Source organism: Nicotiana tabacum, chromosome 15, assembly GCF_000715075.1.
Source record: "Nicotiana tabacum cultivar K326 chromosome 15, ASM71507v2, whole genome shotgun sequence".
Classification (NCBI taxonomy): domain Eukaryota; kingdom Viridiplantae; phylum Streptophyta; class Magnoliopsida; order Solanales; family Solanaceae; genus Nicotiana; species Nicotiana tabacum.
The window spans coordinates 103,098,240-103,170,328 of record NC_134094.1 but is presented as its reverse complement, the minus strand read 5'-3'; the positions used below and the strand labels follow the sequence as shown (position 1 = coordinate 103,170,328).

The following is a 72,089-nucleotide window of genomic DNA, read 5'->3' as shown; positions in this document are numbered from 1 at the left end:
AATAAATGATTCGTTACAATTTTTTATTGAAAGATACGAGTTTTTGGTCAATATTGTCCTTTATCTTTGAGGGTTGATTGGTCCCTCAAATATAATTCTGAGCATATTTAGTTCCTTAAGTATGTTAAAGTGGAGCACCTTTAGTCTCACTCACACAATGTGTTCAAAAACTAAAGGTGCTACCCAACTTTTATTCATGAAGCAAATCTTCTGTTACGAAGCAAAACGTTTTCTCTCCTTTTATTGGATAACGCAAATTATCACTTTAATTTCTTATTTTTAGATAATGTCTTTTAAAATGTTGACCTTGAAAATATCCCCTTCTGTGCCAGTTTTCAATGAGAAAATGATAATGTATAGTTGCTGTAAAAATAATAGCCGAAAAAATATATAAAATTTATATATTTTTTGAATATATATATATTTTGTATGTTAATATATAAAAATTATACAAATTTTATATACTTTTTCCGTTACCAGATGTAAATAGTTTCTGGCACATGCTAAAAGTGATAATACAACCTGGTTATTCGTTTGTTTCAATAATATGCCTAGAAGTGATCCTGACAGCTCTATTTTATTTTTTAAATTTTAACTTTTCTTTTTGAAAAAATCAACCGAAATATTTAAATGTATATATATACAAATTTTATACATTTGTTCGGCTATTATTTTTGCAGCGGCTATACAGTGTCATTTTCTCATTGAAAACTGACACAGAAGGGGATATTTCCAAAGTCAAAATTTTAAAAAGTCATTATCTAAAAATGAAGAATTAAAGTGATAATTTACGTTATCCAATAAAAGGAAAGGAAACGTTTTGTTTCAGAGCAGAAGATTTGTTTCATGAATTAGAGTTGGGTAACACCATTAGTTTTTGAACATATTGTGTCAGTGAGACTAAATGTGCTTCACTTTAGCATACTTAAGGGAATAAATATGCCTAGGGTTATATTTGAGGGACCAAAATAGACCTACCCTTAAAGATAAGGGACAACATTGGTCAAAAACTCGAAAGATACATCTGATTAAGAATTGTTACGAACAATATGAATCTTATCAAACTATAAATGCATTGTTATTTAAATAGGAATTGGTTCGACATAAATAATTTTAATTAATATTGCATTAATTTTTATCAAAATATTTTCATTCTTGTATTTTTTAAAATTATTATGAAAACTCTTTTCTTGAGCCGAGGGTCATCGGAAATAACCTTTCCATCTCACACAAGGTAGGGGTAATATCTGCATATATACTACTTTTAATTTCCAGACCCAACTTATGAGATCAAACTAAATATGTTATTCTTGTAGTACCTCTTCTAATTATCTTTATCCCTGGGAAGATACTAAAATTGAGTACAAGGAAGCATGAAAATTATCAATCCAGTTGTAATTGTGAACAGGAAACAAAAAGTATATTTCAATAGAGAACCACTATACATAGAATGAATTGGTATCCACACTTACTGATTTCGACAAGAGTGTGTTGCTCTAGTGGTGAGCATCATCCACTTTCAACCAAGAGGTTGTGAGTTCGAGTCACCCCAAGAACAAGGTGGGGAGATCTTGGAGGGAGGGAGCCGAGGGTTTATCGGAAACAACCTCTTTACCCCCAAGGTAGGGGTAAGATCTGCGTACACACTATCTTCCCTAGACCCCACTCGTGTGATTATACTAGTTCACCTTTTATGGTGATGTAATAGATAGTAGTTATTAAAAATCGTTATAAAGAGACAATATCTGACATCGAATTAGTTGTAATGTAAAACCTAACAATCTACTTTTGTGCTCTTATAATGTAGTGAGTTGTCAATGGTTTAACATAGGAATAGAAAAATACAAAATTTATGAAGGTCAGATTCATGTTTATAATTCACATTTTCATGTACGACTGTGTTTATATAAAATTATATTAATTGGACGATAGCTACTCACATTTTCATGTACCACTGTGTTTATATAAAATTATATTAATTACGTCCAACTGTGTTTATATCAAATTATATTAATTCAGAAACTTCTCAAAGGAAAAGAGAGAGGGTCCAGTAAATGTATTATTGGATCACAGAAGGGACATTCAAAGTTGCCTGCTTGGTTTATCTAAGGTCCAAAGGCACTCAATTTCAGTGACAAAATTTAACGACTCTCTTGAACAATATTTGTGCATATTAATATTGTACTTCCACTAATATATATCCTTATATTATGGCAGCTAATAATAGTTTAAATGTCACAATGCAAGTCAATAATATGCATTGTCAGTTTTGATCTAACAAATCTCACGAATTGTTCCCTAACCTATTCCATATCGGACCAAAAAAGCGCACGATCAAGTAAATCAGTATAGTAATATACGTATAATTTTATGCAAGCGATTATCAATATTTAAGGAAGTGAAAACACAAACAAATTAAATCACTGCAACAAGATTGGGACATAGAGAGCAATTGATTGCACATTGCTTTTAATCCTTCGAACTCAGAACCATGCAACTTAGCTCTCAATTTTTTCGACAGTTAAAACATCATCCAGAAAAAGGAACAACATGAAAACAAAATTAAATATTGCAAGTTGAGCATAGTCCCAACTAGCCGCCTAGAGAGAGATGATTATTATAGTAATAAATTAAATAATAGTAGAAAAACTTTGATCTATAAAGGGGGCAATGTATGTTATAGTTAAAAGAAAATTATATTATACTGTCCTCTGCTTCATCTATTGTCATATTTAGGTAGCTTTAATATCTCTAGTGGCCATACGTGTTCTCTCATTTCTCCATTTTAATACTAATAATGTTCAGGTACACCGACTGAATTTCACAAATGATATTATTTTGCTTTGGTTAGAAAAAGAAAAATTATCATTATTTGCAGTCCAAAAAAATATTTATATGATTTAACTCCTGCAAAGGTCATTTCCTACGAAAAAAAAACTTAAAGCCAGGGCCTTTTCTTGTTGTTAGTAGACCATGAGAAAGATTCGATGGAATTGATTCCAAAATTAAAGTTGAGAAATCTTTACAAAAAACATCAAACAGTATTCCGAGAATCGAGCAGAATCTGTTACACTTTGCTGTATATTGGTCCGAATTCCAACTAATCTAATTTCTCAAAGTAAGAGTTATAACACTCCCTATTGAAAGATTATCTATTCTAAGAACTCAATCTGAAACTTTTAATAGAGAAATAATTTATGATAATTTCTATTAGGCATAACGGCTAAACCTGAAGTCTGTCCAGACAATCAGTCAAACAAGAACTTATCACATGTGATTCCGAAAGGTACATGGCAGTGGAGCTATTTTACTCTTCATTTAATACTTGCTAGCCACTAGAATAGGTAAATGACCAAATATTACTATAAATCCTAAAATAAACCATGTTGGAACTTGTGAATGCAAACGATTCTATTAAAAAAAAGAATTCATCGGTCAGGATGGCAAAATGAACCGGAGATTAAAAATTCATGTATTTCGAAATCTAAGAAGTCATGAGTTAATCCGACAAATGAAATAAGGATGGAAAGAATAAATATAATTTGGCCGGCGAAAATTGTTTTTTATTACAAAATTTAGGACAATACAGTAAAGGACAAAACAAGGATTGCGTATAATAATACATTCTTTGTATATTTCTATTTATAAGACTTTAAATATAGTTATCTCTTCAAACAAGATATAAAAAGTATAGATTGAACGAAATCTCAAAAAGTCCCACGTTTACTCAGTAAAATTCTCCGAGTTCCCTCATACTAATGGCATAAAGTTGCCTTCTTGACATGAAGTGCTCGCAAATTGGCTTGAACACCACTTTTACAAAAACGTGGCATCAAATTCTTTGGCGTATGATAAATTATCGACCTCCAAAAACGATCCAACTACTTCAATCTCTTCCTCACAAAATTTTTATTTTTCTCCATATTATTATCTTATTATTATTATTATTATTATTATTATTATTATTATTATTATTATTATTATTATTTTTTATTATTTTTTTTCATTCTTTTTGGGGATGCAGATTCAAGTATCACACCATAACTCTCATTGCATCAAATCCTTTTGAAAGGGGTAAAAGGCTTTCACTCATTTATCCATTCCTTTATGTCCACTGCATAGGTTCTATTCATCTTTCTCCTCTTAGTATCTGGGCTATTAGGTGTGGAATTTGCACATGACTCAGCTCCTGAATCATCACTTCTGTAACTTAGGCATTTAGCATCCAACACACCAATTGGACTTTGAGGAACAAAAGGGGTTAAACCTTTATCAAAATCACTTAGCAAAGATGATTCTTGAATCAATTCAACACACTTCTTTACTCTATCCTGCAAAATAGTCACAAAAAGAAAGGAGAAAACTTTACCATTTTGATCAAATGTGAAGTTAATCAACATGAAATGATAGGATTGAAAAGTAATAAATGATCTATAGTACTACATTTCATTTGCCTTAGCCTTTTGGACCAACAAATTTTACCTTTTGTACTTGCTTCACTAAAGCAGATAATGCTTTCTCAATGTCCATTGTCTCAGTTTTCACCACAACAGAGATTGCTACTGCTGCTGCAATCTCAGAGTGCTTGAATTCTAAGAAGTGAATTCCTGCATTCAATTTTCACCCACCTAAAGTTTCAGTAACAATCTTCCGTTTTCACTTTCTATAGTCAAATTTTGCGAAATTCAATCGTAGATAGGATAATCTCAATCAAGGTTAACTTTACCTTTAAGTGTTCTTAATATAACTTTTACTGCTTTAGTGATTAAAGATCTTGAAGCAGTTTGATCACCATTTATCTTCTTAATGAAATAATCAATGAATGTGAATGGAGTGATTGCATGCATTCTCCATTTCAATGTGCTTAATACATGAAGCTCCATTCTTTGTATGGTTCTTGCTTCAAATACAAATTTTGCTTCCTTTATCTGTCATTACAAATTATTAGATCAGTACCAAATTAATAAGATTAAAATAATCAAGGTTGTCTTGGCGTAACAGGTAAAGTTGTTATCATCATGTGATCAGGAGGTCACGGGTTCGAGCCGTAAAAACAATCTCTGGTAGGAATTCAGGGTAGGGCTTCGTACAATACACCCTTATGGTACGGCCCTTCCACGGACTCCGCGCACAACGGGAGCTTAGTGCACCGGGCTGCCCTTTTTATTCAAACTTAATTTTGATGTAAATGTTCACCTGTAGATCTAGAGATAGAGGAACTATAGTCTCTTCCATTTTAGCTGCCAGAGACAAACAGGCTATAGCCAATAGCTGAATCATCCATGCTTTTCCCTTCTATAAAACAAGCAAATATTATTAGGAATGTGATTAAATAAAGCTAAAAATAAAATCTTGATAATCAAAAACTTACAGGTAAATCATAGGCAGAAAGAAACCTATCGAGGTAGTTCACAGATAAATATAAACAGAGTGGCCAAAAATTGAAATGTGAATGAACCTGCATGCAATAACAATGTTTAATCAAGCATTTTACAATGTGAAACTAACTCTATGTTTTACCAGTCAAGCAAAACAAAACTAAGAATAAATGTGAAAAATTCAGTCAAAGACAGCTTAGAATTAAATGAAGTAGGAAAAAGGTGAAGTATATAGAAACATATTTAACGTACCAAATTTACCTGACAATTCAACAATAAACAAAAAGATCCTACCAAACGTTCATTTCACATTTCTTGTAAATAATAAATATACTGTGAGTGGTTTTGCAGTATAAAGTAAAAGCCAAGAATTATACTATCATCATATCCCTTTTCCCACCCCCTTCAACCCCATCTCCCCTACAAATTACAATACCAAAATACAAAATATAATACTCACATGATATCAACCTCCTCAATTATTCTTTTTTTTTACTATTTTTTAAGGATTTCCTTGATTATTCTATCGGATACATGCTGTTAGGATCGGATCTACCATGTTAGCTATAGGTTAACATGAATCCAGTAGCTTTTACCTATATATGTATCAAAAAATTCATTAAATATCTACTATAAACATTTGACTGTAGATCCAATTATTACTATATATATAAACTTGAGATCGTCGTAAAAAACTCATAAACTCCAGATCCTGAATCTGCTGCTTCTACCTCCCATAAATAGCTTTGCCTCCGATATCAACCACCCCTTTTGAAACAAGAAAATACATCATGTAAATTTTCATTCACTATTCACTACCGATCTAAACTTTAAAGTGAGATCTACTTAACTAAAGTAAATAACAATCACTAATGAAAAATTCGCAGTAATTAATCATCCAAGATCTGAATTATAATGGATTAGTAAAAGACCAACAAACCTTGCCAATCAAATCAAGAATCTGCTCTCTAATCTCAATATCCAACTTCCCATTTCTCAACTTGTCAAGGTAATCACCACAAGGCATATGTTGATTCTCTTTCTCAATCATCAAATCCACACACTCTTCACTCTGTAATTGCATAACAGCCAAAAAATTCTCTTCCCCAAAAAAACTATGGTTTTGCTTACTGCTTTGATTATTCTTAAGATACCATTTTCCAACATCATCGTTATTGTCATTGCCAAAAATGATATTGTTATCTTCTGCACAAAGGAGGCTAGAAATTGCAGAATTCATATTGGCTGCCATTGAAATAAATACCTTAAAGATCGTATGTTTATATATATAAATATATATACTCTCACCCTCAAAACAAGTATATTTAATGTATGTAAATCGATCTCTAGTTTAATGAGACATTGCAAATAAACAGAAAGATGAATTTCTAGTAGAATAATAATGAAAAAATGGAAATAAAAGAGGAGAAAATGAAACAAGAAAATGAAGCAGTGAAGTTGTTTTGGTGATAGAACTGTGAAGAGATATAGCGGCAAGAACAAAGGGTGTCCTTTATATAGGATTTTAGAGAGAGAAATATGGGGTGGGGTTTAAGGGGTGGGTGGGAGGTTTATTTAAATTTTTATTTTATTTTAAATCAGTAATGCAAGAGGAAAAATGGGGTGGGAAGATACAGAAATGAAGACAGGGACCAACGTAGATCTATAGGTATGAGTATTGAGTACCCAAAATCAATAGCTTTTACTTGGGTCGTACATTGCGTTAAAAATTTGCTAAACAAGTATAAATAATTAATTTCAAACAAATTAAATTAAATGAGTTGTGATAGAATTCTGATTATAAGGTTAAAATTCTGGATTCATCTCTGCATAAAGAAGTGAAAAACATAAAACTAAAGAGCAAATTGTTTGGACATTATGTCATATAGCTAAAATAATATTTGTAATAAACTACAAAATAATAGCATAAATATTTAAAAAATAGCCATTTAACACCCCCTCCCAACTTAGTTTTAACCCCAAACTTTTTATTATTACACTTTTCCCTATTTTCAACTATAAATACCCCTCATTCTTTCATTTTCTTACAAAATCACTATCAATCTATCACAATCTCTCTCTAATTTTCTTCTATACTTGCTACTATTGCTTACTTTATTCCAAAAATAGTTAAAAAATATTGAGGTTGTTACAATTTATGAAAAAATTATGAAGTTGGTGAATTAAAGTCTTCAATTCTTCAACGATAATCAATTTTCAACAAGTTGTTCGTCAATTCGGTAAACTCATTCCAACTCTTAAGTCTTAATATTATAGTTTTGTTTATTTTATTTATTTTCTATTACTTGATTAATTAAGATGTATTCCTTAAGAAATATTTTTGGTAAAAATAAGAATAAGGAAAAATCCAAGATTGGCGAATCTAGTGGTACTGATGTTCCTCCTCCGCTGCCCCCGGCTCCCCGAACCAAACCACATACCCGCCCTACACCTGCTATTCTTGAGACTGATAATAGTTTATTATAATTTATCGAGACTGAATTTTGCCATAATATTGCACCCGGTGAACATTTAGACCATGGATTAATGAATGCTCTCTATTCTAATAATTATAATACTATTGATTAAAATGATGATGAGAAAATCGATCTTGATGAAACTCAACCGGACGATGATACACCTACTAGTCCTACTCCTGATGTTGACCCAACTAGTGATAACACTGCTAATCCAAATGATGACCCATCTGATACTCCCGTTACTGCCCCTACTTTTTCTAGAGAACCTACAAAACGGCAGAAAATATCTCATGTTTGACTATTTTTTACTCAACTAGTTCCCAAAGATAAGGCTAAGAGTAAAACTTGTGGTATGGAGTTAGCTTTTAAATATTTTGGATCGCGGGACGGGATCTTTGGCTAGACACATAAAAAATACCCTAAAGATAACGCTATATATCAAGGTCTGAAAGCTTTGGTCGAGGGGAAAAGTGAACCTAGTCCTAGTCAGGCTGACCCTAGTACCGTTTTAAATCAATTTCAACCGGGAATTAACATTGTTACCGGTGGTATTTTATATTATGATCCAAAAAAAGATCGGGAAGAATTGGCAAAAATGATAACCGTTATGTGCTTACCCTATAGCTTTCCTTCTGATCATGCGTTTGTGCATTATATTAGAAATTGTTTTAATCCTACTTATAAAGGTTTTTCTTGCACAACCGTAAAGAGCGATACTTATAAATATAAGCATGAATATGAACAATATTTACGCTATTTATTTACTCATATAAATTATCGTGTTGCTATTACAACTGATATTGGTAGAAGTAACAACGATTGTGATTACCTTACTGTTACATGTCATTGGATTGATGAGGATTGGATAATGCAAAAGCGCATAATTGCTTATAGAATAATTGCTTCACGTCACACATGACAGTTTATTGCTAGCACAATTACAGATATTTGCAGATATTTTTGCAATAGTGATAAAATAATGTCGGTTTCAATGGATAACGCTACTAATAACACAATTGCTATAGACTTGCTTACCACTATGCTAAATCGTGTATTTAGTAATATTTTTCATGTTAGATGTATTTGTTATATTTACCATTTAATTATAGGTGATGGTATGAGAATCTTAAATATTCAAATTGAAAAGGTTAAAATGGCTCTTAACTAACTTTTTCATTCAAACAGTAGAAGTAAACTTAGAGAATATTTTAAAAGATGCGATGAATGTAGACTAAGAGAAAAAAAAATTCCTAAACCTTGTCCAACTAGATGGAATTACATGTATGAAAGTTTGGTTGTTGCATATGAATATAGAAACTCCATAAACTCAACGTTTAATGCACATGTAAGTGATGATGACGATTACCTGAAGAATGGGGATTGTGCTAATGTTAAAATGCTTGTTGATTTTTTAAAAAAAATTTATATTGCTACAAATAAATTTTTTGGGCAATATTATCCGACTATTTCTAACTGTTTAGTTTATATTGCAGAACTTACAAATTTGTTTGCTCATTTTTCTAAGGGTGGGGAAATTTATCAACTTGGTATTGATTCTATGAGAAAAAAGTTTTAAAAATATTTTTTCCACCTTATTTATGGTGTTGCTTTTTTGTTAAATCTTCGTATGAAATTAGGAAGTCCTCAATTTTAGTATGAAACTGTTTATAATAGTTTAACACTTGAAGATGATGAGTTTCCTAAACTTTCGAAAGCAATAACCTCAATTAGAATAAATGCTCAAACTATTTATAATGCTTATCAAGTTGCATTAAATCATGCTAGACCAAATGTTCCAACTCTTTCTTCTTCTGATTCTCAATCTTCTAAAAAGACTGCGAAAGTAAGAGGACTTAGTGCTTGGGCGGTGTTTAGGGGTTCTTTTGGTTCTAGTAGTAATGATTTTTTCACAACTAAATGAGCTTTAAGTTTATTTGTCGTAGCAACTTGAGGAAGTGAATCCCGACGACACCTTTAATATTTTGCAATGGTGGAAGGACAAAGAAAAATACTTTTCAGTTCTTTCAAGGATGGCCTGAGACATTTTAACTTCAAGCTTCAACAATGGCATCAAAGAGCGCTTTCAGTCAAGAAAGACTTCAAATCAGTGATTATAGAGCGTCTATGAGGGAGAGCTTGGAAAAATCAGTACTTTTCAAAGATTGGATCCGCTCGAAAAAAAAAAGAAATTTTGGACTTGCTGAATCACAACCAGAGGATGACGAAACTTACGAAGAAATGCTAGCTGAACTTGCTGAGGATGCTGCTTCGCCCGACAATGAAAGCGGCGATGACCAAGCTACTTTTCCACCACCACCAACGGAACTTCGTCTGAACCTTGACGGACTTATGAAGTTTGTAAGAGATGGAATGTAACTTGTATGAACAAAAATTAATATGTATTATGTAACTTGTATTTTGGCATATCTTGATTAGTTCCTTTTTCTTCTCAATGGTGGTATTAGCACCTTGTTGTGCTCATCTCATAGGGGAGGAAGACTAAGAAAGATATTGCCATATTTTTATTGCTATAATAAAATTACAAGGCATTACTTTGAATATCTTTGTATAATTTTTTATCTTTAAATTTGAATTAAAAAATTAGGTCGCAATTCTATAATAAATTTACAAGGCATTGCCTTAGATATTTTTTTAACATCTTTTTATCTCTAATTTCTATTTAATTTTTTTTAAAAATCATTGCTTAGCCGTTGGGCCCATTTAGTCTGTTGGGACCGCGGGCCCGACCTGTTTAGCCTGGGACCATGAGTTTGTGGGCCTGGTCCCGGGCCGATTCCTACAAAAAGACTGTTTAGCCCGAGACTGTTTATTTAAGGACTGGGACCGTCCCGGGACCGCGGCCCACGAGACTGGCCTGTTAGGCCCGTATAGGGCCCAACCCACTTTCCATCCCTAGCCAAGAGATTGGCCCTCTTAGGGTTAAATTTGACGAAGCCAGGGCCAAATGGGTTAAAGTCCATAACATCGTTCTTGCTGAAACATAACTTGAGGTTGCTTCCGCTGAAAGAGTGATTAACTTAGAGGCAGCCTTGAACTCCAAAATTGAAGAGCTTGCTGCAGTGGGAGCGAGACACGCCCAGTTGGAAGAGAAGTACATGAAAACTATCGAGCATAATAGGCTCTTTAGTTCAACTGTTCGCGACCTTGATATCAGTCTCAAATCTGCTTGGTCCGCCCGGGAAAACCTTTCTGCCGAGGTAACCCAACTCAAATAAGAACTCAAGCACCGAGCGGCTTCCCTCGTTGTTGAAAAAACCTATGCCATGTACAACATGATGAGAAAAACCTTGGAATAGTCCAAAGCTGGTGTCATTGATTTTGATGCCGAAATTGCTAAGGCCCGAGAACTTGAGTTAGCTGCTAAAAGTGGACTCCCATCGAGTTCTGATGCACCTAGTCCTTCTAGTTCCGGTTCCGAGTTTTCGGGAACTGAAGAAGAATCGGAGGATGATGATGTTGAAGGCTAAACTGGTGAAAATATTGAGCCATCGGTGGATCCATCTACTTCTTCCGGGGATGAGGACACTTCTATTCCTCTTGGTTCTAGAGACAATGCAGTTTAGTTTTTCTTTTATTTTTTCAGTTCTCGTATCTATGCCATTTTGTCATGTTTTTGTAAATAAAAATATCTTTTGCTCAAGTATCGTTTGAGTCTTCTCATTGTTAGAATATTCATACAAGACTTTAATCTTTGCATTTTCTTTAAGAATTTTGCGTAGACTTTTTTGCATCTTATTATGTGAAACTTTTGGATGCATTCTCCCCGAAAGTATTTTTGGCTCGGCCCATCAGCCCTTTTCCGTGAGGCCTTTGATAAGTATTTGCGCAAATTTACTTTGGGGGTTTTTTTTCGTGTGCGGCTTCCCGTGTATTTTTCTCCGATGGCATTTTTGATTCCGGGCATAAATCCTTCCGGAACCAGCCCTTTACCGTGAGGGTTTATATAAGAGAGACCCCTCTTATGTTTACGGTGCTCTTGAAGAGGATGTCTCATGTTCATTACGACACTAGCATTTGAAGTACTAGTTTAACTTTCAAATGACAAAGTTAATTCATCGTTCAGACAAGAAACAAGATAAAAACAAAAGAATTTTATTTTATTCCTTCTATTTTCAAAAAATATATAAGCATTTGCTATGCTAAAAAGAAATTGCCATTACTTGTGACTAACTTGTATAACTTGTTTTTACGGAGCTGTTCGCGTAGTCCCCGGTCCCGATGATGCAATTATATTTTCAATCGACATGGCAGTCATTGTTGTCGTATCCTCATATCATTCCCCCTAGTGTTCGAATGCGAAGAATGTGAATTGGAACACTGGAAGTTTTGTATCTTCGAAGATTCCACTAATGCATTGCTAGGTAATCCTTGACTTGGTAACGCACTTTACTTCCCCTTAGGAATATATGCTATCGAGCGAAGAACTATCTAAAAACTCTCTAGTGGTTTGTGCTCGTGTATGATCAGATAACCTTTTCTCAATAGCAAACTTAACTTCCCGGTGAAAATTTACTATAGAGCAAAATATTATCTAACCATTCCCAAGTGGATCTCTGCTTGTGTGACTTGCTATTAAAGGTCTTATTGTTGTTGTCTTCGTAGTATGCTTTCTGTCACTGCCTCGTTAAAAACCTTACCAGAAAATTCCAATTAGGAAAAAAACTGAACGAAGGGAAAAAGAGCACACCACATACTTTCTGATCGGATAATGTTCATCAACATTAATATCTTTTGAGATGTGCCACATTCCAATTGTTGGGCAACTTCTTTCCATTTTGGGTTTCCAACTCGTATGAACCTTTTCCAGTGATAGCTGAAACCCGGTAGGGGCCTTCCCACGTTGGACCTAGCTTCCCCGTGTTGATATTCCGGGTATTGTGAGTTACTTTCCTTAGGACGTAGTCACCTACTTTGAAATAACTGAGGTTGACTCTTCGATTATAATACCGCTTCATTCTTTGCTTTTGAGCTACCATTCTTCCATATGCCAATTCCCGACGTTCATCGAGCAGTTCCAAGTTGACAAACATTGCTTCATTGTTCGATTCTTCTTCTGCCTGGAAGTATCTCAAGGTCAATTCCTCTACTTCCACCGGGATTAAAGCTTCTGCATCGTATACGAGGGGAAAAAGGGTTTCCCCTTTGCTCAAATTGGCCATAGTTCGGAATGCCCATAGAACTCCGGGTAATTCCTCGGGCTAATTTCCTTTAGCCGCTTCCAACCTTTTCCTAAGGTTTTGAATAATTACTTTGTTCGTCGATTCCGCTTGACCGTTTGCGTTTGGATGATAAGGGGAAGATGTGTTCCTCTTTATTATCAAATCTTGGAGGAACTTTGTAACTTTTGCGCCGATAAATTATGGTCTATTGTCGCATGGTATCTCTTTTGGTATTCCAAACCTACAAATTATATTTTTCCACAAGAAATCCACCACTTCACGTTCTATAATTTTCTGATAAGGACCTACTTCCACCCATTTAGAAAAATAGTTAGTTAAAATTAAAATAAATCTTACCTTTCCGGGAACCGGTGGTAATGGTCCGACGATGTCCATTTCCTATTTCATGAACTGCCTCGGAGATAGGACCGAATGTAAGGGTTCTACCGATTGATGCACTAGTGGCGCGTAGTGTTAACACTTATCACATTTCCGTACGAAGTCCTTGGAGTCTTGTTCCATGCGGGGCCAGTAATATCCTGCCTTTACCAACTTCAACACCAAGGAATTTGTGCCCAAGTGGTTGCCGCATATCCCTTCGTGAACATCTCTTATGACATAGTTAGCTTCGGACGCTCCTAAGCATCCGGCCAGCGGGCCTTGGAAAGTTTTTTTATACAATTGGCCTCCCTTGAAGCTATATCGCGTTGCTTTGGCGCGCAACGCCCGGGATATTTTGGGGTTTTCAGGTAGCTTCCCATGTTTGAGATAACCGATAATTTCATTCCTCCAGTCCCAGACTAGACTAGTTGAATTTAACTCGTAGTAACTATTTGTATCCAAGACTGAGTTCATCAGTTGTACTACCGATACGAACTCCGATCCCTTTGCTTCTATTGATGATCCTAGGCTTGCCAATGCGTCTGCTTTTGCATTTTCTTCGCTTGGGATATGAGTAATTAAAAACTCTCGGAATCGCGCCAGCAGAGCTTGAACCTTTATCACATATTGTTGCATGCGCTCCTATTTGGTCTCGAAGATCCCGTAGACCTGATTTACCAGCAGCTGTGAGTCGCATTTGATTTCGATGACCACGTAGTCAAGTTCCCGGGCCAACTCGAGTCTTGCAATCAAAGCTTCATACTCTGCTTTATTATTAGTTAAATGGACCGTCCTGATAGCTTGCCTCAGGGTTTCCCCTGAAGGCGTGATTAATACTATACCGAGCCCGGACCCTTTCACGTTGGAAGCTCTGTCCATAAATAAGGTCCAAACCCCTTATGTCGATTCTGACATCATCATTGCTTCCTTGGTTGCCTGAGGCAATAATCCCGAACTGAAATTGACCACGAAGTTAGCCAAGACTTGCGATTTAATTGCAGTCCTCGATTTATATTCTACGTCGAACGATTATGGAGGACGTTCCGCAAAGGGAAAGTAGACACCACGACTATCGGGTGGCATTAGAAATAGGGCCTCAGCTTTCAAGCGGCAACTACAAGAGCTAAGGCCAATTATTCCAAATGTGGGTAACAAGTTTCTTCTCCCGTTAAAATTTTACTAACATAATAAATGGGAGATTGCATAACTTCGTCTTCTCGGACTAAAACCGCATTTACCGCAACTTCCGAGACCGCGAGGTAAACCAACAACGTTTCCCCTTCTATTGGTTTTGAAAGCAATGGAGGGCTTGACAAGTACTTCTTCAAATCCCTCAAAGCCTGCTAGCACTCCGGGGTCCATTCAAAATTATTTTTCTTTTTGAGCAGTGCGAAGAAACGATGACACTTTTCTGACGATCGGGAAATGAATCTGCTCAAAGCTGCCAATCTCCCCATAATCCTTTGGACTTCCTTCACGCTTGTCAGTTGGTCCAGGATATCCTCTAGCTCCTTGATCTTATCGGGGTTTACTTCAATCCCACTTTGTGATACCAGAGCTGACCCCGAACACGTGTTTCTCAGGATTAAACTTCATATTATGCTTCCTTAGAATGTCGAAAGTCTCTTGCAGATGTTTAAGATGATCACCTGCATTTGAAGACTTAACGAGCATATTGTCTATATAAACTTCCATAGTTTTTCCTATTTGATTTTCAAACATTTTGTTCATGAGCCGTTGATAAGTGGCTCTGGTATTTTTCAACCCGAAGTGCATCATATTGTAACAATATATACCGAAACTCGTTATAAACGAAGTTTTTTCCCGATCTTCCGGGTTCATGTTAATTTAGTTGTACTAAAAATAAACATCGTGGAAACTCATTAACTCGTGCTCATCTGTATCAATCATTTGATCGATGTTTGGCAGTAGAAATGAGTCTTTCGAACATGCCTTATTAAGATCTTTATAATCTACGCACATGCAAAACTTATTGTTCTTTTTAGGAAATACTACTACATTAGCTAGCGAGTCTAGATATCTTACCTCCCGTATTGAACCGATATTAAGTGAGCAGGTTACCTCTTCTTTGACAAATTTATTCATGGCTTCGGCGATCGAGCTCTTCTTTTGTCTTATCGGAGGTATGTAAGGATCCAAGCTTAACTAGTGTACGGCTACCTCTGTCAGGATACCTGTCATATCCTCATGCGACCATGCAACACAATCGGCATTAGACTTAAGGAATTTAATGAAGTCGGACCTAAGTTCCGGGTGCAGTCCTGTTCCCATGTAGAATTTCCTTTCTAGGAATTCTTCGAACAATGCCACTTGCTCCAGCTCTTCCGTTGTGGACTTCATAGCATCGGTCTCTTCTGGAACTTGGAAATATCTTAGCACCTAATTATCTTCCAACGCTTGGCTAATTTCATCTAGTTCAGGAGTAGGTGTCGGGCCCTGTAATTACTATGCCACGTGTTCCCTTCCTTTGCTACTGGAGACCGAAATTGCATTCATCTCCCTTGCCGCCGGTTGGTCATCCCTTATCTGCTTAATTCCCTCGGGTGTTGGAAACTTCAGCAATTGATAGTATGTTGATGGTACAAATTTCATCTCGTGCAACCATGGCCTTCTTAGAATAATGTTGTATCCCATATCACCATCTACCACTTCGAAAAGAGTTGTTTTCATTACTCTTTCAGCATTTGTGAGTAATAAAATTTCTTCCCGAGTTGTCACACTTGCGAGGTTGAATCCGGCGAGGAGCTTTGTGGCCGGAATAATGCTTCCGATGAGTTTAGCTTGCTCCAATACTCTCCATTGTATGATATTAGCCGAACTCCCTGGATCCAATAAAATATATTTAATCTAAAAATCTAGCACATTTAAAGAAATTACCAATGCGTTGTTGTGTGGTAGCAGCAATCCATCTGCGTCCTCCTCCGTAAAAGTGATATCGTCTTCGCGAAGCCTTTTGTTATGCGTTATTGATACTTTTGTCTTCATTGCTGCTGAAAAGGTGACCCCGTTAATCTCGTTCCCTCCAAAGATCATGTTGATTGTTTGACGTGGGGGACGTTCTCCCGCTTTCAAAGGCTCCGCGTTATCTCGGTTACGACCATAATTGTTCTTATCTCGGTCACTCAAAAATTCTCTAAGGTGACCATTCTTTAGTAACGTTGCCACTTTCTCCCGGAGATGTCGACAGTCCCCTGTCCGGTGGCCATTCGTCCAGTGGTATTCACACCACAAGTTGGGATCCCTCTAGTTAGAATCAGATCTCATCGGTCTTGGGAACCGTGCTTCTTTGATATTTCTCATGGCTGATACCAATTTCACTATACTGACGTTAAAGTTGTGTTCTGATAATTTGGGGTAGGAAGGATCCAGTGATTTTGCCACTTCTTTATCGTGCAGTGATCGATTATTCTGACCGCTATCGGTCCTCCTGTTGATCGTGAACCTATCCGATGTACGGAAACCTCTGCTACGCCCTTTAGTTCGTTCGTAAGGCAAGAATCGGCCCCTCGAAGTCCGCTTGTCCGCATCATAATCATCCTTTGATTTTTCCTTATTCTTTTCCCGTTCTTTGATCGACGATGGAAAACTAACCTGGTCATCTTCGATCCTTATTTTTGATTCATACCGGTTGTGGACGTCCGTCCAGGTCGTTGTTTGAAACTCGAGTTGGCTTTCTTTCAATTTTTGGGAAGTGTCTGAACTCCCCGGATTCAATCCTTTGGTGAACGCCCCAACCGCCCATTCATCCGGGACAGCCGAGAGCATCATTCTCTCCTTCTGGAATACGGTAACAAACTCTCGTAGCAGCTCGGACTCTCCTTGCACTATCCTAAATATGTCGGCCTTTCGGGCATGTACTTTTTTGCTGCGGCATGAGCCTTGATGAAAGAATCCGCAAGCATTTTGAAGGAATCTATGGAATGCTCAGGTAACAACGAATACCACGTCAAGGCCCCCCTTGTGAGGGTTTCTCCAAATTTCTTTAGCAGCACATATTCAATTTCGTGAGGAGCTAAATCATTCCCTTTTATCGCTGTTGTGTAGGTGGTAATATGCTCCTGGGAGTCTGAAGTTCCATCATACTTTGGCATTTCAGAAATTTTGAAACGCTGTGGGATTAACTCTGGTGCCGCACTTGGCTTGTATGACAATTAAGTATACTTCTTCGAGTCTGGGCCTTTCAGCACTGGTGGTGTGCCGGGGATCTGGTCCATGCAGGCATTTACTTCCCTCATGAACCGTAAAATTTTATTCTTGAAAGAATCGTTCTCGTTGTTGAGACTGGATCTGTTCCCCCGCCCTATCGGAGCCAATTTCACCCCTATGAGTGTTATTGTCGATCCTCCGCGTTGTTTGATTCGTGGGAATCCCGGGAGGGATCGGATCTCTTCTGGTTTGCATTATTTGAAGCTCCCGACGGTGCTTGCTTCAACCCCGTCATAACTTTATCTTGTCGCGTGAGGTGGCCTAGAATGATCGCTTGTTTCTCTTACAAGACCCTTACCGCGTCGACGACATGCTCTTCATCAGCGTCATCGGGAGTGGTCCCCCGAACATGTCGAAGATACTATCTGTCATGCACTGGTATAGCGTCACTCTCTTTCTTATGGGTATCACTGATTGAGTCATCTGAATGAGGTTGATCCCCTCTAATCTCGGGATTGTGCATGTCATTAACAGTGTTATCTGCCATTTTTTATGATTATTTTACGACAAAAACGATCAAAACACGTTAGTAAAAAATGCAAGGATCAATTTAATTACACGACTATCTAGTCCCCACTGTGGGCGCCAAATTGTTTACCCGTAAAGCGGTACAGTTGAATTTATATGTAGTTTTTAGATAAGTGAATTAATTTGATCCTGAAATAAATAAATAATTGAAGAGTTACGCAATACTTAGCATTAAGATATAGACGAAACAGTAGAAGCAACAATTTCGGGAATAAGGTTTCCGGGTATAACAACAAAAGAATTGAGAAATCAGAAGATAAAATTGGATTGGGCTTTGTATAAAATATAGTATAAGTTTGCGAGAAAATTCATCCTCCTTATAATGACAACTGAGCTCACTATTTATAGCTATGAAGAAAGTTCTAGGGTCTTACTCTTCTTTAATGTCAATTATGAGGGTTATTTATGAAGATATAATGGTGAACATAAATGCCAAATTCCTTATAACGGATAACTGCTCTTAATGCTATGAATATTCTCTATTGAATGCTACCGGGAGAGAAACATTTATCACATCTTTATGAGCATTATTTTTCTCGGTGACAAACAAAACAGTTGTCTTCAGTCTTCAGTCATCTCCCTGTCTTGGGCTCCACGTATCATAACATATTTTGCCTTTTCGTTTTGAGATTTGACCATATGCGCTTGGGGTTAAATTTGAATTAAGTTTTACTTATGCCTATATTTTGATCTTGAAATCGAGTCCTATAACTTTATTTGACATCGAGAAGTATTAATTTGTAGTCTTGCATGTTTCACCATCATCTCTTTGATAATTGGGGAAGGAATTCGAATTAATTTTCCGATTTTTCATTTTACTTTCACGATTCACGGTTTTATGTTCGCAGAGATAAAAAAATATACAGTCAGATATCTCTATAACATCGTCTCTATAGAATAACTATTCACTATAAAAGTCAAGTTTTCCGTAGAACTAATTTTTTAAATTATATTTCACCTCTCTATAATAACTTTTTATCTATAACAGCAACATCTATATTTATAGCATAATTACTCCTCTATATAAGCCATATAGAATCATTAAGATTACTAATAATAATTTTAAAAATATGCCTATAATCATTTCCATTGAACAAAATTTCTATCTTGCATAAGATATAAGGAAAAATTGCACATGATATCTTTTCCATTAAATAAATTTTAAAAAATATTTAAATAAAAAATTTAATTGTTAAGCTATTAGATTGTCTGCAAGGAAAAGTTATTGAATACATTTTTGCTAAAATTCTGGACATGAATCTTCGCCAATTCAAGCGTTATATCGCTAGTAAGAGAATGAAATCAACGAAAAGATACAATTACAAAGTTCTTCTATCAATCTTGAACGATTTTATTTTTCTAGGTAGCTTTAAAATGTTTGCCTTAGAGTTTAAATCTTTATTAGTTGAGTTATGAATTTATTAAGAATGTATTAGCTTTCTTCAATATTTAACTAGTGAAATATGCATATCTTTTGAGATTTTAAATTTGAATAATTTTTTTATCTTTTATATGTAACATTAAAAAGGAAAAAATAATTAATTTTTGAATAATTTTTATCTATAATAGCCAAAAAATATTTAAACGTCAAATGTTATTATAGGTATATAACAACCATTTATTATAAAAGCCAAAAAATATCAGAACAAACGAGACTTTTATAGAGATGATTGACTTAGAGAGGGTTACTGTACGTAGAATAAGCATTAATATGATCTTGATGGTGATCAAATTGATATTTGCCTATATATTTAGTTGAAAAGACATGTGTACATTTTCCTTTAACTTCCTTTTTCTTTATTAAGTTAGCCTGCGCCGTATGAGTCACTTCGGGGGCATCCGATCAACAATCTGCCCCTTAAAGATGCATTTTATTAAATGACCAATTGACCATTAAGAAAAAATGTTTTACAAAAAAGGACACCACTTTATTGGACTATAAATACAAGATTTATAGCTTCAAGCTTACAGGATTTATTTCAGGTGACAAGGCTAAAGTTGGTAGTCTCTCTTTATTTAACTTTCTCTGATTTGTGAATTGGGTAATTTTGTACTTTGAAATTTATTTTCAGATGATCGATTCTTATCTCCGAGTGTAGCCGCCCACGATATAGCTACAATAGACTACTATTTTTGTTCCATTAAAAAAGTTATTTGATATTTGGACATTAGACTTTTAAGAGAACTCGTCGTTATTTCTATGATCACAATTCACAAAGTCAGAATGTTCAGTCTTACTCTGGGGTGAGTTATATGAAATTTACCATCAAATTATTGTTTCAGAGATAAAATCTTTAATTTTATTAGTAACTATGTTTAGAGACTTTTGAAATTTAGAAGAAATGGTAAATGAAAAATGAGAAAAAAGACCCAAAAAAAAAAATTACTGGCGCAAAAGATGTGCTGCCTAAATATTTCCGCCAAAAAAAAACATAGAGAAAAAAGAGCATGGAAATGTCAGGAAATAAGGAAATCTAGAGACTTTTGTATTGTATTATTTTTTTAAATACAATGTTTGTTTTGATTGTTACTTCAATTTTATTGTACTGTATCGTTAAATTACTCGTTACGTAAAGATGAAATGCATCACTTTATGCAACGACCGATTTGGTGTGGTCGCATCATTACCTTTTTTTTTTCTCATTTGCTATTTATTATTATTTAATAATCCTATTTTATCTTTTCTCCTGCCTCTTTATATAATAACTCTATCTCGTATCTTACCCTTTTTTTTTTGTAATATTACAAGTTTATTTTTCATATCATTGGTGCATGACATCATGAAACGACGTCAAATAATACGAATCTATCCAAATATTATATACATCATAACGATACAGTGCAATACAATACGATACATAACAATCATCCAAACAAGCTACTCCTTCTGGTCCACTTTAAGTAAAAATTTTGGTTGTTTTGACACATATTAAGGAATCAATATTTTAATATTAATTAACAATGTAATTAATCATATTGACCTTAATTTGTTTATTGAAAATACAACAAATATTCCTAGGCTCTTTATTCTAAAGGCAACTTTGAATTTTTTTTTTTTTTGATATTTGAAAGTATCAAATATTATGTACCACAAAAAAAGGCCAAAAGATCAATTAAAATGGACGAGAGGAAGTAAGGTACAATGAATCATGAAATTTGCCATCATATCATTGTTTCAGATAAATTATTATTATTGCAAATAGTGTTTATTAGTAACTGTATTTAGAGCTTTTGAAATTTAAAAGAAATGGTAAATGAAAAATGAAAAACCAAAAACAAAAAAAATAAAAAATAAAAATGGGGGGGGGGGGGGGTGCGGGGTGCGGGAGAAAGGAATAAAAGTAATCGTAAAATGAAAATAGCAATTCCCGGGAGATTTGCATAGAACCCGCGAAAAGCAAAAATATTTATGTCATAGGATACTAGTTAAGCTGGCATAATGTTGTCCATCTACTGAAATTGATAGATATTACTAAAGAAGACAAAAAAACAAAAAATTGAAAAAATAAATAGGGACCAATCCTCCGTCACGTGCTGGACTTATTTTAAATTGGATTATCTCAAAACGTTACAATCAAACATGGGTAAGGGACAGCATATATATATATATTTGAAGACACATTCATTAGACCTCACTCTGAGAAAATTAGTATGATCTCAATCCTAGGGATCGACAAAAGTTTGGAAAAAACTCTTTTAGTTCCGAGAAATTGATCACTTACTCTCTCCGTCTCAAATTATTTGCCTTTTTTTTTTCTTTTACACGCTTTTTAAGAAAATACTCCTTTGGTCTCAAATTATCTGTGATAATTCTCTTGTATACGCCCCTTAAGAAAAATTAATCAGGATATAATTTTGATTACTTTACCCTTATTCATGTGTTAATATTTAATCTTTCTTCATTGGTAGTTGAACAAAGTTGTCCATAATTGACATGTTTATAGTCTTCAAAAATAATTATTACTAAGGGTAAAAAAAATGAAGAAAATAATCAATTTTATCTTGAATTTCTAAAATAACAAATAATTTGAGACAACTATTTTTAGTAACCACGACTGATAATATGAGATGAGGGAATATTAAATATGAGAGTTTTTTTTTTTTTTTTTTTACTGTTTTACCCTTATTTATGTCGTAAGATATAATAACTCTTCATTTAATATTTACTCATAATTGAGGTATTTGTAGTGTTCAAGACCAATTAATATTAAGGATAGAATAGGAAAAAGATAACTAATTTAGTCTTGAACTTCTAAAATGACAAATAATTTGAAATAATTATTTGTAGAAACTACTACAGATAATTTGAGACGGAGGGAGTATATTATAGGAGTAATAAATAAATACAAAATTACCATAAAAAATTATAATGAGATGAATAGGATTTTTCAATTTTTAATCAGAGGTTCGGGTTCGACTTTGAGAATGAAAAAAAAAATTGACCGAGAGCGCTTATCTTTTAAAAAGCGAATCAAAACTAATCGAAACCATTATAAATATCGGACACCCCAAAAAAAATATGGAAGATAAACAATGATTTCACTTATGAAAATACTTATTGGATGTTCCCTACTTTATAGATGGAATGAACTACAAGTTTCCTGAATAACATGGTATTTCCATGATCACAAAGTCCAGGCTTTGCTCTTGTGTGAGTTAAAACGAAATTTACCATCATATTGTTGTTTCAGTGATAATATTTTATTGCAAATAGTATTTATCAATAACTATATTTAGAGACTTTGGTGATAAATAAAAATGAGAAAATAAGAAGAACAAGAAGAATAATGTGTTCATCACATCTTCCACACACTAAATGCAAAAATTGAAAAGTCAAAAATATTGATATGACTCTAAATTCACAACCATTTTTTAAATTTGAGAGGATCTCTTCATGTGAAGCCAATATTTAATACAGACCTCCTTTCTTGCACGTTCAATTGCAATCTCAACATATAGTGAAGCTTCAATTAATTGAAATTTATGCGCCTAAGCTGGGGCGACTCGATATACTTTGGGTCTAAAGCACAACTACAATTGAAGGCCCAAATTTTTTATAATCGATTTCATAGTAATTATTTTTTAGTTGATAATATAGCTAACCGATTTAATTATTCTTGAGACGTTATTGATCTTGTATAAGATTTTATCTATTTTTATTTTGAAAATCTTCTTTTCGTTGAGGCAATTGTTAGGCATTTAAAAAAGACTAAAGTCTTTTTATGTAATTAAGTATTTCAATTAGAGTATTATCTGCTACTTGTACTACTTTCCTTAACACTGTACTTCAAATACCAAAATTTATTTTCAAATACCAAAATTTAAATAAATTTTGATTATTCAAATGATGTTTACCCTCACAATGTTCTCAATTACTAAATACGCAATACTATTTTGAGTTACTCTCGATCTTCATTTTTTTATAAATAAATATAACTTTAATCAGTTATTTGTTAAAATTTTTTGAGGGACAAGAGTTCTAATTAGGGAATTTGGTGCATCATTTACGTTAGGAACTGTTAGGTGAGCCCGATCAAAGAGCATTACGCGTGTTTCAAACGTATAATCGGACGCTTGAGATGTAACACTCACGGAACTAAACCTCATAGGTGAGCCTCAAGGCGTAGTGCTCCATCTCGAGACGAGCCCCGAAACGAGTCTACAAAAAAGTCTTAAAAAACATTGTTTAAGACCTCCGTTAAAGATGACGTTTCTAACCGTTGGCGATAAATCCCTTACCATTGACGAGGCATTAGATTTTGCCACATGTCCTATATTGGCAAATCTAGTCATGTAGTGCTTCACTCTCTTGATCACATGGAAAGATGACAAATACAATAATTTTCTCAAAATATACCAACTTTCCACAACAATAACTAATGACTAATTGAAAATGTTCATACATGAAAATGCGTCATTGGATTCTCTTAGGGAAGAACCACTTGTTTATATAATAGTAATGACTTTTCAGCTTCTTTTACATCAAATGCCCCCTATGTTTTATTTTTGTACTTCTAACATAAATTGAAAATGAGTGGAGAAAATATGAAAAAACAAAAAGAAAAGAAAAAGATAAATAGGGTTTTAGCATATGTAAGATGCCAAGTTACCTTCTCCACTACCACAAAAAGATAACAATAATAGTACTAACTTTAATAAAACTATACACACATTTTGTGACAGAGACACCATTTAGCAAGGGTGTCATTTGACGTCACTTTACAAAGAATTTCATTTATTTATAAAGTAATATTCTATATATATATATATATATATATATATATATATATATATATATATATATATATATAGTACATGCAATACTAATTGAAAATAATACAAAATATCAAATTTAAAAAAATATCCTTAAAAATTAAAAGTAGCACAATTTCAGACACAAGCTACTTAAAAATCGAGTTGATGATATGTGATAATAAGCCGACATGAATCGATTGTGGAAAATTGCCCATCCACACACGTAATTTGTCTAGGATTCCAATTAGATAATGGATAGACGTGCATCTCTCCAAATAGATCTCGATCTAGGTCCTCGATTTATAAACAATAAATTCTATATGGAATTATGGAAAAAACAAATACAGAAAATCTCACATGTATAAAGAATCAGTCTTGGAAAAGCTTCTCATTTACTTATCAAAGTCGTGAAAAGAAATACTCTTTGTTACTTTTTGAAAGGTTTGCTTTGGGCGTTTCGAATTAATATTTGATACTATTTGTCATGAAAAAGTACAGCTTTCCTATTTTTTATCAGTGAAATGTTTGGTGATTAAGACAGTTTAGAATGCTAATTAAGCAAGATATCTGGATGATTTCCAATGAGAGTAATTATCACACTGATTCTTTAGTCTCTCCTTGATTTTAGAGGTTCCGCCAAACTCAATATAATTTTGATCCAAATTTTATATTTTTTTAATTATGTAGTATATATTATTAGTTCCCAGTAATTAAAAAATATTAAAAATATCAAACACTTAAATTTCAAATTCTATAACTCTGCCTCGCTAATACTTCCTTCCTTTTTACCCTAGAGACGTTGCATGAGGAACATACAACTTATATGCAGGGGCGGATGTATCATAAAAGCTACCCGTTCAACTGAACTCATAACTTTAGACACATAACATAAATTAAAGTGTAACATCCACAAAAATTACAAAATATATATATATATATATATATATATATATATATATATATATATATATATATATATATATGTGAACCCATAACTTTAAAAATATAGTGGGTTCAATAAAATTTTTAAATATTGAGACAACCCCATAAAGTTTAATTCTTGGATCCGCCTCTACTTAAATGAGTGCTAATTAACACAACATAACCACAATCTTAGGAAGGTTCAACATCAAAGGATTAGTTTCAAATGGAGTTGTATACGGGTGAAGTCGAGCTCATGGTGCATCCCGGCCTCCGACAAAATAAGCCAGGCTCGAGACACGGCGGCAAGGGACTAAAATCGAGCCAAAGTCCCACCGGGCCAGAACCCGGGGGCATGCCGCTTACCCTCAAGAATATCGAAGCCACGGTCTCGGAATCAATTCTAGCCTCGAATGACTTTGAAGAACATTGTCAAACAATCCATCATAACCAACAAAAAGCCGAAGTATCCGTGACCGGTCGAATATCACGGCAGGGATCTCGGCACGTATTGATAAGGAACCGGCAATCAGTGAATCTGAAGATTTTTTACCTTTTATAGAGTTGTGCCTAAAGTAGGACTCCCCTACTATATAAAAGGGGTCTGATAATTCATGAAGGACATTGTAACACGCACTCAAAATCAATATATTATTATTTTCTCTGTCTTTAGCTCTTGCTCTTTTCGATGTGTACTGGTCGTGGTGAGCTCAGCTCGAGAGTGGATATTTCACTAAGGCTGAAACTATCCAACTCGTGTGGTTTGAATTTATTTTATCTTTGTTTGTTTAATACTAACTTAATTTATCGCTTTGTATCAAGTTAATCCGTGTATCCTTTAAAATCACTTACAAATTTAATTATTATCTGATTTTGGGGGTAAATAGTTCGGCGCCCACCGTGGAACTAAAGATAATAGCGGTAATTTAATACAAATTCTCGTAACACACCCTATTTTACACTTGTTCTTTTATGTGTCTTTGATTCCAGGTTAAAGTCAAAATGTCAAACCCCTAGTATGTCCCCCTAAACATGGATTCCCACTCCAGTCACCATGGCTAGAACAACAATGTAGCACCCGGTAACGAGGTGCCCCCAATCGATCTTAGCGGAGTTTCGATCGCGGAGCCTATCGACGCCAGTTCACATGTGGCCATCAATACAAATTTGCCTACCGATCCTGAGAACAATGTGCGTAGGGAAGTCTGATCGATTGCCCATAATACGCACATCGGTGAAAACTATGTGATCAATTTGTGGGTGATCTTCAAAATGTTACAACCTCAACAGGTGGCAATAGCCTAGTTGCAGAACCAAAGCCGAGCATCGAACAGGGTTGAGCCTGAGCCATCCTGGGAAGTCACACGCAGAAATGAACTGATCACGGAGAGGACAAATGAAAATGAATCGGGGACTAACTCCGAGATCATAAATATGCTCGAGGAACTGACAAAACGGATAGAATCGGGGGAGAAGAAAATTGAAGCCAATGACAAAAAGGTGAAAACCTACAATTCTAGGGTCGACCAAATCCTAGGAGCACCTCCGATATTGAGGGGCCTAGATTCCAAGAAGTTTGTTCAAAAAACTTTTCCTCCGAGCGCAGCTCCGAAGCCGATCCCAAAGATGTTCCACATCCTCGAGACTCCTACGTACAATGGAACGACCGACTCAAATGAGCATGTAACTTCCTACACATGCGCCATCAAAGGGAATGACTTGGAGGATGATGAGATCGAGTCTATCCTGCTAAAAAAGTTCGGGGAAACTTTATCCAAGGGATATATGATATAGTATCACAACCTACCTCCTAATTCTATTGACTCGTTTGTTATGCTTGCAGATTTCTTCATAAAAGATCATGGCGGGGCTATCAAGGTCGAGACCAGGAAGTTCGATCTTTTCAAAGTGAAGTAGAGGGATAATGAGATGCTTAGGGTATTCGTGTCCCCGTTTCAAATGGAACGGATGGACTTGCCTCCGGTCGCGGACGATTGGGCCGTTCAAGCCTTCACCCAAGGACTCAATGCGCGAAGCTCGTTGGCTTCACAATAGTTAAAACAAAATTTGGTGGAGTATCCGGCTGTCACTTGGGCTGACATGCATAATCGGTATCCATAAAAAATCAGGGTCGAAGACGATCAACTCGGGGCCCTTTCCGAGTTCGTTTACCCCGTCAGAGCCATCGACGGAGTCAAGAGAGATGTCGATCGTGAACCGAAGTCGAACATGGATCGGTATCAACCATATAATGGAGATCGAAGAGGTAGTGGATCTGGGTGAAATCCCATGAAAAGTGAAAGAAGGAGTGATCGAGGTCAAAATAATCGCGGACTCATGAGCAAAAAAAATTTTGACAGGCTCATCGGGCCTAAGGAGGCGGCAAGGCTATCAGAGTAAAACTTTAATTTAAACATCGCCGCCATTGTATCATCCATTGGACGAATCAAAGACACCAAATGGCCTCGACCTCTATAGTCCGACCCAACCCAAAGGGATCCTAATCTAATGTGCAAATATCATGGCACTCACAGCCACATAACAGAAGTTTGCTGACAATTAAGGGAGGAAGTAGCCCGACTATTCAACAACGGACACCTCCGAGAGTTCCTCAGTGATTGAGCGAAGAACCACTTCAGGAACAAAGATTGTAGTAAAAAGATTGAGCATGAGGAACCTCAGCACGTCATTAACATGATCATCGATGGGGTCGACGTTCCCCAGGGGCCGATGCTGAAGCGCACCAAAGTATCCATCACAAGGGAAAAACGGACTCGGGATTACGTGCCGAAAGGAACATTATCCTTCAACGACAAAGACGTTGAGGGGTTCGTGCAGCCCCACAACGATGCACTGGTAATATCAACACTCATAAATAAATCTCGAGTTAAGCATTTGTTAATTGATCCAGGTAGCTCGGCCAACATCATCAGATCGAAGGTCGTGGAAAAGCTCGATCTACAAGATCAGATCGTGCATGCGGTACGAATCCTAAACGGGTTCAACATTGCACGTGAAACACCTCTAAAGGGGAGATAACATTACCGGTGAACACCGCAAGAACCATTCAGAAAATAAAGTTCTATGTGATCGAAGGGAACATGAGGTACAATGCTTTGTTCGGAAGACCGTGGATTCATAACATGAGGGCGGTACCCTCAACTATGCACCATGTGTTAAAGTTCCCGACGCCGGAAGGACTAAAAAAAGTTGACGGAGAATAACCGGTCGCAAAAGAGATGTTCATTGTCGACGAGGTGGTCTCGATATCCATACTTTCGACACCGAAGGAGCTGGGTCCGGTCACGAAGGGAGAAACAAAATAGCAACTACTGACACCGACTCCGTCCCAACTGGAGAAATAGGAGATGGGTGAGGACAATGACTACGGGGTTCCCAGATCTTTCATAGCTCATGTCGATTCCGACGCTACTAAAATGAAGGGTCGAGGAACTGGAGCAAGTCGTACTGATCGAGCACTTGCCCGATCGAAAGGTATACCTGGGCACGGGGTTGAGTCCTGAGCTCAGGAAAAAACTCATTCAATTTCTTATAGCTAACAAAGATTGTTTTGCTTTGTCCCATCTTGATATGACACTGATCCCGCCGGAAATAACCACTCACAAGCTGAGCCTAGACCCGAAGCTCCACACAGTTAAACAAAAGAGGAGACCCCAGTTTGAGGTCAAACATGCTTTCATCATGGACGAGGTATCTAAACTCCTTAAAATAGGGTCCATCCGGGAGGTTAAATACCCGGTATGGTTAGCAAACATAGTAGTAGTCCCTAAAAAGGGGAACAAATTAAGAATGTGTGTGGACTATAAATACTTAAATAAAGTGTGTCCCAATGACTCTTGTCTCTGCCTAATATCGATCGCATGATCGATAAAACAGCCAACCACGAGATCCTCAGTTTCCTCGATGCTTATTCCGGGTACAACCAAATTCGGATGGACCCATTGATCAGGAAAAAACTTCTTTCATCACCAAGTACGACACCTACTACTATAGCGCGATGCCGTTCGAACTAAAAAAATGCCGGCGCCACTTATCAATGCCTAGTAAATCGTATGTTCGAAGAACAAATAGGAAAATCAATAGAGGTTTACATTGACAATATGTTGGTTAAGTCCGTATGAGAAGAGGACCATTTGAAATATTTACAGGAAACCTTCTAAATATTGAAGAAATACAATATGAAGCTGAACCTAGGGAAATGTGCATTCGGAGTCAGGTGCGATAAATTTCTCGGATTCATGGTATCCAACCGGAGAATCGAGATCAACCCCGATAAGATCGAGGCCATCAAAGATATCACTGTTGTGGACAGTGTGAAGGTTGTACAAAGGTTAACCGGAGGCATAGACGCCCTAGGATGATTTATTTCGAGGTCCTCCGATAAGAGCCATCGGTTCTTCTCACTATTGAAGAAAAAGAGTAACTTCTCATGGACCCCGGAGTTCTAGCGAGCCTTGGAGGAGATCAAGCGATATTTATCGAGCCCACCACTACTTCACACGCCGAAGACAGACGAACAACTGTACCTGTACTTGGTAGTATTGGAGATAGTGGTAAGTAAAGTCTTGGTCCGGGAAGAAAAAGGTATGCAATTTCCAATTTACTATGTTAGCACGACTCTAGGCAAGGCCGAAACTAGATACCCTCACCTAGAAAAATTGGCGCTCGCTTTGCTAAGCGCCTCTTGGAAGCTACAACCGTACTTTCAATGACACCCATTTGTGTCGTAACCACTTACCCTTTGAAGGATGTAATGCATAAACCTGAGCTCTCGGGACGGTAGGCCAATTGGGCCGTAGAGATCAGTGGGTACGATATCGAATATCGGCCTTGGACCTCCATTAAATCTCAAATTTTGGGAGACTTTATGGCCAACTTTACGCCAGTCCTAATACCTGAAGTCTAAAGAGAGTTATTGTTGAACTCACGGACTTCTTCGGGAATCTAGACCCTCTTTACGGACAGTGCCTCGAACGCAAAGGGGTCCGGACTCAGCATTGTATTGAAGCCACCAATAGGTAATGTAGTTAGACAATCTATTAGGACTGCAAAATTAACTAACAATGAGTCCGAGTATGAGGCCATGATTGCAGGTCTCGAACTGGCCAAAAGCTTGGGGGCAGAGGTGATCGAAGCTAAGTACGACTCACTATTTGTGGTGAACTAAGTTAATGGGACGTTCGATGTCAGAGAGGAACAAATTCAAAGATACCTGATTAAACTATAGGTAATGTTACATCGGTTCAAGGAGTGTACTATACAACATGTGCCTCGGGATCAAAACAGCGAGACTGATGCCCTTGCTAAGTTGGGATCGTCGGTTGACGAAGATGACTTCAACTCGGGGGTAGTCGTATAACTCATGAGATCGATAGTGGAAGAAGGTCACGCCGAAATAAACTCAATAAGCCTAACTTGGGACTGGAGAAATAAATATATAAAATATCTGAAATTTAGAAAATTGCCCTCGGACCCTAAGAAATCGAGGCCTCTGCGTACGAAGGCAGCCTAGTTCAACCTGTCCGAAGTCGGCACACTGTTCTGGAGAATGTTCGATGGCCAACTCACAATATGTCTAGGACCAGGGGGCACCAAGTATATTCTGAGGGAAATCCACAAAGGCACCTGCGGAAATAATTCGGGCGCCGAATCATTAGTTCAGAAAATAATTAGAGCCGGTTACTATTGGATTGACATAGAAAAGGACACGAAGGAGTTCGTACGAAAATGCGACGGATGTCAAAGGCATGCTCCGATGATTCATCAGCCCGGGGAGCTGCTACATTCGGTCTTGTCACCCTGGTCGTTCATGAAATGGGGGATGGACATCGTCGGCCCCCTTCCATGGGCACCCGGTAATACTCAATTTATATTGTTTATGACTGACTATTTTTATAAATGAGTTGAAGCCCAAGAGTTTGAGAAAGTCAGGGAGAAGGAAGTCATTGATTTTATCTGGGATCACATAATATGTCGGTTCGGAATACCAGCCGAGATCATGTGTGACAATGGATAGGAGTTCATCAGCAACAAAGTAAGCAAGTTTCTCGAAGATCATAAGATCAAAAGAATCTTGTCAACACCCTATCACCCTAGTGGGAACGGGCAAGTGGAGTCCACGAACAAAACCATGCTCCAAAACCTCATAAAGAGATTGACCGATGCCAAAGGAAAATGGAAAGAAATCTTGCCCGAAGTCCTATAGGCATACCGTACGATCTCGAAGTCCAGTATCGGGGCCATCCCGTTCTCGTTGGTTTACGACATCGAAGCTTTAATACTGGTCGAAGTCAGAGAATCAAGTCTCAGGTTCCTATATGCGACCAAAGAATCAAACATCGAGACCATGAATAAGAGTCTGGAACTGTTAGATGAAAGGCGCAAAGTCGCCCTCGTCCGGTTGGCCACCCAAAAATAACGGATCGAGAGGTATTACAATCGATGATCCAACCATCGATACTTCAATGTCGGGGACTTATTGTTGAAGAAGGTCACATTAAACACTCGTAACCCGAATGAAGGGAAGCTAGAGACGAACTGGAAAGGTCCGTATCAAATTATCGAGATCACCAGAAAATGGTCGTACAAACTCAGAGTAATGGACGGTGAGCGACTACCGAACAAATGGAACATAAATCACTTGAAATGATATTACTGCTAAGGTATGACCTCGTTTACTTCTTTTATTTATTTAAATTTTGGACTAACACTTGCAGGTGAGCGTCAAAGAACGATATAATTTTTTAGGCCTGAAAGCATGCGTTGCACTCTTTTTTCCTCGAACCGTTTTTTTCCCAAATGGGTTTTCCGGCAAGGTATTTAACGAGGCAATAGTTGATCGTGCTAACTCAGAATCGAAGAGCAGTTGTGAACCAATGTCAAGGATCACATCAACAAAATTCGAGGCTTCTCTATGATCAGACTCGAACACTTGGGGGCATCACCTTCGGATAATGATTTTGGCAAGTGAATGAACTTTGTGCTTGAATAGACTAGGCTTGATCGATAGGATTTACTGTAAGGGCTAAACGGTCAAATGAACTGTTCCCACATAGACCGCCCGAGCCCGGACACAAAGCTTGAACATATGTGTAACTTTGTATATTACGCAAAAAAATGAACGGATGTTTCTACCTTGCGGATAAATATTTCGTCCCTTGAAATTCTTTCTTTCTTACATTTGATTCCCTAAAGACATCGAGCCCAAGGGCCACCTCACTTAGGGACTTTCGCCCAAGGCAGATTCGGACGACCCGAGATAATCAAGCCTAGGGGCACAAAGCTTATTAGGTAGTGCCCGAACTTTAAAGGCTACGGCCACCCCCATTCGGGGACTGTTATCTCGGTTAAGTCGGATGACTCGGAGTAACAAGCCTACTGGGCAACACCCAAACTAGAAAGGCTACGACTATCTTAGAACGGCTCGGAGATGTCCGAGACCCGTAACCAAAAACTAAGGCCTTCAAAATTTCTAAACCGGTTACCATCGGGAAATTGTAATCCAGAATATTCTAAGTAATTTGGGGAAAGCTTCCAGTCATACCGAGCCTCCCACGAGTCTTATGCAAAATAATATCAAGAGCAAGGCCTGTTCGAACCTCCAAACAAGACCTAATTATTACGTGTTATGGCATTCAATATCATTACAATCATGAAGAAAAGAACGAAAGGAAACAAGCTTAAAAACTGTCGAAAGGAAAAAGGGCCTTTTATATATATATATATATATATATATATATATATATATATATATATATATATATATATATATATACAAATATATCTTTACAAAGGCCAAACAGCCTCAACAAAAAGTACAAAGGTGCAAAAACAAAGAAAAATCTACAAGGCACTTAAACAGCTTGGTCTTCGCCAGATCCCATCTTATCACCGGGACCATCAGAGTCTTCTCCACCCCCGGATCCGCCTGAACCCTCGAAGGCTTTTTCGTCCTTGGGATAAGCCAACTTCTTGGACTCAGCTTCGAGCCCCTTAGCATTTTCGACCTCGTTAGACAAATTAAAACCTCGAGCATGAACTTCCTCGAGGGCCTCCATTCGGGACTGCCACTTCACATATTCGACAATGTCTTTCAGGCGGTCCTGGGATGCCTCGACATCGGCTTTATACTGGGCCGCCATCCTATCGGCATCGTCTTTGGTTACTTCAACCACCGATTTGTCCGCTTTAAGCTCCTTGGCAAGGGTCTCTCGATCGACAACAACCGAACTTAGTTGAGACCGGAGCTCCTCAATTTTCTGAGACCATACCTCAGCCTTCTACCTCATCGCTTGAAGTTGGGCCTCCATCGAGTTCAATTGCACCCGAGCGGCCTCCTTTTCCGAGGCCAGGCGGTCCATCTTACCTCTCCACTCTTTGGCCTCGACCTTGATTACATTTATCTCGGCTCGGAGTTGGTCGATTCGATCAATCTTCTGTTAGACTTGCGGGTTTTGACCGTTAGTCATCGTGTCTAGCTCATCGTCACTAACTTCAAAGATTTTTATCCATTCAACCAGGTCGGCATGTTCTTTCCGAACCGCTTCCAACTCAGCCTGAAGTCTCTTAGACTCTCCTTCACGTTGCTCACTGAGAAGTTTGTACGTGTCTCTCTTCTCAGCAAACACTTTGACTTTGGCTTCGAGTTGATTCAGATCATCCCGATACTGGAGGAAAGTTTTGTGGTGAAGCATCGAGGCCTACAGATATGAAGAAAGATATTAGAATTGTCAATAAATTAGTTCAAGTATCAAGGGAAAAATTAAAATCATCAAGAATTATCTACAGTTACCTGATTCAGCACCTGTTGTGCTTCGTTGAACATGCAGGGCGCGTCTATCTCGTTCATTTTGGCCTGGTCTTCTTCGTTCACCAGGCACCGGAGGTAACTGGCCACCCCTATGGGAGCGAAAAGAATCGAGGTATCCTCTGAAACGATGATGATAATGGACCGCTTCCAACCAGGATCCACACTCGGGGCAGAGAACTGGTTGATCAGTTTCAGGCTCGAGTTAGGCCCACTTGCCCCCGAGGACAAACTTTTCCTCGGTACCTCTAAGTCACCTAATCCGATGACATCCTACATGGTGGTGGAATCCACACCATCAAAAAAGCAGCATAGGGGGTCGTCTGCTCCATGGGCCCCCTCGTTGGGGGCGCTCTTTCACCGTTTTGGGCCTCGTTATATATGGACCCGGTAAACAAGGGTGAATCGGTATTGTCAATCACGCCAAGTGCTTCCTTCGGGGCACTGCCCGCATCCCAAAATGCCTCAGTCCCGATTTTCTCATAGACCTCCCTGGCTTGAGGCATATCATGGATCTCTGGTTCAGAGGTCCATTGCTCTTCGAACTGCGACGGCTCGCGAGCCACCAGAACGAAAGATTCTTCTTCCTCAGACTCGTCCCTCAGCCAATAGAGCAAATCTAAAGCTGGTGCTCGGGAGCTGATGTTTTCCTTTGACTTGCGTACCGGCCTTCTCATTGTTTTCTTTTTCTCTGGGCTCGGGGAACTCAAAGCCCTCTTCCTTCTCCTCTCTTTGGCCTGTCTCAGAGCAGGGGACTCGACAGGTAAGCCCTCACCACCGACTGGAGTCCTAAGCTCGACATCCTTAGATAAACCTGCAAAAAGAAGTAAAGGGAGTAAGAGTTTAATGTTAAAAGGAGAATCCTAACACAACCTACTCAGGAAAGAAGTCTCACCATGGGAACAGGCCTCCCAACGGCCCTTCGAGAGTTTGCTCCATGAGCACTCGGAGTTGGGCATATGTGAAATGATAACCTCGACCCAGTCTTTGAGTCGAGGGACAACATTTGGGACCTGAGCGACGGTTGCACCACCACAAAGCACCGATAAGGAAAATAGAAGTAAGTATAAAATTAGTATTCGAATGTAAGTTCTACTAACGTGACGTATGCCACTTCTCGGGGAATGGCCAGCACTCAGCAGGTATCAAGTCTAAAGTCCTCACTCGGACAAAACGACATTGCCGGCCTCGATCCCGGTCCTCATCAATACTTTAGAACGGAGATTTACTGGCCCGACACACAAGCTTTATCAGCCCCCTACGGAAGAATCGGGGACTGTATAAGTAGAGAAGATGATCAATGGTTAACGAGCACCCATCAATTTTTTCACAAAATACAGGAGGAGGATCACGATCCTCCAAAGTGATGGATGAATCTGGCCTAGGCACACGTTGTACCTCTTGCAAAAATCCAATATGATCGGGTCTATCGGCCCCAATGTAAAGGGATAAGTGTAAAAACTTTATATCCCTCGACATAGGTGGTAATGGACTCTTCAGGGTCGGGGACCACTATGTCTTTATCGCCCCAGCTGCAGTCTTTTCGAACCGTAGAGAGGACCTCTTTGGTAATCGAGTAGATGTATCTCGGGACCTCCTCACACCGACCTTGTACGGAGGAAGGCTTTTCAACCTTGAAATCGATGTTGACTGAGCATCCCCCGGGGATGAACATTTTCAAAGGGGGTTCAGGTACTGGTTCACTGATGGCCGCGCGCGGGGCGGTCTCCTCGACTCAGTAACCGGCCGCGAAGTGGAAAGATCATCTTTCTGGGGAACGGGTTTGGAAGTCTTTGCCATTTCTTTAGAAAATGAAGATGGAGGAAAATCTGAGAAAGATGAAGAAAGAAAGGAAGTTAAAGGATTAGACTTGTTGGCTTGAGAAGAATATGGGTAAAATTTCTTGCAAAGGACCTCGAATATGGGTAACAGTGCTAAAGAGTATTGAAATCCTGAAGGTACGAGGGTAGTAGGTTTGATGTAAAGTAAAAATGAACAAAAGAGGGGATATTTATAGTAGTTCAACGGCGTTTCACGTTCAGGGACGGCCGACTGGCGGCTGACATGCATTTAATGCCATTATGACTTGACTGACGAGATATTTCGGATGTTTTGTCATTTCTGTCACGATGTGTCAAAGTAAGAATCGAAAGCTCATGTCGTTTCTCGCCGTTTACTCTCCGAAAAATGAGGGGACTATCTGTATACTGGTGAAGTCGAACTCATGGTGCATCCCAGCCTCCGACAAAATAAGCCAGGCTCGAGACATGGCGGTAAGGGATCGAAATCGAGCCAAAGTCCCACCGGGCCAGAACTCGGAGGCATGACGCCTGCCCTCGAGAATATCGAGGCAATGGTCTCGGAATCGGTCCTAGCCCTGAACGACTTTGAAGAACATTGTCAGACAATCCAGCATAGCCAACAGAAAGCCGAAGTATCCATGACCGACCGAATATCACGGCGGGGATCTCGGTACGTATCTACAAGGAAACGACAATAAGTGAATCAGAAGATTTTTTTACCTTTTATAGAGTTGTACCTAAAGTAGGACTTCCCTACTATATAATGAGGGTCTGATAATTCATGATGCACATTGTAATATGCACTTAAAAGTAATATATTATTATTTTCTCTATCTCTAGCTCTTACTCTTTTCCATTTGTACCGATTATGGTGAGCCCGACTCGAGAGTGGCTATTTCACTAAGGCTGAAACCATCCAACTCGTGTGGTTTGAATTTATTTTATCTTTGTTTGTTCAATAGTAACTTAATTTATCGCTTTGTATCAAGTTAATCTGCGTATTCTTAAAACCAATTACAAATTTAATTGTTATCCAATTTTGATGGTAAACAGGAGTAGTATAGGGTAATATTTAATCTCTGTGATCATAGATAGCCACAAATAATTTAAAAAATTCATAGGGTGTTATGGATTTATGAGATATTCATTGTAAGAACGGATAAATTTCATAAAAGGTCACACCCCTATGTCTTTTTTGTCATTAAAGTTACACAACTTTGTATCGTAACATAAAAATCACATGACTTTCACCAACGTCTCAAATAATATGAACGTATATATATCGAGTATTTAACTCATATCTTTAAAGAAGGTCGCAACTGTTAGAGGGTGCACTTAAGTTTCTACGTACAGTAATTCTTTATCACCTCCTTAGTCCTTCCCACTAGTTTCGTAGATATTTTGCTGGTTTTGATCAATAATCATAAGTAGTTGAAAGAGACTAAGGCGGTATTGACAAAGCAATAATTCAGTGAAATTGAGGAGATCTAGTGAATCATCATCATATAAATATATTTGTTTTTCATATAAGTTTTGAAAAATAATATGTGGCTATACCAAATTAGCTGGTACATAATTTCCAATATTGTCAATTACTTCAGACTTGGAGGACTTAAATCTTGCAACTACATACTACTATACATCTTGTAGTATCATAGGTACGTTCCTTTTAAATTAATTCTATTGTAGGCGTTTGAAAAAAATATAAGCTTCTAGCTCATATATGCTAAATCGATAATTGTTTCGTTAACTATTATTAATTGATTAACCGATAATCGATATCTTATTATTCCGTCATCTATTTAGCATATTTATAAATTGATAATCAATAGACCTAAACAAAATGCTCAAATACTTTAATATGACCAAAGTTTTGACATTTTTCTCGCCTAACTTAAGTTACACTCTTGACCAAAAGAAAAGAGGAAAAAAAAAACACAATTATTGCATTTCAGTATAGTCATAATAATTATAACTCAACGATAGATCTTGAGGATGAACTGGATTAACAACCTTGTGGGGGTGGGCGGAGTTTATGGATACCTAATTTTTGCATCTCTTCAATTCTCTCAAAGGAAACAACTTTTCACCAATTTTGTTTCAATTTAAAGTATTTTTCTTGTTGTGTTAGCATTTTTTTAATTAAATTTTTATTTAAAAAAATACCAAAAAAGTTCTTTATTTTGTGCATTTTTATTCTTAATTAATTATTTAATCAATTAATTTAGTTGAATAATTAATTAATTAGTTAGTTTAGTTTTCAATTAAGCTTGATATTTTAACGCGTGCTAACAGATATTAGAAATATCATTTTGTGTGTCAACGATGACGATAGAGAAGGAAACATGTTAATACATGTGTAACATGGTAAGAAGGTACATGAGTATGAATATTTAATTACGTGGTAATAAAAGGGAGAAGGTACTCAAATAAAAAATAAAATAAAAAGAAAAAGAAGTTTGAAAGTGATGGCTTTGCACATAATGCACACTATTTTGGGCCGGGGCGGAGCTAGCATAAAACTTGCGGGTTCGGCTGAATCAAATAACTTTCGTCCAAATTCTGTATTTATCTAAAAAAAATCTATTGAATATGTATAAATTATTAATTTCGAACCCAGTGACTTAAACGTACTAGCTAGAATTCCGAACTCATAAACTTAAAATCCTGACTCCGTTTCTGTTTTGGGCAGTAAGCTGGCACCAAGTATCCACTAAACTCCATTTATTTTATGGGGCATGCCAAGCTTTAAAAAGCAAGTAATTAAAGAGACCACAAAATCCTCCAATATATAAGTGTCACAGCCGACAAACAAAGAGCAAAGGTTAGCATTTCTTTTAAAATGCCTCATACTCATAGTCGTCTATAAATGTATTTATCCTGAAAGCCAACCAAAGCTCATTCCAAGAGCTAAAATACTTTGCTTTAAAAAGTTTTCTTGGAAGCAAACAGTGAGAGTGCATGACTTTGTTTTTGGTCAACGTGGGTGCATGCCGGCCAACCTCTTCTTGGAAAACATCAAGGTAAATTCCTACAAATTATTATGTTAATTAGAGTTAGTTAACATTTACATCTATATCATTATATATTTGGATTAATAGATATCAACAAGAATTTCAAGGACACCCACAAGAATATAGCTCAACTTAGGGCTTAATTAGTTTGGATGAGCTAATTTTTTCCCCCTGTTTTTTTAATATAATTATGGATTCAGTATTTTAATGATATCATAAAGTAGAAATTATCATTTTATTGAAGTTCTATGCAATGTCTTGAAATGAGTTATGTTCAAGCCTGAGATAAATTGAGGAAGAAGATGAATAGTATTGGGTTATATGAACGATGTCATTCAGGATTTCTAAAAAAACGACTAGACTCACATATAATGAACTAATTGGAGGGTCAGGTTTCTCGGAGTGCTAAAGCATTTTCCCCCAAAAATTACTTTTTAAATTTTTTAAATATTTGTCCATGAAGGAGAAATGCTTTTAAGCAGAAGTAGAAGCATTTGGGAAAAATATACAAATTTTAGTTTCTTCCAAGAAACAGAAACGTAAGTAAAAACTTATTTTTTAAGACAAAATATCTTTACCATACATTTATAATTCTCAAATTATCCCTTATTAATTTAATCTTCTTTTTTATCATCCCTTTTCCTTCTCTTTTTATTTTCATTATATTATTCTCTTTCTCTTGCTTTTATTTCAAATAGTCTCTTTGCTATAAATATATCTTTGACGTTCCTGTTGTTTCTTCTGTCATCCTCTCATATTTCACTTTTTTATTTTCTTTTCAAAATTAAAACTCATATTCCTCTTTGAAATAATTAAGCTAATCATTATACTGAAATATTTTTTTCACAAGGTATAATTTCTTTATTTTTTTAAAGTATACAAGATGGTAATATTACTGTTTCGGTAAAATTATATTTTATATTGATTATAATCTGTAATATATATTTTAAATTTATATTTTATATTTTAATTAAATAAAAATAAAAATAAATTATTTTATAATAAATCTTTGAATACGTTTTTCTCTTATAATTAATACTAATAGTAAATTGAATCTTGATATTATTCTTTTTTGTTGTTTGATACTCAAAAATACTTTTTATAAAGATTAACCAAACATGATTTGCTTATCAAATACTGTAAAAAGCACTTCTCAATTAATGGATTGGCCAACACAAACTTTTACTCTCCAAAAGTAATTTTGTCACTATTTTGGCAGAAGTACTTTTCAAAATTGGCAATTTTTGAACTTGGCCAAACAAACTCGTAATTGGTATTGTTACAATATGTAGTTTATATATGCTATATGAGTTCGTATATGCTGATTAGGGGTGTCAATTGATATTTAAAAATCGACTAAATCGACTAAACCGACCGAACCGTACTGTAGCGAACCGATTATTAGTTTTTTAATAAAATCGTAGGTTTTAATATAAATCTATAACTGTACCGATAATTAGGATATGTTTTTTATTTTACAAAAATAAATCGAAAACTTACCAAACCGTACCGAATAATATATCTATACATTAAGTTTAAAAATAATAAATTATTAAATTTTTCCTTGGGCGTTGGAATTATGAAAACAGTTACAAGCCACAAGTAATTAAACTCAAAATCCTAATTCCCAAACCTATTATGCTATTCCTATTGAAACTAAATTATTTCCGGCATATTCACTCGTAAGATACAAGGTATTCTAGCGATTATAAGTAGCAAACTATAATATGTTGAGTATGTTCCTTTCATATGATTTAGATTTATCTTTTTGAATATTAATCTTCTATAAATTTTATTCTTGAGTCCCAACTTGGTTAATATCTTTCCACCCGTGATATATATATATATATATATATATATATATATATATATATATATATATATATATATATATATATAGAGTATTTACTTAGTTTCTTTTACGTTATTGTAGAATAGTTGATGAATCTAGATCTATAATCTGGTCATCTTTCATGTTTTCTTAATTTATTACTCTTTAAACAGTAAAAATATTTAGAAAGTTTGGCTAAGTCCTATACAACTACGTATTTTATTGCATTCTACTTCTAATAGTGACTTTTATATGACATTAAAAAAATACCGAAAATTAACCGAACCGCATCGATACCGAAGAGTAACCGACATGGGACGGTTTCGAAAAGTCTAAGTTTGATTATACATAATAGAAGAATCAAAAATTTGGTATGGTATAAAATTTATAAAATAACCGACCGAACCGAACCTTTGACACCTCATGCTGATTGAAGGGTTAGATACAACTGGAATGACCGGCAGCGCAACTTATAGCTAAATTAAGAGACTTCGATGAATGTCGAGCTTTAAATTATATCGTGTATGTTCACAAAAACACTTCATGTCTTTGATAAAATAGAACAAATAAGACTTCATCATGTGCACAACAAACTTGCAGGTTTATTCTATAATTTAAAGTAATAAATAATTTGGCATAAATTACTAAGTGTTGAAAATGATTAGAAGCTGGATGATTCTTTAGATGAACTAAATGTTGAGGTTTTATTTTAAGATGTAATATTCTTAAAATGAGGGTGAATGGGAAATGGAGGAAAAATGAAATTTTGAGTAAAATTTTAAGTTTTTCCCCTTAACAATGAGACATTGTCCCATATTGGAAGTGGAAGACATTTTTGGTGGGTATATATATAATTGCTCTTCTTGTAGCTCTTAAAGAGTTAAGAAGAAAGCAAGCCTCTCGCCGTCGTCGTCGTCGCTCGCTCGGCTCGGCTTCGGCTACGGCTACGGCTTCGGCTTCGGCTTCGGCTTCGGATTTGGATTTGGATTTGGTCAAATGATCGATTGATTGATTAATTTTTTGGACCAAATTTATTTGTTAATAGTAAATATTAACGTAAGATTATCCGTATTTGTAAACGGATATTTTCCAATCCGTGTATTGATAATTTGGCAGCCGGATAATGGTCTTCCCACCATGAAGTGCTTGCTCCACAAACATGAAGTGCTTGCTCCACAAACATGTAATGCTTGCTCCACCATGAAGGGTGGACGTTTGGTCTTGCACTCCTTCTTGGCTGCTATATATATGAGCAGCAAATGTTGAAGAAATATACTCAACTCAACATACAATTCGCTCAACAAATTGGCTATACATTGCATTCCTTCCTCTCAGAACTTCCATACGTTTTTCTTAGTATATACTCCTTCGTTCTGCATTGTTTTTTAACTTCAAACAAAGCAACTGTAAGTGTGATTTGCTACCGAACTTTGTGTTCGCCGAAACACTGGGGTTTGAAGTACCGCTACACCAGTGTGTTATTCGTTCTATCCTGGGAGGAAATAATCCATTACCTTGGGTACTAGGAGGGGATTAAATTCCTTAAGGAAACACTGTGAATTTAGTGGGCTCGAATTTATTATTATTGTTTCATTACGTTAACTTATATTTTGCAGAATTAATATTTACAAATATAGGAATATTGATGGGAATAACAATCTTAAGGAATTTAATATTTATTTCTGTACTTGTGTTATTCTTATTATTCTGCAAACTAAAACCTTTGTGGTTTGTGTACTCCCGTTTTGGAGAGTTAAGCCTTCGTGGCGTTTTGTTGGATATTAAAATCTACGTGATTTTTACTCCAGTTTGAAAACGTGTATTAAACGTTTGTTTGTGTCATTCTTTTACAGAAAAGATGATGACTGAAAACGAAAACCAAGCTGTTCCGATGGCGACTGCCAACGCAACGACAAGCCGAACACCGGCGTTGGCACCGGCAGAAAAACCCGAAAAATTTTCCGGGATTGATTTCAAACGCTGGCAGCAGAAGATGTTCTTCTACTTAACTACGTTATGTCTACAGAAGTTCATCAAGGAAGATGTTCCTGATCTGCCGGATAAAACTCCAGATAATGAACGCTTTCTCGTGATTGAAGCGTGGAAGCATTCTGATTTTTTATGCAAGAATTATATTCTTAGCGGACTGGATGATAATCTGTATAATGTATACAGTAGCATGGAGACATCCAAAGAATTGTGGAATGCGCTTGAAAAGAAATATAAGACTGAAGATGCCGGGATGAAGAAATTCGTTGCCGCAAAATTTCTGGACTACAAAATGATAGATAGCAAGTCTGTTATTACTCAAGTCCAGGAATTGCAAGTGATTATTCATGATCTACTTGCTGAAGGTCTTGTAATCAACGAAGCATTCCAAGTAGCAGCAATGATTGAGAAGTTGCCTCCGTTGTGGAAGGACTTCAAAAATTATTTGAAACACAAACGAAAGGAAATGTCCCTTGAAGATCTCATTGTTCGGTTGAGAATCGAAGAGGACAATAAAGCTGCTGAAAGGAGAGGCCGTGGAAATTCAACAATAATGGGAGCAAATATTGTTGAAGCTAACAAAAAGAGGAAGAAGGCTTCTGGTCCGAAATACAACCCAAGCAAGAAGCGGTTCAGTGGAAACTGCTACAACTGTGGAAAAACCGGACACAAATCTACGGAGTATCGTGCTCCGAAGAAAGACAAGAAAAGGGGTCAAGCAAACATGGTAGTAAACCATGATGATGTTGATAACTTGTGTGCCATGCTCTCTGAATGTAACTTGGTGGGAAATCCTAAACTGTGGTGGTTTGATTCAGGAGCCACTCGCCATGTTTGTGCAGTTAGAGAGGCTTTTGCTACCTATGCTCTTGCTGAACCCGGAGAGACAGTTTATATGGGAAATGCTTCAACAACAAAAGTTGAAGGATAAGGGAAGGTATTTCTAAAAATGACTTCTGGCAAGGTCATGACTTTGAACAATGTCCTTCATGTTCCCGAAATGAGAAAGAATTTAGTCTCTACTGGACTTCTTGTTAAGCACGGTTTTAAGTACGTTTTTGTATCCAACAAGGTTGTAATTAGTAAGAATGAAATATTTGTGGGAAAAGGTTACCTCACCGAGGGCCTTTTCAACCTAAATGTAATGGTTGTTGAAAATAATAATAATATTTCAGCTTCTTCTTACTTACTTGAGTCAAATGATTTATGGCATGTACGTTTGGGTCATGTCAATTATAAAACCTTGCGGAAAATGATTAACTTGGAAGTACTGCCCAAGTTTGAATGCGAAAAATCAAAATGTCAAATATGTGTGGAATGTAAGTATGTTAAACATCCTTATAAGTCAGTTGAAAGGAATTCAAATCCTTTAGACTTAATTCACACAGATATTTGTGACATGAAGTCAATACCATCTCGCGGTGGAAAGAAGTATTTCATAACTTTTATTGACGATGGTACTCGATATTGCTATGTTTACTTACTGAATAGTAAAGATGAAGCAATAGACGCATTCAGGCAATACAAAAATGAAGTTGAAACGCAACTTAACAAGAAAGTAAAAATGATAAGAAGTGATAGGGGTGGTGAATATGAATCTCCTTTTGAAGAAATATGTTTAGAATATGGAATTATTCATCAAACAACAGCCCCTTACACGCCCCAATCTAATGGGATTGCGGAAAGAAAGAATCGCACATTAAAGGAGATGATGAATGCGTTGTTGATAAGTTCTGGTTTGCCACAGAACTTGTGGGGCGAAGCCATTCTTACGGCTAATCGAATATTAAATCGAGTGCCCCATAGCAAAACACAATCCATTCCTTATGAACAATGGAAAGGAAGGAAGCCCAACTTGAATTATTTTAAAGTGTGGGGGTGTTTGGCAAAAGTGCAAGTTCCTAAACCCAAAAGGGTAAAGATAGGACCGAAAATCGTTGATTGTGTTTTCATAGGATATGCGACAAATAGTAAAGCATATCGATTTCTGGTTCATAAATCAGAAAATCCCGACATTCATAATAATACGGTTATAGAATCAGATAATGCTGAGTTTTTTGAAAATATATATCCGTATAAAAAGGAATGTGAGTCATTTGGTGAAGGATCTAAACGACCTCGGGAAGAAACAAAAGAAAGTACATGTAATCAGGAGAATCCAAGACGTAGTAAACGTCAAAGAACGTCTACTTCATTTGGACCAGATTTTGTGACTTTCTTATTGGAGAATGAGCCTCAAACATTTAAAGAAGCTATGACTTCTTCGGAATCATTGTTTTGGAAAGAGGCAGTCAATAGTGAAATAGAATCCATATTGAACAACCATACATGGGAATTGGTTGATCTTCCTCCTGGAAATAAACCTTTGGGTTCTAAATGGATTTTTAAGAGAAAAATCAAAGATGATGGCACTATTGATAAATTCAAGGCAAGGCTCGTAGTCAAAGGGTATAGACAACGAGAAGGTCTAGACTACTTTGATACATACTCTCCAGTTACAAGAATTACGTCCATACGGATGTTAGTAGTATTAGCTGCAGTGTATGGTCTTGAAATTCATCAAATGGATGTTAAGACGGCCTTCTTAAATGGAGAGTTGGAGGAAGAAATTTACATGGAACAACCTGAAGGGTTTGTGGTTCCAGGTAAAGAAAAGAAGGTATGTAGACTTGTTAAGTCTCTTTACGGACTAAAACAAGCACCCAAACAATGGCATGCGAAATTTGATCAAACAATGTTGTCAAATGGTTTTAAGATAAATGAATGTGATAAATGCGTGTACATTAAAAATGTTCCAAATCACATAGTCATTGTTTGCCTATATGTGGATGATATGTTGATAATGAGTAATGACATTGCCAACATAAATGCTACTAAGCGTATGCTCAATAGCAAGTTTGATATGAAAGACTTGGGAGTTGCTGATTTAATTCTGGGAATTAAGATCAATAAGACTCCTCAAGGTCTGGCATTGTCACAATCTCATTATATTAAGACAGTACTTGAAAAATTCAAGCACTTGGGCTTTAAAGTTGCAAAGACTCCAATTGACGTGAATCTTGCATTAGCAAAGAACAAAGGCCAAAGCATATCACAATTGGATTATGCTCGTGTATTGGGATGCTTAATGTATATCATGAATTGTACACGACCAGACATAGCTTGTGCTATAAGTAAACTGAGTCGATATACGAGCAATCCAGGCCAATCTCATTGGATGGCAATGAAACGAGTTTTGGGATATTTAGAACATACCCAGAACTTTGAATTGCACTACAGTAATTTCCCTGCGGTGATTGAGGGATACTGTGATGCAAATTGGATCACCGGTTCAACTGATTCTAAGTCCACGAGTGGATATGTATTCACTATTGGTGGAGGAGCGGTATCTTGGAAGTCGTCCAAACAAACATGTATTGCCCGCTCTACAATGGAGGCTGAATTCATAGCCTTAGATAAAGCCGGTGAAGAAGCTGAATGGCTCCGGAATTTCTTGGAAGACATTCCATTTTGGCCCAAACCGTTGGCACCAATATGCATACATTGTGATAGTCAAGCGGCAATTGGAAGGGCTGGGAGCGTCATGTATAACGGTAAATCTCGTCATATACGACGAAGACATAAAACCGTTAGGCAATTACTCTCTAGAGGAATTATCACAATTGACTATGTAAAGTCAAGTGATAATGTGTCGGATCCACTTACAAAAGGCCTAACTAGAGAGGTAGTTGAGAAATCATCAAGGGGAATGGGGCTATGGCCGAGAACAAGTCATTGTGGCGGTAACTCTACCTAGAAGACTGGAGATCCCAAGATCTAGGTTCAAAGAGATCAAACAAAGTCATTAATGACGGTTCAACATTGTCAAATAAAATTTTAGTCCATTCTCGTGATGAGACAATGTTCAGTACCAAGGATAAAGCATTAAGGCTTTTTAATGATTTCTAAATTTGATACGGGGTATATCAAATAGTGTATCTACAGGATGACACGTTTAGGAATCACCTATTTAAGTGTGAAGTGTGAGCCGCTTCAAGGAGAACTTTGTAAGGCCAGTTCTCTACGCACTTATGAAACCAGGCGGTGTTCATGGCTGAAACGAACACAACAATGAGAACCAAAGACGGTTAAGGGTTGATTGTGTGACTTATGGTTGTCTAGGTATACACCAAAGATCGACGGTTCAAAGATATCAAATCTACCGATTGACCGAGTATATCCGACATAAGTTTACTACGGAAAGTTCAAAGGGAAACCTACTTATCCAGATGTAATTAATCCTTGCTTGTAAATCACACAGTTTTTCATGCATACTTCCGTGATATAGCCATTCCCCATTCATGTGGGGGATTGTTGAGGTTTTATTTTAAGATGTAATATTCTTAAAATGAGGGTGAATGGGAAATGGAGGGAAAATAAAATTTTGAGTAAAATTTTAAGTTTCCCCTCTTAACAATGAGACATTGTCCCATATTGGAAGTGGAAGACATTTTTGGTGGGTATATATATAATTGCTCTTCTTGTAGCTCTTAAAGAGTTAAGAAGAAAGCAAGCCTCGCGCCGTCGTCGTCGTCGCTCGCTCGGCTCGGCTTCGGCTACGGCTACAGCTTCGGCTTCGGCTTCGGCTTCGGCTTCGGCTTCGGATTCGGATTTAGATTTGGATTTGGATTTGGATTTGGTCAAATGATCGATTGATTGATTAATTTTTTGGACCAAATTTATTTGTTAATAGTAAATATTAACGTAAGATTATCCGTATTTGTAAACGGATATTTTCCAATCCGTGTATTGATAATTTGGTAGCCGGATAATGGTCTTCCCACCATGAAGTGCTTGCTCCACAAACATGAAGTGCTTGCTCCACAAACATGTAATGCTTGCTCCACCATGAAGGGTGGACGTTTGGTCTTGCACTCCTTCTTGGCTGCTATATATATGAGCAGCAAATGTTGAAGAAATATACTCAACTCAACATACAATTCGCTCAACAAATTGGCTATACATTGCATTCCTTCCTCTCAGAACTTCCATACGTTTTTCTTAGTATATACTCCTTCGTTCTGCATTGTTTTTTAACTTCAAACAAAGCAACTGTAAGTGTGATTTGCTACCGAACTTTGTGTTCGCCGAAACACTGGGGTTTGAAGTACCGCTACACCAGTGTGTTATTCGTTCTATCCTGGGAGGAAATAATCCATTACCTTGGGTACTAGGAGGGGATTAAATTCCTTAAGGAAACACTGTGAATTCAGTGGGCTCGAATTTATTATTATTGTTTCATTACGTTAACTTATATTTTACAGAATTAATATTTACAAATACAGGAATATTGACGGGAATAACATTAAATAACTTGATTTTAATACACTGTGATATTTAAATATTTTCTTCACCTCATTGATAATAAAATCTGTTGAAATGATAAGTTGACAGTTAGATGACCCCTATATCTGTGAAGCATATGCAGTGTTTGGTAACAGTCTGTTAGAATAGCTGGTACATATTAGAGAGTTAGTGGTAGTTAATTAAGTAGCCGAGGTGGTTATATATACACACGTATACAGTGCAATAGCTTAGAGAATTGTATTTTCATTTCTTAACTTCAGTTGAATAAAGCTTCCAGAAAATTCTCTCTCTAAACCTCTCTCCTTTCGATCTGTCAACCAAGCTCAATTCTCACCTAACAATGGTGAAATTTAATATGGTATCAAAGCCAGAGTGAACCGATCGGAGCTAGAGTTTCGTTTTCTGATTTGGTAACTGAAAGGTGCCGCTGCAATTTCTCAAATCAATCTTCGTCTTCTGAAATTTTCTGATTCTGAGAAAATTTTCCAATAGCGACTTAGATATCGATAATCCTCAACATCCTTTGTATCTTCAACCATCTGATTCTCCAGGGAATGTGATAATCTCGGTTCTATTGACAGGAACTGAAAATTATTCCGTATGGAGCAGAGCAATGAAGATTGCATTGCGAGCCAAGCGCAAATTGGAGTTTATCAATGGTACCTGCACTAAAGCACAATTTACTGCTGATTTGGGCGAGGAATGGGAACATGTTAATGCCACTGTTCTCACTTGGATTATGAACACTGTATTGCCGGAATTGGTCAACGGGATAGTCTATGCTAATAACGCTCATGAGGTGTGGACAGATCTTCAAGATCGTTTCGACAAAATCAACGGATCGAGAATTTACAATCTCCATCAAGAAATAACCACAATTTATCAAGGTACTTCTAACGTCTCTGCCTATCATTCGAGACTCAAACTGTTATGGGATGAATATAGTGCTCTTATTCCTTCTCTCCCTATAACACCTAAGACGAGAGATTTCATAGATCATTTAGAACAGCAGAAGCTGTTTCAATTCTTAATGGGCTTAAATGAAAACTATAACGCCATAAGAAGTAAAATTCTACTCATGTCTCCATCACCTAGTGTGAGTCATGCCTACGTTATGCTAATACATGAGGAGAGTCAGAGGAAAGTTTTTACATCTGGAACATCCATGAATGAGATAAATGAGTCTACTGCATTGATGAGTTCTAGGGACAATTCACAGAAATTCAAGAGGTACAACAATATGTATTGTGAGTACTGTAAGAATAAAGGTCACACAAAGGATGTTTGCTATAAGCTGGTAGGTTATCCACCTGGTTATAAAGGAAAGAAGAAGCAGGAATATTGACTAGCAAATGCAACCATGAATGATATCTTCTCTGTGAAGGATGATGCAGCTCAAGCTGCTACAAAAGCAAATAATAATGGACCAAATCAGGGTATGCACAACTATTTTACTGATGAGCAATACAATCAGATATTAAGGTTGCTGAATCCGGATAAAGGAGAGAATTTTGCAGTAAATATGGCAGGTAATGCTGATTCACAATTGTTAGCAGGTAATGCTAATACACAGTTATTGCAAAATTTTAAAACCTCCTGGATCATTGACATTGGGGCAACAAATCACATGACCTCTAATATTAATTTGCTGACTGATGTAACTAGTTTACCTGATTTTAAGAAGAGTAATGTCCATCTTCCAAATGGCAAATCAACTTCAGTTGCTTTCCAAGGAAAATGCACAATAACTGGTGGTGATTTAATTCAAAAATGTTCTGCATGTGCCTGATTTCAAGTACAACTTATTATCAGTCTCGAAGCTTACTAAGGAGTTACATTGCTCAGTATTTTTCTTTCCATCATTCTGTGTGTTCCATTACCTATGCACTGGGAGAGTGAAGGGGAATGGTAAGAAAAAAGGTGGCCTATACCTCTTACTCCCAGATGGTTCAGATAGGAACAAAGTCACACAGAAAATCAGCAGTTATTTAGCAAAGGATACAGTTGAAGACAGTCATGTATGGCACAGGAGACTTGGGCATGTGCCAGCTAAAGTCATGAAGCAGATAGCCTCCTTGAAGGACAAGATATCTACTAGATGCAATTTCAATAATTGTACTGTTTGTCCTTTAGTAAGATAAACTAGGAGACCTTTCCAACTTAGCAATAGTAGAGCAAAATCTATCTTTCAACTATTGCATGTAGACATTTGGGGGCCATATAAAGTGCCTACTAATAATGGACACAAATATTTTTTGACACTTGTTGATGATCATTCTAAGATGATTTGGGTTTTCTTGATGAAGTTGAAAAGTGATACACTGATTCTTTTGAAGGCTTTTGTTAAAATGGTGCATGTACAGTTTGACAAAACTGTTAAAATATTCAGGACTAATAATGGTGCTGAGTTTTATAGTTCATACTGTAAAACCTTCCTATCAGAAAATGGCATACTGCATCAAAGTAGTTGCCCACATACTCCACAATAAAATAGAGTAGTGGAAAGGAGACATAGACATATTCTAGAAGTGGCTAGAGCTTTGAGGTTTCAGGGGAGTATTCCATTACACCTTTGGGGAGACTGCGTATTGACAATAGTATATCTGATGAACAAATTGCCTTCTACAGTTTTATCAGGGAGGTCGCCATATGAAATTTTTCATAAGACAAGTCCTTCACTACACCATTTAAGGATCATAGGATACCTTTGCTTTGCCATAACTATTGAAAAGCCTGATAAGTTCTCTTCCAGGGCCATAGCAACAGTCCATAATACTCAACAGATTCAAATTCCAGGGCAACAGTCCATAGCAACAGTTCTCTTCCAGGGCCATCCGCTAGACTCGCATTCATTCTCTTAATACTCAAGTCAACTTTTTCAACCAGATTCAAATTCAAATCTCAACACATACGCCCCGCTGGCAGAAAAGAAACTCTCCACTCACATTATAAGGAACACACCCACAGAGATTACTCCGCAGGGGATAATCCACCTGCTTAGCCCCAAATTGGTACCTTGTTATACCCTTTCGCATCCACAATTACTACGCAATCACTTAATATTCCTGAGTCCAAACTCATTATCAAGACATGAGAATTTAATTTGTCCCAAAGTTTAACAACGTGAAAGATCCTTCAAAACATTAATACTCGAGAATGTACGTTACATCAAAATGAAAATCAAGCACCTAATGGCCTTTCCTTTACATTTCAAGGAAACACTTCTCATCATATTCAACTCGTCTTAGCACATCCCGCAGTTATATCATACTCATCACAAAGCCATTCCACCGCTCATCGAGCCAATAATTCCACTCGTAGGGACATTACCGGACATATGAGCCCAAATGTACAGGTTACAACTGAATCTACCGAGCTTAAGCTACGGTCTAACCATGGCCTAAAGTCCTCCAGACTGGCCCATCACCAAAACACATAATACACAACTCGAACCTCGTTCATAGAATCACAAGCCAGCGATGCACAACTGATACAGAGCGTTCATATGTGCATACGAATGCGTGGAAGGAATTCAAAGAGTTATGTCTCATGTTGAATCAATTCCGCACGATAAAGAAAGAAATATGGGAAGTATATATCCTATATGCCCTGTAGCCTCTCAAAGATAGATATGGACGCCATCATACCGATCCACAAGACTCTACTAGACACTTGCTCATGACTTGTAGAACCTATGAACCTATTGCTCTGATACCACCTTGTCACGACCCAAAGTTCAACTAGTTGTGATGGCACCTAACTCAACCCGCTAGGTAAGCCAATTACCAACTATCCAATTCCAATGAAATTAATGAGGCAATTAATTAAAAGAAAATATATAAAACTAATACATTTCCCCAAGAACTGGTAGTACAAATTATGAACTTCTAAGAATAGAGTTTACAAAGCTGGTATGAAGTAATACATCATCTGTTTGAAAAGTACATAAACAGAGTTTTATGAATCTGAGGCTACCATGAACAAAAGGCAGCAACAACCAGAACGCGGGTACATCTTCAGATCCAGCTCCCAACGAACACAACAACATCTGCAGCCAACATCTGCAAGCAAGGTGCAAAAGTGTAGTATGAGTATAACCGAACCCATGTACTCAATAAGTAATAAATCTAACCTTAGATTGAAAGTAATGACGAGTTTATACAAAGGTCGGGTCCGAGCTTCAATAACCAACAATAGTTCATAATAACATAAAACAAGTAATACGAGAAGTAACTCAACAATCAAATGCTCATCAAAAACATGATTTCTGAAAATAGTTATGCTTTTCAAGTATATCAATGAAAACCGAAATCGTTTACCGGAGTTGCCAAAAATATGAATAAGTTTGAAATTAATAATTTTTCCAAAATCCTTTCAATAATAAATAAGATGTTTCATTTTATTTCCAGATAACAAGTGTAAAACAAATGCATCACTATGCCCATCTGTCGACATGTATGAGAAATCATGAATGATGTGATACCGTACAGCATGAGGAAAATACATCTCTATCTCTGTATCCCTCTCAAAAATTGCCCAAATCGAGCTCCAAAATCCGAAAATGGTGAAAAATCACGAAACCTCGAACTTAAAGGATTCTGCCCAGCATTTTCGCAGATGCGGACAAGAGGTCGCACGTGCGACCCTCGCTTCTGCGGAAAACAACTAGCTTCTGCGAGAATAGCTTGGCTAGCCCATATCGCTTTTGCAATGCCTAGGACCGCACATGCAGTCGCGCTTGTGCGTAACACGCACATGCGAAAACCTTCGCTTCAGTGTGTGTATTGTCGCTTCTGTGACCATCGCACCTGCGAGACCATTTCCGCAAGTGCGAAAACACCAGAACCAGCAACCTTCAGCAGTGCAATAAGCAACGAAATTAATCTGAACCTTGTCCAAAACTCACCCGAGCCACTCAGGACCTCGACTGATTATACCGACAAGTCCCATAAGATAACACGGACCTACCCGAGGCCTCAAATCACATCAAATAACATCAAAATGATGAATCACACCTCAAATCAAAATCTATGAACTTTTAAACTTTCGAATTCTATATCTTGTGCCGAAACACATCAAATCAATCCTTGATGGCTTCAAATTTTGCACACAAGTCACATTTCACATTACAGACCTATTCCAATTTCCAGAATAGGATTCCGACCAAGATATCAAAAGGTCAACCCCTCGGTCAAACTCCCCAAAAATTCAACTTTCGCCATTTCAAGTTCAATTCCACTACGGACCTCCAAATAACTTTTCGGACACGCTCCTAAGTCCAAAATTACCATACGGAGCTATTAGAATCATTAGAATTCAAAATTGAGATCGTTTATACATAAATCGACATCCGGTTGATTTTTCCAACTTAAGCTTTCCATTATGAGACTAAGTGTCTCAATTCATTTCGAAATCTCTCCGGACTCGAAATAACTAATCCGATTGGTCATAATACAGCTATAAAGCACAAATGGAGCAGTAAATGGGGGAACGAGACTGTAATACTCAAAACGACCGGCCGAGTCATTACATTCTCCCCCACTTAAACATACATTCGTCCTCGAACGTGCCAAGAGTTGTTTTCAAGCCATCAAATCACTATTCCATCTTACCACGCGCATACCCGGGGGTGATCCCACGTCACCCTATTCCATATAGGTCTGACAGCACAATACAACTGAAAATCATTAATTTAACCTTAGCCCAAAAACCTTGGAATTTAATTCCCAACCTTCAGAATTTCTTCTCAAGACACGAATCTTACATTTACACACTATATGACTCTGAACAAGCTACATCGAGCCATAACCATAACCACAGACATAATCATCTAACATATTACACAACTCGCATGCTCGTAGAACCATTCCTGATCACAGTAACTTCTTCAAACCAACAAAGTACTAGTATTAAACCCCATATCGAACAAAACTGCATCCCAAAACCTTCGTACATTTTTGATAATAAAAGAAACACGCAGAATATCGTAACCCCTTATCAGATCCACAAGTCATGGAGCTCTCTCGCCCCAACCAGAACCATAATCACTTTCTAAGCTGACTTTCAATATTATCCTCCAGAATATACCGTAATCAAACCTGATAGTACCCATTCTAGGTCCAATGACCTTATATTATTAAACACAACTATCCCATAGAATGCCGTATCAATAAACCTCAGAGTCACAAGCTGTGCCTTTTGTGCGCCAATACGCAACCGACCGTGCAATACCCAAATACTCATCTCGCTCAAATTTTGCCATAAGGCCCCTAATAGAACCGCACCATGTGTGCATACAACTAATGAATCACAACTCCTCGTAGCATAGAAGAGTAACTCACCGATCATTCTAGAACACGAATAAGCTCAACATCAACCGAATGGCACATCCCTCAACAATAGCAGTGTGGGGCCAACAAATCCGACTCGGTGTAGAATACACATCAACTTTGGTTACCCACAAATAGATAAATAACCCTCCGAAAATCCACAATGACTGAGTCATAATACATACTATCATTTGGCTAGCTCCGACCACGACTTCACAGTCCACAACCATGAAACAATCTGCTCCTGTAAACTCCCAGTCTCCAAATCCATAGAATACACGAATCACCATTTCTGCTTCCATCTCCACAACCTGAATGTCTAACACATCTCTCATAGACGATCTTCTCTCAAGAAATACTTCACCAATTCTTTCGTGCTACATAGCAACATCTTAAAATCAACAGTCGATCAACCAGGAGAGTGCCGCAATACCTATGACATATCCGTAATTCCAAACATAGTGCGCCTTCTGAAATGTACACTCTACTTACGCAATACCAAATAGTTATAGAATTCATCTAAACATCGAAAACCGTCTACGACATCTAAGAATTTATGACCTCCCCTTCAAAACTAAACTGTGACCTTGCACACACCAACCTTAATCCCACACAACACACCGTATCTATTATGCCATCATATGAAAAATATGAGAACCTCATAAAAATTCTGAGTCACAAGTAGAATACATATCCGATCAGCCAGAAGCCTTCCATTTGATCCCATCCAGAAGAAAATCACAATATTCAACATGCTACTTCACACCAGTAGAAAATATCCATCTCAAACCATGGTGGAAACCATCAAGAACACATTAAAATCTATTTGCACATAACCAAGCTATTAGAACTGAATTCCTCTAACTCGACCTAGCCACGCAGGTCACCAAACCCTAGAATATTGCCACCAAAACATCTGTAAAGTCTTACCACATCGTGATTACCCAAAGAACCGATCCTACCATTACCGTACTAGTCCAGCCCACTACCAGTTGTCCTATTTCTCCGAGTCCCTTCCAAATTTGTCTTCAGATTGATACTTCTCCTTGCTAAAACACCACGATCTTTAACCACAACTCACCCGACGAACCCTAGTATAGAACCACAATGCCCTAAGGCCCATAAGCTGCTGAATTACCCCAAAAGAACCATAACCGAGACATCAACTCTGAAAGACCTTATGTGAAATTTAAAAATGTTCCGCTTCCCTTTCTTATACTGAAATGTAGAGTTTATAGTCATACAGAATTACCGCAAGTCTCGGCACCATCCAATGCAGATCTCAGACTTTATCCATATACCAGTCCGGAGAAATCCTCAATTGTTATATATAAATCTCGAACCCATTAGAACTTTCTCGAGAGTTACCCACTTTGCTCAAATCCAAATTACACCGCTCGAACGAGCCGAAAGACACATGCCCCATTAGTACAACAACACTCAAAGAAGTAACCTTGCTTTGACACCACCAATCAATTCATACTCCGTGCGCACTGCATCATTCACTAATAACAACTCACACATCCCATGACTTTCATATACTCATAAAGCGCAATATAATTCATCTTCAAGAAGTTTCATTATTCTAGTCTTTCTCGATCTCAACCTCTGCAAGTCATAACTAACCCACAAGTATGCCTCAAACCAAAACTATAATTTAACATATAGCCATGAAATAAATTGTCAATAGCAGACTCCCCCACTTGGCCCAAAGCCATAAATTTAAACACTCGATAACTCACAATATTCATACTCTATTACTATCATAATACCGTAGTCAGTACAACGAAAATTCTTCTCAAGCTCATACAATGCCAACCATAAAAATACCTCAATCGTCCGCTAGACTCGCATTCATTCTCTTAACACTCAAGTTAACTTTTTCAACCAGATTCAAATTCAAATCTCAACACATTCGCCCTTGATGGCAGAAAAAAAACTCTACACTCACATTATAAGGAACACACCCATGTAGATTACTCCGCAGGGGATAATTCACCTGCTTAGCCTCAAATTGGTATCTTGTTATACCCTTTTGCATCCACAATTACTACGCAATCACTTAATATTCTTGAGTCCAAACTCATTATCAAGACATGAGAATTTAATTTGTCCCAAAGTTTAACAACGTGAAAGATACTTCAAAACGTTAATACTCGAGATTGTACGTTACATCAAAACGAAAATCAAGCACCCAATGGCCTTTCCTTTACATTTCAAGAAAATACTTCTCATCACATTCAAATCATCTTAACACATCCTGCAATTACATCATACTCATCACAAAGCCATTCCACCGCTCATCGAGCCTCAAATTCCACTCGTAGGGATATTACCGGACATATGAGTCCAAATATACAGGTTACAACTGAAGCTACCGATCTTAAGTTGCGTTCTAACCATGGCCCCAAGTCCTTCAGACTAGCCCATCACCAATACATATAATACACATCTCGAACCTCGTTCATAGAATCACAAGCCGGCGATACACAATTGATACAGAGCGCTCATGTGTGCATACGAATGCGTGGAAGGAATTCAAAGAGTTATGTCTTAAGCTGAATCAATTACGCACGATAAGGAAAGAAATATGGGAAGTATATATCCTAAATGACCTGTAGCCTCTCGAAGATAGGTATGGACGTCATCATACAGATCCGCAAGACTCTACTAGACACTTGCTCATGACTTGTAGAACCTATGAACCTTGAGCTCTGATACCACCACCTTGTCACGACCCAAAGTCCAACTAGTCGTGATGGTACCTAACCCAACCCGCTAGGTAAGCCAATTATCAACTATCCAATTCCAATGAAATTAATGAGGCAATTAATTAAAAGAAAATATATAAAACTAATACATTTCCCCAAGAACTGGTAGTACAAATCATGAGCTTCTAAGAATAGAGTTTACAAAGCTGGTATGAAGAATTACATCATATGTTTGAAAAGTACATAAACAGAGTTTTATGAATCTGAGGCTACCATGAACAAAAGGCAGCAACAACCGGAATGCGGGTACATCTTCAGATCCAGCTCCCAACGAACACAACAACATCAGCAGCCAACATCTGCACGCAAGGTGCAGAAGTGTAGTATGAGTACAACCGATCCCATGTACTCAATAAGTAACAAATATAACCTTAGATCGAATGTAGTGACGAGCTTATACAAAGGTCGGGTCCCAGCTTCAATAACCACCAATAGTTCATAACAACATAAAACAAGTAATACGAGAAGTAACTCAACAATCAAATGCTCAACAAAAACATGATTTCTGAAAATAGTTCTGCCTTTCAAGTATATCAATGAAAACCCAAATCATTTACTAGAGTTGCCGAAAATATGAATAAGTTTGAAAACAATAATTTTCCCAAAATTCTTTAAATAATAAATATGATGTTTCATTTTTTTTCCAGATAACCAGTGTAAAACAAATGCATCACTATGCCCATCTGTCGACATGTATGAGAAATCATGAATGATGTGATACCGTACAGCATGAGAAAAATACATCTCTATCCCTGTATGCCATGTGTGCATGTCAATGCAATGCATCTCAGAGATGAACTCATGTACTCATACTCTCAGAATATTCAATCTCACTTTCTCACACATTCCATTCATCATGCCAACCACTCGGTACTGTATATGGCCAATCCGGCCTAGGGCAGATCCATCCCAGAATATACACATCAACTGATCATCAGTTACTCAGTACCGAATAGGGCCAATCCAGCTCGTGGAGAAGATCCATCCCCAGGTATATAATACTTCGGACAATATCCATGTCCAGGGAAGATCCATCCATCAATAATATCAATCACGCTCACTAGGGGTGTGTGCAGACTCCTGAGGGGCTCCTTCAGCCCAAGCGCTATAAACCGCACGGACAACTCACGCGCTATATAAAGCCTATAAGGCCTGCTGCAGGCGGGCAACCCCAATCCACATAATAATAGTAATATATATAAAGCTAACATGGCCTGCTGTGGCATGCAGCCCGATTCCAAAAATATCCTCACAGTCAGGCCTTCAGCCTCCCTTAGTCATCAATCTCTCCAGCCTCTCTCTCATGGGCTCACAATATCATGAAAATAGTCCGAAAATAATGATATGATGTATCAATAAATAATAATAGAGACTTAGATATAATATGCAATGAAATGAATATGACCGAGTATAAATTTTCAATTTAAAACAAATAATTCACACCAGTATGATCTCTGTGGGTCCCAATAATACTGGAACATAGCCTCAACATGAATTTTAATATGATTCTCAACTAAATTTCTTCAACATATAAAACTACATAGAAAATGCCAAGATTATTTGACGACAAAATTCCACGAAAACAATTACGTCACAATTTCTATGGTGCATGCCCACATGCCCGTCACCTAGCATGTGCGTCACCTTCAAACAATTCACATAATACGTATATTCAAGGTCCATACCCCCTGCTCCAAGATTAGAAGAGTTACTTACCTCGAACAAGACGAATCCAAAGTCGAGCAAGCTAAACAATGCTCCAGAAATCCCATTCTGTGCGTATCAACTTCTCAACGGCTCGAATCCCAAATTGTGTGGAAACATCCCTCTCCAAAATCGCCCAAACCGAGCTCCAAAATTCGAAAATGGTGAAAAATCACGAACCCTCGAACTTAAAGGATTCTGCCTAGTATTTTCGCAGATGCGGACAAGAGGTCGCACCTGCGACCCTCGCTTCTGCGGAAAACAACTCGCTTTTGCGAGAATAGCTTGGCCAGCCCATATCGCTTCTGCGATGCCTAGGACCGTACCCGCGGTCGCACTTTTGCACAACAGGCACCGCACTTGCGAAGACCTTCGCTTCTGCGTGTGTATTGTCGAAGCGCGACCATCGCACGTGCGAGCCCATTTCCGCAGGTGCGAAAGCACCAGAACCCGCAGCCTTCAACAATGCAATAAGCAACGAAATTAATCTGAACATCGTACGAAACTCACCCGAGCCGCTTGGGGCCCCGACCAATTATACCGACAAGTCCCATAACATAACACGGACCTACCCGAGGCCTAAAATCACATCAAACAACATCAAAACGACGAATCGCACCTCAAATCAAAATATATAACATTTTGAACTTTCGAATTCTATATCTTGTGTCGAAACACATCAAATCAATCCGGAATAATTTCAAATTTTGCACACAAATCACATTTCACATTACAGACCTATTCTAATTTCCAGAATCGGATTCCGACCCCGACATCAAAAAGTCAACCCCTTGGTCAAACTCCTAAAAAATTCAACTTTCGTCATTTCAAGCCTAATTCTACTACGGACCTCCAAATAACTTTCTGGACACGCTTCTAAGTCCAAAATCACTATACGGAGCTATTGAAATCATCAGAATTCAAATCCGAGGTCGTTTACACATAAATCGATATCCGATCGACTTTTCCAACTTAAGCTTTTCATTATGAGACTAAGTGTCTCAATTCATTCCGAAATATCTCCGGACCCGAACTAATTAATCTGATAGGTCATAATATAGCTATAAAAGCATAAATAGAGCAGTAAATGAGGGATCGAGGCTGTAATACTCAAAATGACTGGTCGGGTCGTTACAACATATTGGGGTGTTCATGGTTTGGTTTGGGTCGATTTTTTCCTAAAGAGAAACCAAACCAAGTAAGTCGGTTATTCAAATATTGGAACCAAACCAAACCAATTAAGTCGGGATTTTATCGATTGAGTTTTTTTTCAATTTTTTGATTTTTTCGGTTATTTATCGGGTATTTTCGTAAATATGAGATACACTACCAAACGCATATTCCGGCGACTACATTTTCAACATAACACTATCAAATCAATTTTTATTTGAGGAATCTATCATTTACCAAGATATGTTGATGATAATTAAAACAAATAGTGATGAATAATTTAAGTACTCAATTAAAAATCGATTATTTTTAACATGAAAAATATTCTTGTACTAAGCAAAAGAAAACTACCAATCAAACTAGAATATAAAGGCAAAGAATTATATTAATATAATAGCAAAGAACTAAACTAAAAATATAAATGACTAATATGTACCATAAAATTTTAGAAACTTTATATAAAAGTATACATTCACACATCTTTTATAGTCGGTTTGGTTTGATTTTTTCGGTTATTTTTTGATTAAAACCAAAATCAAACCAAATTTGATCGGTTTTTAAAATTCAAAACCAAAACCAAACCAAACCTAAAAAGTATCGGTTTTGTGGTTGGTTCGGTTTTCAGTTTGGTTTGATTTTTCGGGTTTTTATGAACACCCCTATATACATGTGATACATATTTGATACAAATATGGTACATAGATAATACACAAATGATACACAGTGGGATTCAAACTCTTTATGATGTACCCAATCTATTATAATAACACCCACTCAGAAGAAAACAAAAATTTGACCCTTTTTTTTTTTGCTACAAATAGCTAATTCTCTAATATTGGTAACATTTGACTAATATTAGTAATATTTAATGAATTGGCCAATTTTTATATTAAACTACTTATAAATGGACATAGCCAATAGTTTTTCTTTTCTTAACAAGGCTGCTAGGAAAATAATTGAATGTCTTAAAATGAATAGGCAAAATAATAAGCGCACTATATGTATACTAGAAATTGGGACGATCAATAGATATCTCAAATGTAGGGGTGAGCATAGTTTGGGCAAACCTGAAATCCAAATCGAAATTCGAGTTTTTTAAATTTTTGGCTTGGATTTTCGAATTTTGGATTTAATTTTTAAAATTTTTGAATTTCTGATTGAATATTGGATTTGGTACTTCAGATTTTTGGATATCCGAAATTTTTACACTTTATATTTAGTCCATTATTCATATGCCAATAGTAATAAATTCAATATGCTGTCCATTAGATATTATCTCATATATTTAATATTAATTACAAAGTTATTGTCATAATATTTTCTATTTGGACTTGGTTCTACTATTGCTACTTCTTATCGGCCGTATTAATGTTTCTTTTGCATTTCCTTGATAATAATTTCATTACTTGAATACTTTATTTGGATGATTGCGGTGAGCATTAGGAACTTTTTAAACAATTTACCATGAATACTTCATTTAGATATTCATTTTTGTAAAAAGAAGAAACATCTCAACTTATAAGCTCAAAATCGAAAATTCAAAATATCCAAACCGATTAATCTGAAACCGAACTTAAAAAATCTGATTCAATCCGAGCTTATTTGTATTGAATTTAAATTGTCATTTCTTTAATCCGAAAAATAAAAATCCAAATCGAAACTTTTATACCCGATTCAAATTGCCGGAACGTCCACCCAGTCACCCAGTCAAATGTGCAAACTCGCCCATCCACACACGTAATTTAAATTATCTAGGATTCTAATTAGATAAGGCGTGCATCTCTGCAAATGGATCTCGATCTCGGTCCTCTAGAAATAAATTTTATTTGGAATTATGGGAAAAGCAAATGCAAAAAATCTCATTTAAAGAATCAGTGCTAGAAAAGCATCTCATTTACTGACTAAAGTCGTGAAAAGAAATGCCCTTTTGCTACTTTGTTACTTATTGGAGGGTTTTTATGGGCCTCTCGAATTACTATTTGTCATTCAAACTTCAACTTTTTCTCTTATTCATCAATGAAATCTTTGGTGATTAAGACAGCTTAGAATGCTAATTAAGCAAGATATCTGGATGATTTCCAATGACACTAATTATCACACTGATTCTCTTTGTTGGAAAAAGAAAACTGATGGACGAATAGTATTATTTAATCTCTGGGTTAATTTCACCCATGATCATACAACTTATCATTTATTTAATAAAAGTCACTTATCTATTTTTTATCACTTATAAGTCACTCAATTTTATATTTATAATTTGAAAGTTATTCTAGTTCAAAACATATAGAATAACCAATAAAAAATATGATATGGCATTACATTTAATTAAAAAATCTAACAATAATGCCACATAAGTTTAAATTGACCATAACTAAGTTAGACCCATTTCTTCCTCAGCCCGATTTCGGACAGTTTTTTGAATATTAGTTTTAATTTATTTTATATAAAAAATTCTTAAAAAATAATTTTTGCGGGATTCTAAAATAGTTTTCCGCATTTTTGCGCTAAAATTTCGGTTTTGTAAAAAAAAAATTAAAAAATAAAATATTTTGGAAGACCGATCGACTTCAATCTCACATAACATATAAATGTATCACTAACAAACAAGAACAACAAACTAATAAGAACTTATTTTCACAAATTACTATTCCATTAAAGTCAAAATATTGGTAAGAAATACCCATAATGAAATTGCATAGTAGAAGTTCACTACTAAAAATTCGGTCAAAACAGACCGCGACCAACCGACCGACTTCGGTCAGTCAAAAAACTGACCGAAATCTGTTGGTTTTTATATAAAATAAATTAAAACTAATATTCAAAAACTGCTCGAAATCGGACTGAGGAAGAAATGGGTCTAACTTAGATATGGTTTATTTAAACTTATGTGGCATTATTGTTAAATTTTTTAATTAAATGTAATGCCATGTCATATATTTATTGGATATTTTATATGTTTTGAACTAGAATGATTTTCAAGTTACAAAGGTAAAGTTGAGTGACTTTTAAGTGATGAAAAATAGATAAATGACTTTTGTGAAATAAATGATAAGTTGGGTGACCATGGGTGAAATTAACCCTTTAATCTCTACTTGATTAATAATCCATTAGATAATGAATTCGTAATCATCTTTTTACTTCTAGAGGCAAAATGAGGAACATACAACTCATATTGGACTTGCTATAGGGTGTTAATTTCCTACCATATTTTGAGGATGGTATAAAGTGGTACCTATATATTATTAAAAGTCAAAGAAAAAATATCACATTAAATCAAGTGGTAGTCTAAAAAAATGCCACATGGCATAATTAGTTATTTAGTTAAAAACTAGTTATTAGTTACCGTTTTTGAATTTAAATATTTATAAATTTCGAAAATAAGAAAAAATAAAAAACTACCATTCAAATAAAAAAATAAAAAAACAAAAAATAAAAAACTACCAATTCAAATTGGATATATATATAAAGAGAAGTAAATAATTCTATGATGCCAAGTGGCATAACCATAAGACGACAAGTGTAGATTTTTAGAATAGAGCTTCAACAAAGTTGAAGTTTTAAAATTATTTAAAAATTAAAAAAAAATAAAAAAAAATACAAATTCAAATTGGTGACAACAATTGAATAAACTTTAAAATACAAAAATATTTCAAGAGTAATAAAATATACGATAAAATATTAAACAAAGTAATATGCTAATAAATTTTTTTATTAATAATATAATAATACTAAAAATTAAATAATATAATAATAAAAAGTATATAACAAAAAAGTTATTCGTTGACTATATAAGTTCCTTTAATTTGATAATGATTTTATTATTAGGTATATCGTATTGACAAATAAGATGAAAATTGAAACTTATTAAAGCGTTACGATCTAATGATCAAACAAGCCCGATCACAATTTAATTTAATTAATATTTTTTAATATTGACTGCGCATCTCGCAGGTACGACTACTAGTATAATTTAAAGAAAAAATTATATAAAAACTTTCAAAAATAATTTCTTTCTTGTCTTCTTTCTTTTCTTTGGTTTTCCTTTATATATATATATATATATATATATTTATTTATTTTTTTATTTTTATTTTTATTATTTTATTTTATTTTTTTATTTTTTTTTAAAAAAAATGCATGGACTTTTGATTTGAAAAGTTATTTCATCTTCCATTAGAGATGGATCAAATATGCAGAGTGTAATTAGAATACTGGAAATAAACCAATGCTAGTTTAAGAGATTCCATTGAGGTGAAATTGTGTAAAGCTCAAAATGTAGACTTCAATATCTCCTTGATTAATAATCCATTAGATAATGAATTCGTAATCTTCTTTTTTTACTCTAGAGGCAAAATGAGGAACATACAACTTATATTAGTGCAGAGTGCTAATAAACAACACGTTACACATACCTATCATTTAGGAAGGTTCAGCGTCAAATAATTGAAGTTTCATAGGGGGGTATTATTTAATCTTTGTGATCATACATAGCCAGAAATGATTTGAAAAATTCATAGGGTGTTATGCATTTTTTTCCCCCACCTAGTGTCCAAGACTTCTACTGGAACATTCCGGCTAATATTTCGGATTCGGGTGACGTAGTATTCATTAAAGAAAAAGTACTATCTATCATAAGCTCGAACTTAAAATTTCTAACTAAATATGAAGGGATCATATCTATCCCATCATAACTCTCGTTAATAGCGTTATAGATTTGTGAGATATAAGCATTGTGACGAGAGGTTGGAGTTCACAGGCAGAATAAGTTAGAATACTTTTTATATAATTTTTAAATATGTAATTTTTTTTTATTATGTAAACTAAAAGTGTAAAGGACTAAAACCACTCAAAATATATTCAAGGGATCACATTGAACCAAACCCAAACATAAAAGACCATTTTTGTCAATTTGAAAAGATCTGGAACTCCATTTCGGACCGACCCCAATTCTCAGATCTCCAGTCGCCCAAAATCTCTGCAACTTTCCAAGCTTTAGCTTTTTGCTCTTTCTTTTTCCAGCAATTGCAAAAGGTAAAGTCTTTTTCTCTTTCTTGATTAACATAATCTCACATTAATTGGGTCCTTAAGTACTGCTTACTTGCATGTGAACTTCAGTTTCATGTCCTTAGTCCTTTTTGCTTTTGCTGAATTCAGTGTAAAAGCCTAATTTTTTTTTTCTTTTTTGTGAAAATCATGAAGCTTTCCCCACCTACATTTACATTATTTGCTCATAATTCACTAAATCTTTGGTGGGTTTTTCTTTTTGTTCTTGTTCTGTACTTCTCCTTGCTGAACTCTCAAAAGTTTTTTTTTCTTCAAGAATTTGGCTTTTGATTATTTTATGTTCTTTTTTGATACCCTTTTATTATTTGTGGGTCTTTTTTTGTTATTCTTTTTTATTTGGGTTTCTATTTCAAGTGTGCTGTTGTGTGTCTTGAATTTTTTAGGTATTGATTTATTTTAATTTGGAAAGGGTGTGATTCCCCTAGTGCAAATGCTATAATGTGTGATTTTTTTGACTGGGTTTGTTTCTTTGTTGAATTATATGAATCAGCATTTAAGTTGATGGAATAATCTTTTGCTTTTGTAATGATAATAAGTAGTATTAGTTATGAATTGGTCGTTACTTATATTCACTGTCAAGTTTCAGATAATTATGCACTTATGCTGTGTGATTGGTAGCAACTTTACCACAAGAGTTGGTAACCTTGTTAATGTTAGTGGCCTTTTATATAGATATAGATTTAGGAAGAGAGTGGTGAATGAAATGGTGGTTGTCTGTTTTTAGGTCTGAAGGTGGTGGTGTATCACTGAGTATTTTTCTCGCTGAAGCTTTTTATTAGCGGCGGAACTTTAGCTGGTATCGACAAACCTTTGTTGAGGGAATTTGTGTGTTCGTAGTAAGCTGAATGATTGAATGCCTGTGTAATGTTTTTGCTGAGTCCTTTTCTGTAGATGAAACAGTAGACTGTTACATAGCACTGATAGATACAGGGGAGGGAAGAAGTCATAAGTTGTTGGATTAAATTTCATAATAATAATAATTTGGGTAGGAATTACCCATAGATATTTATTACATTCACTAATCAAGCCATAGGAATGACAAATTTCTCGTACCCCCTCAGCAGGTCAATAAAATCAAGCCATCAATTTCTAATGTAATTACGCGTAGTTTACTCAAGCATATACATGCTTGAAATCCTCAATTCATTAGCTCTAATCACAATTATTTCGCCCAAAACCTCAATAGATCGAATAAGGTTTAGGCATACCTCTTCTTATTTAGAAAAAAGTTTGGGCTTACCTCAATGCTTAAGAAATCATCCAATGAAGATGAGTCCTCTCCACTAAGTTTTGCACAGTGTATTCCATTTGCAAATCACGTACTCAATTGCGAAATAGACTGTCATTTCTACCCAAGATATAAATCACTGTTAAAGACCAATTAACCCTTGCTGATTTTTGGAATTCTGAAGCATCTACTGCGACGCTCTAGTTTTGCCGCAGCTTAATAACTCTTCTATATCAGCTCTGTTTACCGTGACACAGTATCTTCATCGGACGCTTTAATTCCTTTAGATTTCCTAAAGTTTATTCTTTCTTCTGTTATTCATCGCGTTGTAAAAACTTCATGGCGACACGATAAGCTGTTACCTCCTGATGGCACCCTAAACATCCGCGGCTACGCGTTAATTCCACAGTGTCACGGTAGATGTTCTGGTGCTGCAGCTGATCAGGTTGCACCAGTTGGTTTTTTTCTTTATTCTTCCTCACTTTTTCCACCCTTGATCCCTTTCATTCAAACTTCTTTTAGTTCATTGAAGTAAATCTAATCATATACTGTATGTGACAGTCAAAACACGTTCGACTGTTCGAGGGTCGGGTTAATATACCTATATGCAATAAGTTTCTTTTCTATGATGATGAGTAAGATGGTGAGTCTCATGAAGTGATTCTTATGACTTTGTCTTATGCACAAAATGGAATGGTTGAAGTAATTTTCAAAAGTTCTATACAAATATGATCTAGTTTATTCCATCATATATATTACATTTGTCTTCATCTACTATACACCTACGTGCCAGTGCACTGCTGCCCACTCCTTATTTCTCTATTTTGACTCTGAAATTGCAGAACCAAGGCATCAAAGAAAATGGCCAACAAGGTCTCCAATTTCTCCGATCTAATCCAACGTGTCACTGCTTCTTGCTTGCTTCATCCACTTTCCTCTGGCCGTATTGACGGCAATATCTCCGATGCTCGTTATAGCGATGAATCTGAAGATGACAAGTACAGTACCGAAGACGAAGAAGAAAAAGAAGACCCACCTTATGTGGAGACTCGGGAAAAATTCCAGAATGTTGAGGTCACAAAGGAGGAGATAAGAACTGAGAAAGTAACTGAAATGGAGATGCTTTTAGGGGAAGTTTTTGACGCGGTGTCGGCAGTGAAGACGGCTTACGTTAGTCTACAGGAGGCGCATTGTCCTTGGGATCAGGATAAAATGCGTGTGGCTGACGTGGCTGTGATATCTGAACTGCGGAGGCTTGGGGTGTTGAGGGAACGATTTCGAAGGAATGTTGGTGGTGGAATTAGAAAAGGGGACTGGAGAGTTGGCGCCGCTACGCTGAGAGAAGTGGTGGCACCATATGAAGCCACCGTGGAGGAACTGAGGCAAGAAGTGAAGGCCAAAGAAATCGAGATTGATAATTTGAGGGAGAAGCTGAAAACAGCAACAAGTCTTAGCAGCAGTGGTGGAAAGAAAAGCAAGTCAAAACGAAAAGTTAGCGGTAGCAGTCAAGCTCCAGTTACAATGTCGCCGGCACCTGACGTATTCGAAACTACAGTGAGCTTAGTAAAAGAAGCTTCAAAATCCTTCACGAGTTTGCTCCTCTCTTTGATGCGCTCTGCTCACTGGGACATTGCAGCGGCGGTGAGATCCATCGAAGCTGCTTCATCCAACACAAACACACCCACGGCAGATTCTATCGTTGGAGCCAACCATGCCAAATACGCACTGGAATCTTATGTGAACCGCAAAATGTTCCAAGGATTCGATCACGAGACGTTCTACATGGATGGAAGCTTATCATCACTAATCCACCCAGATCAACACCGGCGCGATTGTTTTACACAGTACAGGGACATGAAAGCAATGGACCCAATGGAACTTCTGGGAATTCTCCCCACTTGCAGTTTCGGGAACTTCTGTTTCAAGAAGTATTTGGCCATTGTGCACCCAAAAATGGAGGAGTCTCTGTTTGGTGATTTGGAGCAGCGGCGACAGGTGTTGGCTGGGAACCATCCGAGGAGTCAGTTTTATGGGGAGTTTCTTGGGCTAGCAAAGGCCGTTTGGCTGCTGCATTTGCTAACCTTTTCTTTGGATCCTCCGCCAAGTCATTTCGAGGCGAGCAAAGGATCTGAGTTTCACCCGCAGTACATGGAAAGTGTGGTGAAGTATTCCATTTCCATGGGCATAGGAGGGAGAATGGGTATGGGTCTAGTTGTCGGATTTCCAGTTAGTCCCGGGTTTAAGCTTGGAAATGGATCGGTTGTTAAGGCTAGAGTTTATTTAGTCCCCAAAAATGGGTTTTAAGTTTTGTGGGATGGACATAATAGTCCATACACAACTTGCCTTGAATATGTATTAGGTATAGTAGTTGGTATCACGGTCTGTTGTATGGGTTGTAATGTTTACATTTGTAGGCTTTAGGGGCTCAGTTTAAATAAGTGATGATGATTGTAAGTACTGTCTTCTTTTGTAGGCAGTATAATTGTACTTGGAAGGAGAAAATCTTAGTTAGTAGTCTAATGTGTTAAGGATAACACTTTCAAAAAACTGTTATATATTTCAATTGTTCAAAAAATAATTGAAAGAAACAAAATTTTTATAGAAACGCTTTGCTATACTTTTTCTTAGGAAAGAAAAGCAAAGACAAGTGCCAATCTCAACTTTAAGGAAGGGGTGGAGCACCCTCTTTGAATCTTCTTTTCTGCATTCGCATTCAGTTTCTGTTTCTTAGGAAGAACCTTAGTAGTACTATATTACTGAATAATATAGAAATACATTTAGGAAAGAAAGATAGAGATTTACATCGTTTTTTGAAAATCACGAAGTAAGAATGTATACGGGTGAAATCGGGCTCATGGTGCACCCCGGTCTCCGACAAAATAAGTCAAACTCGGGACATGATAACGAAGGACCGAAGTTTGGGCAAGAGTCTTATCGAGTCATGGTTCGGAATCGGTCCTAGCCTTGAATGACTTGTAAGAACACTGTCGAGCAATCTAACACGACCAACAGAGGGTCGTCATGTCCTAGACCGACCAGGTATAACCCACGTGTTAAAGCCCGAACAGAGCACTTGCCACCGGAGCCGCCGAGACAATGCCCCCCAGATTCAGTTCGAGCTCCGAGCCTCCGAGAGGCATTACTAAACGGTTTCACATGACTAACGAAGGGCCGTGATATCCGCGCCCGATCAGATATCACGGCGCGGATCTCAGCCCATATCGACAACAGATCAATGATTGACGAAAAAGAAGATTTTTACCTTTTTTAGAATTGTACTAGGGATGAAACTCTTCCGTTATATAAAAGAGATGATTTTTATTCATTGGGAACATGGTAACACGCACTCTAAAGCAATATATCATTATTTTCTTTGTTATTAGCTTTTTCTAATGTTCATCAGTGCTGGCCATAACGAGTTCGGGTCGAGTGTGAAAATTCCAAACAGTTTGGAACTATCTTCCTTGTGCGATTTAAACCTATTTCATCTTTATTTGTTCAACTCTACTTAATTTATTTCTCTGTATCAAATTAATCCACAAAAATCACTTATAAATTCAATTGTTATCCGCTTTTGAGTGTAAACAGTTTGGCGCCCACCGTGGAGCTAAGGATAATAGTGGCTATTTGATACAAACTTCTATAACACACCCTATTTTACACTTGTTCTATGAAGTGTCTCTAATTTCAGGCCAAAGTTCAAAATGCCAAACTCCCAGCCAGCCCCTCTAACGTGGATGCTGAATCCGGCCACCATGGCGAGAACAATAATGTAGCGCCCGGTAACGAGGTGCCTCCCGTCGATCTCGGCGGAGTTTCGGCCGCGGACCCAATCGATGCCAGTTCGCATGTGGCCATTAATACAAATTTGCCTACTGATCCTGAGAACAACGTACGCAGGGAAGTCCGATCGATTTCTCAAAATACGCACAACGGTGAAGAGGATGGGATCAATTTGCGGGTGATCTTCGAAATGTTACAGGATCAACAGGTAGTGATACCCCAGTTGCAAAACCAAAGCCGCGCGCCGAGCAGGGTTGAGCTCGAGCCATCCAGGGAAGTCACCCGCAAAAATGAACTGATCACGGGGAGGCCGAATGGAAATGAATAGGGAGTCAACCCCGAGGTCATAAAGATGCTCGAAGAGTTGACAATACTAGTAGAATCGGGAGAGAAGAAAATCGAAGCCAATGACAAAAAGGTGGAAACCTATAATTCCAAGGTCGACCAAATCCCGGGGGCACCACTAATATTAAAGGGCCTGGACTCCAAGAAATTTGTTCAAAAACCTTTTCCTCCAAGCGCGGCCCCGAAGTCGTTCCCTAAGAAGTTTCGCATGCCCGAGATTCCTAAATACAATGGAATAACCGACCCAAATGAGCATGTGACCTCCTACACGTGCGCAATCAAAGGGAATGACTTGGATGATGATGAGATCGAATCTGTCCTGCTGAAAAAGTTCGGGGAAACCCTGTCAAAGAGAGCTATGATATGGTATCACAACCTACCTCCCAATTCCATCGACTCGTTTGCTATGCTTGCATATTCCTTCGTAAAAGCACACGCTGGGGATATCAAGATCGAGACTAGGAAGTCGAACCTTTTCAAAGTAAAACAGAGGGATAACGAGATTCTCAGAGAGTTCGTGTCCCGGTTTCAAATAGAACGGATAGACCTACCTCCGGCCGCGGATGATTGGGTCGTTCAGGCCTTCACCTAAGAACTCAATGTCCCAAGCTCGCTGGCTTCACTACAGTTAAAACAATATATGGTGGAATGTCCGGCTATTACTTGAGCCGACATGCATAATCGGTATCAATAAAAAATCAAGGTCGAAGATGATCAGCTTGGGCCCCATTCCGGGCCTGTTTATCCCGTCAGAGCCGTAGACAGAGTCAAGAGAGACGTTGATCGTGAACCAAGCAGGGATCAATATCCGTCATACAATGGAGACCAGAGAAGTAGCGGGTCTGGGCAATACACGGTGAGAAGGGAAAAAAGGAGTGATCGAGGTCAAAGCAACCGGGGACTCATGAGTAAAAACAATTTCGACAGGCCCATCGGGCCTAAGGAAGCGCCAAGATTATTAGAGTACAACTTTAACATCGCCGTTGTCGCCATCGTATCCGCCATCGGACGTATCAAAGACACCAAATAGCCTCGTCCTCTACAGTCCGATCCAGCCCAAAGGGATCCGAACCTAATGTGCAAATATCATGGCACTCACGGCCACAGAATAGAGGATTGCCGACAATTAAGACAGGAAATAGCTCGGCTATTCAACAACATACACCTCTGAGAGTTCCTGAGCGGTCGAGCCAAGAACCACTTCAGGAATAGAGATTTTAGAAACAGATCGAGCAGGAGGAACCCCAACACATCATTAACATGATCATCGGTGGGGTCGACGTTCCCTAGGGGTCGATGCTGAAGTGCACCAAAGTATCCATCACAAGGGAAAAACGGACTCGGGATTATGTACCAGAGGGAACCTTGTCTTTCAACGACGAGGACGCTGAGGGGATCGTGTAGCCCCACAACGATGCACTGGTAATGTCAGTACTCATAAATAAATCTTGAGTTAACTGTGTGTTAATGGATCCAGGTAGCTCGGCCAACATCATCAAATCAAGGGTCGTGGAACAACTCGGTCTACAAGATCAA

The 72,089-nt window shown here is 37.0% G+C and overlaps 2 protein-coding genes across 6 annotated transcripts; one reads left to right on the top strand and one right to left on the bottom strand.

Moving 5' to 3' along the window:
• Positions 1-3,398: 3,398 nt before the first annotated feature.
• Positions 3,399-6,865, bottom strand: LOC107829247 (cyclin-D4-2-like). 2 transcript variants are annotated; one of them, XM_016656723.2, is made up of 6 exons: positions 6,319-6,865; positions 5,372-5,458; positions 5,197-5,295; positions 4,727-4,928; positions 4,483-4,607; positions 3,399-4,331 (listed from the first exon to the last, which is right to left on the bottom strand). In XM_016656723.2, exons 1-6 carry the CDS (start codon positions 6,628-6,630, stop codon positions 4,086-4,088), a joined length of 1,071 nt encoding a protein of 356 aa, XP_016512209.1. In that variant the 5' UTR covers positions 6,631-6,865; the 3' UTR covers positions 3,399-4,085. The 2 variants fall into 2 exon arrangements, with proteins under 2 accessions (XP_016512209.1, XP_016512210.1); XM_016656724.2 differs by having other exon boundaries at positions 5,197-5,292; positions 6,319-6,859.
• A 31,917-nt stretch (positions 6,866-38,782) lies between these two features.
• Positions 38,783-68,927, top strand: LOC107822305 (protein GRAVITROPIC IN THE LIGHT 1-like). Of its 4 annotated transcripts, none has more exons than XR_012699380.1 (2): positions 38,783-39,002; positions 41,941-42,602. XR_012699380.1 is itself a non-coding variant. In XM_075231067.1 (2 exons), exons 1-2 carry the CDS (start codon positions 38,941-38,943, stop codon positions 68,727-68,729), a joined length of 1,524 nt encoding a protein of 507 aa, XP_075087168.1. In that variant the 5' UTR covers positions 38,825-38,940; the 3' UTR covers positions 68,730-68,927. The 4 variants fall into 4 exon arrangements, 3 of the variants coding, with proteins under 3 accessions (XP_075087168.1, XP_016504324.1, XP_075087169.1); XM_075231067.1 differs by lacking the exon at positions 41,941-42,602 and adding an exon at positions 67,268-68,927 and having other exon boundaries at positions 38,825-39,002; XM_016648838.2 differs by lacking the exons at positions 38,783-39,002; positions 41,941-42,602 and adding exons at positions 64,984-65,164; positions 67,268-68,927.
• Positions 68,928-72,089: the final 3,162 nt, after the last annotated feature.

Bases quoted from the DNA above. Each gene is read 5' to 3' on its own strand.
- LOC107829247 (XM_016656723.2), bottom strand. From the start codon at position 6,630: ATGGCAGCCAATATGAATTCTGCAATTTCTAGCCTCCTTTGTGCAGAA. The intron at 4,929-5,196 runs GTGAACATTTAC...TTGTAATGACAG, and splicing joins CTCTATCTCTAGATCTACAG to ATAAAGGAAGCAAAATTTGT. The intron at 4,332-4,482 runs GTAAAATTTGTT...ACTATTTTGCAG, and splicing joins TAGTGAAGCAAGTACAAAAG to GATAGAGTAAAGAAGTGTGT.
- LOC107822305 (XM_075231067.1), top strand. From the start codon at position 38,941: ATGACTTTGTTTTTGGTCAACGTGGGTGCATGCCGGCCAACCTCTTCT. The intron at 39,003-67,267 runs GTAAATTCCTAC...CTGAAATTGCAG, and splicing joins TCTTCTTGGAAAACATCAAG to AACCAAGGCATCAAAGAAAA.